Raw genomic sequence first — 60948 nt, forward strand, 5'->3', positions numbered from 1 at the left:
TTGATTGGCATTTGATTGGGGAGGGGGAGGGGGAGGGGGAGGGGGAGGGGAGGGGAGGGGAAATGATGATACGTGGGAGATAATACGATTGAAATTAGACACGGCAGAAATTGATTGTAAAAAATAAAGGGTTTGTGTTTGTTTTTAAAGAAGAGAAAGATATACTGCTCGGAGTATTCTTTGGGCACAGTGGGATGGAAAGGTCTTTGGGTCCAGCCCAGCTGCAGAAACGTCTCTCCTGGGAGATGCCTTCGGGGCCAAGGGAGGCTCTGAGAGGCGCTACTCACCGGAGCTCTTTCCCGGCTCAAGGTAGACTGCTCCTTGGTAGGAGGCTCCTCGGCTGCTGGTCCGCCCCCATTGTTTCTCAAGGAGATCTGAGAAGTTTGAGAAAGCCAAGCCTTTCCCCGATAGGCAGATTTCACGGCCTGACTGAGAGGAGGCCATGAAAGCCTTTCTCTCCACAAGACGATGTCTCATTCAGTCTGTCGTTCATTCCTCAAAGCAACTGACAAGCGCGCCTTTTCTCCCCAGATACGGTTAGGCAGCCTCAACCAGCTTTGCCTTGTTATTGGAGTGGCTTGCAACAGCACAACAATAAAAGCTTCCAGTCAAAACACAGAACACAAAACAAACAAATCACAATACAAAATAGAAAACACAGTACCAAACAAAACATTTTAGAACATTTTTTTTTTAAAAAATAATCAATTTCACAAAGCCTGTTTGTGGGCCGAAGGCAAAGATGGTGGCGGACACACAGTGCAAACAAACGTCTGCCTCGTATGATTGCATCCGTGCCATTTGTATAAACTGCATCACACCAGAGCAAGTCCATTGTTTCCAGTGGGCTTACACTTCTGCCTCCCCTTTGGGATGCATTTTGCCTTTGTGCACCTGTTATCACTCTACACACACACACACACACACGCAGCAGGTGACAACTGTCAAGGAAGAATTGCAGTTCAGTCCCCAAACAGCAGAGCAAAACCAGTAAGAGCACTTCTGCCCGCAGATTCAGAGGTTTGCCTGTATATGGCATAAATGGAACCTGTGTGCACTTTCAGGTTTAGTCAAGAACTTTGCACACAGATGAGTCGGACAGGGGCGTAGCCAGGTTGGAGTGGGCCCAGAGACCAGATTTTAAAATGGGGCCCCCTCTCAAAGTCCAGGGCATCCGCACACCCCAGGCCCCCAAGGATTTAAGTCTGATATTCCAAAATAAGGATGCAGCCTGGAAATACATTTCACTGAATACACACACACACACACACACACACACACACACACTTCACAATATATAGTGATATACATTGAGAACTATATATTTGTGCTACTTTTAATGCCCAGAACACTCTAGAAACACTAATTGTTAAAATGGGACCCTCGCTGCAGATTAGCAAAGGAGACTTTCAACCATGCAGGGTGAGCCTATATATGTTTTCTCAGAATTTTGAACCAATTCAGTCAAGTTGGATTGCAGGAGGTTCTTCACAGGAGGCTTTTAAAGCCCTTTAACACACCTCTCCTCGGGAATGGAGGTGCTGCATTCACATGTTGGCCAGATTGACCCTGAAGTCCCTGCGGGTTCTTGGGGAGCAGTTCACACACAAGAAAAATTAAATAAAATAAAAGCACCACACATGCTTCCCAGTTCTCACTCAGACCTTCTGGGTTGCAAACCAACTTGAACAAAAGTGCATTTACAAAAGAATGAATGAATAAATAAAATTAATATAATATTGTTCCAGAAGTTTTTAATATTTTCTGCCATGCAACAAGCCCCTTATAGGATTTTTTAGATAGTTTTTTTTTTTTAAGCCAGCAAAATTTCCAAGCTGTTTTAAATTAAATGTTCAGAGACTTCCCCCCCCCAAGCCCTATGGCAAGCAGATCCCTATATATCCGGGGGAGAGGGGTGACCCCCAAAAGGAGTTCACGTTCTACCTGGCAGATGCTGGGCTGGGCAGAGGGTCTGCTGCAGAGAGCTGTGGGGGCCACTCTGCCTCCCTGCCTCCTGCCTGCCTTCCTTGCTTGGGGCCTCCCTGCAAGCCGACTCCAGTTCAGGCTCCACTGAGGCCTACACGGAGGCCTCCCTGGAAGCCCCGCCCACCCGCCAATCAGCCGAGAGGCCGGGAGAAAAGGAGCTCTTTGCAGCTTTCCCTGCTGCTTCGATTGCCGGCCAGGAGGACAAGCAGGAGAGAGGAGGGCAAAGAGGGCAAGAGGCTGAGGGGACATGGGGCTGGGCAGGGGGCAATGGGGAGTCATGTGAGGTGTCTCTGGGGGAGCCCCCAAGGCAGTGGGGCCCCCAGGAAACCGCCTCCCCTTGCCTAATGGTAGTTACGCCCCTGGAGTCGGAAGCCAAGAGTTCACCTGCTCAGCTCCGGTGATGGGACAGGCATGGCCTTTCCACCAGCTTCTTCCACCTCACGTTGGGCTGGCCAAACTGACAACGAATCGAAGGTTCAAACTGGCGTTTGGCAAGGTCAACCACAGGGCGCCTTTGCTGCGGATTTCCATCCTCTGCCCCGCTTAATTGCAGTTTCGCGTGATGTGCGAATGCGGCCATTGTCAATTCGGCTGGGTCCAACTCCGTTGGCTTTGCGTGTCAGCTGTAGACGCCAGCGCCTCAGCAGCCATGCAGTGTGAAATGGGCCACTGTAGACGTTCTCCGAAGTGAAACATTTGCTGTGGACAGTGTCCGTGTGCAGTGTCTGAAGAGTCCCAGGAAATCTGAGCAGATCGTACATGCTGAGGAAAGTTCCTGCTGTACGTTCTCTTTGTTGGGAATTCCATTGGTCATACCAATTGGTCCCCCTAGCTCCGTATTGTCTACCCAGACTGGCAGCGGCTTCTCCAAGGTTCTAGGTAGCTCGGTCTGGAGCTGCCAGGGAGGGAAGTGGGAATCTTCTGCATACAAGCATGCAGGTGCAATCGTCCCAGAGTGTCAATCAGCAGCGTGCTCAGCCACTCACGTGGGGGAGAGGGAGGAGACCTAAGTGTGACGGTGGGCGCAACGTCTTGTGCCCAGATCTGGAGCCTACATTTGAAGGAAGACATTGATAAACCGGAATGGGGTCAGAGGAGGGCAGCCAAGGCGGTGGTGAAAGACTAAAACATTGAGGGCTTCTTAGTTTAGAGAGTGATGTGGTTGGGGGGAGTGTCTGGCAGCAAAAGCAAGACACACCACAGGAAGCCCTTCTCCGCTCAGCACATAATGTGTGGACTTTGCTGCCACAGCTGCAGCAGCAGACCATGAGGTCATTCACACAATCAAAAGCTGTGTTCTGCCCGGGTTTGGGAGCTCTGTGGGCTCCCAATTTCCGGTTGCGTGGAAGCAAGGTAGGAAGAAAACCTGGGCAGAAGTGATTGTGTGGAAGCAAGTTAAGAGGAAAATCTGGGTAGCTTTTCCTTCCACCCAATCACTTCCACTCAGGTTTCTCTCCCATCTTGCTTCCACTCAATCACTTCCACTCAGGTTTCCCTCCTTCCTTGATTCCACCCAATCACTTCCACCCAGGTTTCCCTCCTACCTTGATTCCACCCAATCACTTCCACCCAGGTTTCCCTCCCACCTTGCTTCCACACAACTGAAACCTGGGAGCACACACAGCTCCCAGACCTGGGTAGAACACAGTTTTTGATTGTGTGAATGACCTCTATTTATTCAAAGCCCTTTTTCCAACTACAGAAGTAGCCGGTGTAGCTTCCCACCTCCAATTTATGAACACTTCCCAGACATTTTCTAATTGGAAAGAGAGAAAGAAAATGAAAACATAACCGTGACTGATATAATTTGAGAGGAGGTGTGGCACATGGTAGGTACTGTCCTTGGAGACTTCTGGTTGGTTGGTTTTTTTAGTGTTGTGTAAGTGTTGTATACCTACATATACTGTTTATATATAGGATTTTGAGAGTTAATACATGTTTTTTGACTATCCAAGTAGTTGGTCCCAATAATACTATCAATATAAAGTTATGAAACTTGAAAGCAATCGCCTTATTTTTCTATTTCTTTGGTTCCCCTCATCTATTTCTACAACTGTTTCCCATATTCCAAACTGCACAGAAACCTAGTTCCCACTTTTCATTTTGTTCCACACTATACAAAATGTCTCCAGCTGCACTTTAGAACAAACCCTGAGCTGCAGTGGTGGACTAGGGTGAGATGACTTTAAAGAGTGGTTAGATTAATTGGAGGAGGAGGAGGAGGTTTTAAAGAGTGATAAGATTAATTTGAGGAGGAAGATGATGAGGAGGAGAGGAGTAGAAGTAGGAGAATTGAGAGGAGGAAGATGAGGGAGGAGGAGAGGAGAATTAAGCGGAGGGAGAGGAGGAGAAGGAAGATGTGGAAGAGGAGAATTAAGAGGAGGAGGAGGCTTTAAAGAGTGAAGATTAATTTGAGAAGGAAGATGAGGAGGAGGAGAGGAATAGAAGTAGGAGAATTGAGAGGAGGAGAGGAGAGGAAGAGAAAGAGGAGAATTCAGAGGAGGAAGAAGAGGAGGAGGAGGAGGAGGAGGAGGCTTTAAAGAGTGATAAGATTAATTTGAGGAGGAAGATGAGGAGGAGGAGAGGAGTAGAAGTAGGAGAATTGAGAGGAGGAAGATGAGGAGGAGGTGAGGAGAAGAGATGAGAGGAGGAGGAGAATTAAGAGGAGGAGGCAGCTTTAAAGTGTGTAGATTAATTTGAGGAGGAGGAAAAAGAGGAGGAGGAGGAGAGAAGGAAGAAGAGGAGGCAGCGGCAGCTTTAAAGAGATTTGAGGGGGAAGAGGAGAGGAGGAGAAGGGAGAAGAAGCATATTTGCCCAAAACTGTCACTAGGGGGGAGCGCCATGGTGCACACCCTTGATTATCTCTATATTAAGGAAAGAGAAGGGGATTGTGCATTTGCCCAAGATCCCAAGCCAAAATAAATAAAGTAGAGGGAGGATGAGCTTGTCCCGGGTGTCTTTGTAAAAGGGGCAAGAGAGAAGTAGATGCTCAATGGTTTCCAGTGCCTCCCCAGAGTCACAAAGACTTTCTGCAAATGGGAACTTCCTGTTTTTGCCTTCCAGAACCGCAGAAGGAAGGGCTTGACAGTGAGCGAGTGTGAATGCCCTTCTGTGGCCGGGTATTTCCAACTGTGTCAAATAGACAGAGAGGGAGACAGTGAATCTGAGACTCTCCGAGGCCAGGAACCAGTTGCCCTACTTAGATCTGTGGGGTGTTCTGTGTCGAGGAACCTCTGTTTGATGGCCATTGTTGCCTTATCACAGCCCATAGCAAGCTGGAGGAATGAGGAGAAGCCCAATACATAGGAACATAGGAAGCTGCCACATACCGAGTCAGACCATTTGGTCCATCTAGCTCAGTATTGTCTACACTGACTGGCAGCGGCTTCTCCCAGGTTGCAGGCAGGAGTCTCTCTCAGCCCTATCTTGGAGATGTTGCCAGGGAGGGAACTTGGAACCTTCTGCTCTTCCCAGAGTGGCTCCATCTCCTGAGGGGGTGGGGATTATCTCGCAGTGCTCACACTTCTAGTCTCCCATTCATATGCAACCAGGGTGGACCCTGCTTAGCTAAGGGGACAAGTCGTGCTTGTGACCACAAGACCAGCTCTTCTCTCATAAACTGTGGTTATGGCATCGTCCATGTTCAGATGTAACACCACCACTGCCCAACCTCATGTGGGGGTGACGAAATTTACTACCGGAGTTTGCTCAAACTGGAGTTTAGCTACGTAAACCACAGGTTGGTTTTTTTCTGGGCTATGTCAAAGCATTCTGCACCCATTTAAAAATATCTGAATTCCCCTGGTTGAGGCAAAGGGAGAAGGCTGGAAAAAAGGGGACCAAGCGGGGATCTGAGGAAAAGGTTTTACAAGGATTAGTTCTATGGGCTTGGTAAGGAAGCAATAACAAAATCGGGACTCATGACGCCCAGGTCACCATTCTGCAACGCCAATTCTGCACCTAGGCAAGAGAGCTAGACTTGCTCCAGGCAAGCAATGGCAGGGCTGGGCAGGCAGGATAATTTGTTCGCTTGCACGGAAAGAGCCGCCTAAACCTCAAGAGAGAATTCAGATCCTCACTCCCTCTCCGTATCACACCTGAAGGATGTCGCTCCAGCTTCCTTTCCACACCCATGCAAATCCAGAGTCACACCCCCTGCACTCACGCTCGGCACTGAAAGAAGGGTAACACAAAAGGACCACACAAGCAGCTTTCCTGGAAGGGTTAGGGGGTGGGCGGAGGGGAGATCTGGGGAAAGATCTCAAGAGGTGGCTCAGTTTCATGATTTCAGGGGCCTCTAGGTTTCAGGGGCCTGGAGCACCTTTCTTATGAGGCAAGGCTACAACACCTGGGGCTATTGAGTTTAGAAAAAAGACGACTACGGGGAGACATGATAGAGGGCTATAAAATCATGCATGGTGTGCAGAAAGTGGATCGAGAGAAATTCTTCTCCCTCTCCCATAACACTAGAACCAGGGGTCCTCCCTTGGAATTGATGGCCAGGAAATCTAGGACAAGCAAACGGAAGTACTTTTTCACACAACGCATAATCAACTTGTGGAATTCTCTGCCACGAGATGTGGTAACAGCCAACAACCTGGATTGCTTGAAGAGGGGTTTGGATAACTTCATGGAGGAGAGGTCTATCGACGGCTACTAGTTGGAGGGCTGTAGGCCCCCTCCAGCCTTGGGGGCGGGGTGCCTCTGGGTACCAGTTGCGGGGGGAGTAACAGCAGGAGAGAGGGCATGCCCTCAACTCCTGCCTGTGGCTTCCAGCGGCATCAGGTGGGTCACTGTGCAAAACGGGATGCTGGACTAGATGGGCTTCCTTGGGCCTGATCCAGCAGGGCTGTTCTTATGTTCTTATGATTCCATGGGGGAGCGGGAAAGGGAACTGAGCCATTAAGCAGAAGGGTGAGGGGAAGAGACGAGGAGAGATGGTCTTGTGTTCGCAAGCATGAGTCGTCCACTTTGCTAAGCAGGGGCTGCCCTGTTCTGCATTTGAATGGGAGACTACATGTGTGAGCACTGGAAGATCTTCTCCTTGGGGGATTTGGCTGCTCTGGGGAGAGCAGAAGAACGCAAGTTCTCTCCCTGTATCTTCTGCCTTCAACTTTGGAGAAGCCACTCCTACTGTCCCATATTGCAGTTGGGGTGGGTGATGGGAGCTGTAGTCCCACAATGGCTGGCGGCCCTCAGCTTGGCCCCCCTTCTCTTTTGTCTGAAAGGACTCTGGTGCCTCAGCCTTACCTGAATACAGCCTAAGCCCTGCAAATGAGGGGTGGGTGTCCCTCCTCGGGACCCCTTGTTCCAAGGAAGCCCTTGAATTCGGGCCCCTTGCAGTGGCATTCTGGGCTGCTCAGTCTCCTTTCATGACATTTGGGTCTTGTGAAGACAAACCATTAAGAAGAGAAAAACGGAGAACAAAAAAAGCTGTACTTGTAAGTTCAACCTCCCGGGAAAAAGAACTCACTGTTTTGAGGCTAGAGGAATCCTCAAAATTTGACCGTGAAGACCCAACCCAAGCATTGCAAACACAAAACCAACTCGGAAAGGGAAGCATTCCTGCCCTGGCTGCCAGCAGAGGTCACTGCAGACCAAACCTTCTTCTCCAGGCCTCTCCTTTCCCACCAGGAGCCAAAGCAGCAGCTGGAGGCTTGGATTGGGGTGGGGGGAGCCCATTTGGGGGGCTGCTTTGGCCCTGTGAGGGGAGCCTTTTCCAACTAGGTAGTAGGAGGGAGAAGTGATCGTGTGGAATCCAGGTAGGAGGAAACGCTAAGCAGGACTAGGACAGCACCATCCTAACCAGCTTTCATACCCAGCTTTGGACCAGAGTTGGGAGAAGAGCTGATCTCCCCAGCATTTCCTCCTCCCTGGTTTCCATACCATCACTTCTCCCTCCTCCTCCCTGGCTCTTTCCTCCCACACCACCCAAAAGGGGGAGCACACCCAGTTCCCAAACCTGGGCAGGACACTTGTCTGACCCAGATTTGGGTGGTGTGAGTGGCCTCCAGATGCGAAGGAGGGCTTCCTTTCTGCAGAGGCATTCCTAAGCAAGGGGCTGAAGGGTGTGTGATTAGAGGGGGAAGCCATGTGGGGAGCAGGGAGGGCAGAAAGGGCTGACCCTGCCCTGGTGCTTGGGGACTGGGAGCTGCATCCCAAGGTGGGATTTCAAACCTAAACAAGCCAGCGTGGCCATTAGTGGATCTGGTGACCTCACCACAGTTAAGGGAATTCTGCAGGGATTCCGCCGGAGGAGGCTCATTGGCCATCCTTGCCTTGGTCAGAAGAGACATTTAGTCTGTCTTGTCCTCCTGCTTTCTTTTGCCGAAATGGGTGGCTGCTTCGCCTGCTTCAGGTACAGTCTGGCATGGCGGTGGGGCAGGGGTGGGACCCAACCCAAGGGCTGCCTGGGACTGGTTGTGAAAGCTGTCCTTCCTTGGTTTTACCTTCCCTGGGTTGTGATATAACCGCGAAAGCCGGTTCTTGTCTGGGTGGTGTATGACGCCAAATAATACACACACACAGGGAAAAGCTTATGGGATGTTTACTGCTAGCAAGTAAGGCTTTCAGGGCGCACCCAAATCGAGAGCGAAGACCCCCAGTTACAGGGAAGTATTTCTACAGAGTGTGGCTTAGTCATCTTATCATGGTGTAACAACAGTCTTAGAAGGAATGCAAAGCCTATCATCAGCACAGATCCAAAGCCAATCATCAGCACAAATCCACTTTTGCTGACATTGGGATGAAACAATGGACAATCCCTTAACTCATATCAGTTTCCCAACATCCGATATTCATAGCTTATTCTGTTTCCCATCCCTTGCCTCTTATCTAGGTTTCTCTAAAGGAGGAAGAGTAAGATGCCAGCAGCTGCAGCAAATTTACTCCTTAAGAGGCAAAAGTTATTTCTTTATGCAGAAAGATGCTGGGGGAATTACCCCTTAGTTTCCAGTGTTGGGAGAGAATTGAGATGGCTGCACTGTGGTTCCTTAGTTTTGAGGTTAGACTGCCTTCCCAGCACGGATGATTTGTATGGGTATATCACTCCCCCCTTTGGAGCCAGAGTCATGGCTTTCCTTGACTCGTCGCTCCAACCTCATGGCAGCCATATACATTTGGAGGTCAGACCTTCTGGTCTGTGTAGCCTTCCGACAGCTGGATAGGAGGACATTCAGAAGGGAGGAGACAGATTGTATAAAACAACAGAGTAGGAGGAGGGGATCATATTAATACAACAACATCCAAAAAGCATCAGAGCACCAAAAGCGAAAAGTTCCATTACCAGAGAGCGTAGCCATCCCAAATCAGATAGCCAGCTTGTCAGCCACCCCGACAAATCCCAAGCTTCTTGCTTCCCTATATTGTGAAACACCTTTAGGGAGTCCTTCAGTTACTAGGCTTGATGAAACCCAGAGTTCCGCTCCACTCTGGGGTTATCACTCTTCCTCTTTACTCTGTGCACAAAGCTACCAAGATTTAGAAGCATACAGAGTCATGATTAACAGATTTTCCCATGGTTCAATCTCCTTTTACCCTTTAGAACAAAGTTTTTAACCCGTCAAGGGGTTCAACTTCCCAGCGTTCTGGGTTCTCCTTTGTTGCAGCTGTTGCTGATGGTAGACTGCTGGTCCTTCTTCTGGGTCAGGGTCCCCTGGAGACTCCCTTGGGATTCTTCCCTTACACTTTACCACTGTTTGGGTCACCAACAGAACCTGGAGAGGACCCTGCTTACTGAGAGAAAAAGATAGGCATACAAGACATCCGTTCCTCCCCCCACCCCCCAAGGGACAGCATCCAGGGATCAGGCTGGCCAACCAACATTCCCCAAAGAGGAAGATCATAACCTTTCTTAGGTCTAGTTCTCAAAGCAAGCAACACAATAAGGGAAACCTGAGGCCACTTCAAATTGGTCTTTTGGCAATATTATTATTATTATTATTATTTCCCAATAATGTTTTGGTTTCCTTGCTTTCCCTCACTTCCCCGCTTCCCAAAGTCCAGAAGACCTTGGGGATAATGTCCTCCACTGGGTCCTGCAATGGCCACTATGGCTTGTGGGCTGTAGAAAGGGCTTCAACCCAATGGGTCAGCTTGCAAGCAGCAATCCTGGGCAGGAGGCCAAAGTAATAAAAGTCCAAAGAAAAAAAGAATGAGGATGATCATGTTCACGTTCAGCCCACCCTCGTGGGTTTCTGACTTTGAAGAAACATTTCAAACCTGGCAGGTCAAACATAGTCTTGTCACTTGAGAGGCCACAACATCAACTTCAGCACTTGAATCTTGCAAAGGCCTTTTGGGTAGAACTGCTGATAAAGTCCTGTTCTCCTGTAGCCTCCTGCAGCTCTTCTTCCAAGATGTCCAGAGTGATGTACTACATACTTAAGTTTCCTCTCACGACAACCCTTCAAAGCAGGCCAGGCCGTTTAAGTGGCTGGCTCAATGTCACCCAGCAAGTGTCAGGGTTGAATGAGGAACTGGACTCGAGTTTTCCCAGTCCTAGTACAGCACTCTAACCACTACACCACGCTGTGCCAGCATACTTGCAGACTTCTGTTTGGGCAATCGGCCTCCATCCAGTGTACTCCAGTGTACCTGACTTCATTCTCCATAACAGGATGATTCGTCAGTGACACCTGGCTTTCGAGATCTTCACTGTCCCCACCTAAGCCACGTTTAGGTAGTGTTCCAACTCTCGGTCAGCAGTGTCCTTATCACCACCTATATAAAGGAAACAGTCCTTGCCTCCAGGCAAAATTAAGATACCTTGTAGAAATAGGATTGAAATCTCTTTCACAGGGCCTAGTGTCTCATGAAACAAACAGGCTTCTATGGTGAAATGTTCTCAAGAAAATTGTCCATAATCTTGCAGAGGGGTGAAGCCTGTGGCAAACACAAGTTATTATCAAGTCTCTAATCAGGAGCTGTGAAAACAGTATGGGTTTAACAGTAGCACACAGAAAGCTAGATCCTTTTAAGCTGAGAAGACCTGCAGGTGAATGCAAATGGGTACTTGGGAACTCCCTGCCACTTGGCATAACTGGCTACAGGAGTGGCATCTAGATTTCAAAAGTTCTTTGCGGAGGCAAAGCAAGGCTGGCTGTGAGGAAAAATTTAAATTTAAGCCTTAGACCCTTTTATAGTGGCTCTCAGTGTACATGGTCACAAAAATATTGCAAAGACATAAACACTCCTAGTGTTTACAACTCATTGTATCAGCTTGTGTTTACAATGCTTTTTTATCCATTCAGCTTAAAACCTTTCCCTTTCCCCCCAGATAACCATGAATAATAGTCCTTATTCTAAAGGTGTACAGTCAGGAGAGTTTGGCTGGGTTGGGTTCCCAAGAGATTTTATATTCATAGTTTGGAAATGCTAGTGCAGGTGCAGAATCTAATAAAGATTTCAAGTTTTCCCAAGCATCTCAGGCCTCTTCTGTCCAAGACAGATTGTGGGGTTGCGTAGTTAGATCATACAAGGTACTTGAGCTATTTGGCTAAAACCAGGAATCCATTGTCTACAAAAACCAACCATGCCAAGGAAAGAGCAAACTCCTTAACAGTAGTGGGTTGCCTCATTCCCACAATCGTATGCACTCTCTCTGGCAATAAAGTCTTAGCATGTTTGGACAACAGGAGTCCCATATATTTACTTCAGATTTGACCCACTGAGCCTTTGCATGGGTATATCACTTGGATGCCTCTCAATCCCAGTTGCGGGGGAGCAACCGCAGGAGAGAGGACAAGCTCTCACCCCCTGCCTGTGGGCTTCCCAGAGGCATCAGGTGGGCCACTGTGTGAAATAGGATGCTGGGCTAGATGGGCCTCCATGGGCCTGATCCAGCAGGGCTGCTCTTCTGTTCTTCATTTCACCTCCAGCATGGACCCCAAGCAGCTTGTCCTTGAAATGCAGGAACCCTCAAGGGTCGCCTCGTGGGGTGGTTTCCTCAGTACTTCCTGGGCTTGCAGGCCCTAGACTCATGAACCACGAGGAGTGCCCAGGAACTATGGGAGACCACTAAGGGGGTGGTTGTGGGGAAACCCTTGGCCCTCCCTTTGAAGCTGACATCTCCAGCTGCCCATGAAGCACACCCTTCCTCTTGCCAAGAATCGTGCCTAAGCCTGCTTCTTCCTTCTTCTTCTTCCAGGTCCCAGCAGGAAGAAGTTGTCAAGTAAGTGGTTCTTCTTTCCCTTCTGGATGTTTCTGGCTCAGGAGGGGGTCCCCCTCAAGCGTGGATGAGGTTCAGGCAGGACCCCAACCCAGGAGGTGTGGCACCCATGTCCCCAACTGGGTGAGCCCGGCTGCCTTCAGGAAGCCAAACAGAGGCCGATGGATATGATTCTAGCAAATCTGAATTTGATCCCAGCAAAACTGGCTTCTTGTCTCATTTTGCAAAAACAAACAGACACGCCCCAAATGAAACCTGTTTTGGAAAACTCTTCTGGAGAGGGATGGGTCAGTCCTCAGGGCCAAAAAGTACCCCTGATGCTGTCCGTTCCTAACCCCAGCAAATTCCCAACTCTGGAGGCATCCAAAACGGGCAGGGCCACCTAGAAGGACTGCTGGTCGGATGCATCCGAGCCAGGAGGAGAGGGGGAGATGTGCACCCCCTGGCATGATAGGGCAACCCCCCAGGTCCTGGGTTTGGTGACCGAGAATACGTCTCTGCTCTCCTCTGCAGGCTCCCTGAAGATCCGAAGGAACAGACTGGTGAGTGGGGGACCAGCGTGGGGAGGGCTCCTTCTCAGGGCTTCGCCAGATCTCCAGAGCAGCTCTCCTTGAGGATCTCTTGCTCTGGGCAAAGAAGCGCGATGGGAAGAAGAAGGTCGTCTGATGGATGAGTGGCCAGAGGAGGACAGACCACCGGCCTCCTAGGCACCTGACGGAGCCCACATCCTTATCAGGGGAGCCTCTGCCAGCTACCTAGGGAGGGAGGAGGGCCATGGCCTTCAGGTCCTAGCCACACTTCCTTGTCCTAGGAAGAGACCCTTGCTTTGGAGTGGATGCCAGTCAGAGCTTGGCCTAGGGAGGCAAAGCCTCAGACTCCGTATGGCAGCTGCGTTATGTGGGCATCGTGGCAGAGAGAGCCTCGATCCAGCCTCCCCCGTTTGTTTCAGTCACTGGCCCACCCAAAGAACATCCCCGCTTGGCAAGCAGAAAGCGGAGGCCGTGGCCATCAGGGCTTCAAGGTTTCCTCCGTCTCCTGATCCCTGCTTCCTTCCCTCTCTTGCAGGTGTTCCTGAGAACCCCAGCCCTGTCCCCCCCCTCCTTCCCCCACCCACCGACCCCAATCCTTTCCTCCCCACCCAGGCTCCCCCCTATGCTCCCACCACCCCATCCCAGTCTCCCCCTCCCTCCCTCCCTCTTCTTCTAACGGAGGACACATCACCCCCAGCCCGCTCCCATCCCATCCCTGGCCTCTCCACCGACCTCTCCACCGTAGTAGTCCAGCCCCAGGAGACCCCCTCCACCACATCCGAGGAGGAGGAGGTGATAATTTCGAGTATCTTTTCCAATGACTTCCCGGGCCAGTACATGGAGCCCCAGGAGACCCCCTCCACCACATCCGAGGAGGAGGAGGTCATAATTTCAAGTGTCTTCTACAATGACTTCCCGGGCCAGTACATGGAGCCCCAGGAGACCCCCTCCACCACATCCGAGGAGGAGGAGGTCATAATTTCGAGTATCTTTTTCAATGACTTCCCGGGCCAGTACATGGAGCCCCAGGAGACCCCCTCCACCACATCCGAGGAGGAGGAGGTGATAATTTCGAGTATCTTTTCCAATGACTTCCCGGGCCAGTACATGGAGCCCCAGGAGACCCCCTCTACCACATCCGAGGAGGAGGAGGTCATAATTTCAAGTGTCTTCTACAATGACTTCCCGGGCCAGTACATGGAGCCCCAGGAGACCCCCTCCACCACATCCGAGGAGGAGGAGGTCATAATTGCGAGTGTTTATTTCAATGACTTCCCGGGCCAGTTCATGGAGCCCCAGGAGACCCCCTCCACCGCATCATCTGTCAGCGCAGAGGCGATGGCGGCAATGGACCTCTTGAGCGACCTCCAGGTCCAGTACACGGAAAAGCGTAAGTACAGCCCCCCTCAGCCCCTCCCCACAAACCCGGACCCCTGCAAGGGGCATCCCGGGGAGATTTCGAGGCCAGCCCTCGGAACGGACCCAACCCTCGTCTTGCCCTCTCCGCGGCCCCCAGTCCTAGGGAGAGACCTTTGCTTTGGAGTGGATGCCGGTCAGAGCTTGGCCTAGAGAGGCATAGCCTCAGGCTCTGTATGGCAGCTGCGTTATGTTGGCATCGTGGCAGATAGAGCCTCGATACAGCCTCCCCCATTTATTTCTGACACTGGCCCACCCAAAGAACATCCCCGCTTGGCAAGCAGAGAGCGGAGACCGTGGCCATCAGGGCCCCGAGGCTTCCTCCGTCTCCTGATCCCTGCTTCCTTCCCTCTCTTGCAGGTGTTCCTGAGAACCCCAGCCCTGTCCCCCCCCTCCTTCCCCCACCCACCGACCCCAATCCTTACCTCCCCACCCAGGCTCCCCCCTATGCTCCCACCACCCCATCCCAGTCTCCCCCTCCCTCTTCTTCTAACGGAGGAAACATCACCCCCAGCCCGCTCCCATCCCATCCCTGGCCTCTCCACCGACCTCTCCACCGTAGTAGTCCAGCCCCAGGAGACCCCCTCCACCACATCCGAGGAGGAGGAGGTGATAATTTCGAGTATCTTTTCCAATGACTTCCCGGGCCAGTACATGGAGCCCCAGGAGACCCCCTCCACCACATCCGAGGAGGAGGAGGTCATAATTTCAAGTGTCTTCTACAATGACTTCCCGGGCCAGTACATGGAGCCCCAGGAGACCCCCTCCACCACATCCGAGGAGGAGGAGGTCATAATTTCGAGTATCTTTTTCAATGACTTCCCGGGCCAGTACATGGAGCCCCAGGAGACCCCCTCCACCACATCCGAGGAGGAGGAGGTCATAATTTCAAGTGTCTTCTACAATGACTTCCTGGGCCAGTACATGGAGCACCAGGAGACCCCCTCCACCACATCCGAGGAGGAGGAGGTCATAATTTCGAGTATCTTTTTCAATGACTTCCCGGGACAGTACATGGAGCCCCAGGAGACCCCCTCCACCACATCCGAGGAGGAGGAGGTCATAATTTCAAGTGTCTTCTACAATGACTTCCCGGGCCAGTACATGGAGCCCCAGGAGACCCCCTCCACCACATCCGAGGAGGAGGAGGTCATAATTTCAAGTGTCTTCTACAATGACTTCCCGGGCCAGTACATGTAGCCCCAGGAGACCCCCTCCACCACATCCGAGGAGGAGGAGGTCATAATTTCGAGTATCTTTTTCAATGACTTCCCGGACCAGTACATGGAGCCCCAGGAGACCCCCTCCACCACATCCGAGGAGGAGGAGGTCATAATTTCAAGTGTCTTCTACAATGACTTCCCGGGCCAGTACATGGAGCACCAGGAGACCCCCTCCACCACATCGCATCATCTGTCAGCGCTGAGGCGATGGCTGCGATGGACCTCCTGAGTGACCTCCAGGTCCAGTACATGGAGAAGCGTAAGTACAGCCCCCCTCAGCCCCTCCCCACACACCCGGACCCCCGCAAGGGGCATCCGGGGGAGATTTCGAGGCCAGCCCTCGGAACAGACCCAACCCTCGTCTTGCCCTCTCCGCGGCCCCCAGTCTGGCGAGGCCACGCCAGAGGGGGTCCCGTTTGCTCTCTCCCTCCCAGAAAAGAGGATCAAGCGTCTCTCGGAGATCTTCATGGGCTCCTTGGGGACCCTGCACTGGCAGATCATCTATGCCAGGAAGAGGATTGAAGCGGCTGAAGAGCGTCTGTGGAGGGAAAGAGCAGCAGGTAGCTCCACCATGGCTGCCGGGCAGCGGATGGCTCTCTTGCTCCCTCTTCCCTCTCTCCGAGGAGTCCAATGTTGGCTCTCCGTTAGGATTGCCCACTGTCCCTCGTTACACAGGATGGCCTTCATTTCAGCATTTGTCCCTCATATATTCAACAGCATATAATTCAGTTACATAGACATCAGTGATCCTCAGGCTCTTGATTACCACTGCATACGGTCACACACACACACACACACACACACACACACACACACACCCCACACACAGCCATCCCCCACAAAATTGTGCCCCTCATTCTGGCAATGAAATCTTGGCAACCCCACTTCCCATCCAGTCTTGGGGAGGGGAGGCCTGTGGGGACATTGCTGCTGCTTCCTGAGGCTGTGCCTGCATCTTCTTCCTTCCGGGTGGCCACACTCCGCTGGGGGCAGCTAAGCACCTTCAAATGAGGGGCAGAGAGGGCAGGGGCTGGGGCTGCCCTGAGATGTCCTCCAACCTCCTCTTTGCTGTCTTCTCTTGCAGGTCATCTCCACCAAAGCTCTGATGGTGATGGTGGTTCTCCTCCTGCTGCTGGTTCTCCTCCTGCTGCTGGTTCTCCTCCTGCCGCTGGTTCTCCTCCTGCCTCTGTTTCTCCTCCTGCCGCTGGTTCTCCTCCTGCCGCTGGTTCTCCTCCTGTCACTGGTTCTCCGCCTGCTGCTGGTTCTTTTCCTGCCGCTGGTTCTCCTCCTGCCGCTGGTTCTCCTCCTGCTGCTGATACCTGCTCCTCTTCATCGTCCCAGCCCCTGCCTGGGCCCGTCTCCCTGCCCTCCCTCTCCCCCACCAGCTCCCCCACTCCCCTCCACCTGCATCCCCTCCTCACCCCTCCTCCTTCCCCTCCTCTTCTGGATCCAGATCTCCACAACCTTCATGAAGTCCTGGAGGCAATGACGGAGATCCAGATTCACGAGCTGCAGGAGAGTAAGTCTCCGAAGTGCCCCACCCGACGCCCCCTTCCCATTCCATCCTTGGGGTGGAACTTAGAGTCCAAAAATGGCGACAGGAAGCAGGGAGAAATGTGTGCAGCAGATAAGTGGGGGAGAGCAGGCATCAGGTCCGTTCCCCAGCCTTAGGACCAGAGGGACTTGGGTTCGAATCCCCGTGCAGCCACCAAACTTGCTGGCTGCTGGCTCTTCATTGCACAGCCTAAGCTGCCTCTCAGGGTTCTGGGGAGGATAAAAAGCTGAACTCCTTGGAGGGAGAGCAGGCTCTGATCACCAGGAAGCAGACCAGGCGGCTGTGCTGAGAACAGCCCTCCTGATGGTTGGAGGTGGAGTTCCAGTGCATCGGCCTTTTGCACCAACCACCCTCCTGGCCACTAGGAGGGACCTTGGAAGGAGAGACAGCAAGTGAGGGTCCCGGCAGAGTCTGGGAGGGGCCCGGAGGTCAGCGCAGGGCCTGGCCTGGGGGCAGAGAGGCCCCTCCCTTCTCAGGGTCTCTTTCCTCTCCTTTCAGGCGAGAAAGACCTTGCCAGCATCAAGGAGGCACAGAGTACAGTCAAGGGGCTGAGGCGGCAGCTGACGAAGCTAAGGAGCCGGCTCTGCAGCGTGGAGGAGAAAGTGGACATTCGGGTCAGGAAAAGCCAGCTGGACCGTGGTGGAGGAGGAGGAGAAGGCGGAGGGGGGGGAGATGGGCTTGATCGGGACAGTTAGGAGGCACAATGTACTTATTTCTTTGTTTAGCCTGTATTTTTAGCATAGATCTTTTTGATGGGCATTTGATTGAGAAAGGGGAGGGGGAGGGGGAGGGGAGGGAAAATGATGAAACGTGGGAGATAATACGAAATTGATTGTAAAAAATAAAGGGTTTGTGTTCGTTTTTAAAGAAGAGAAAGATATACTGCTCGGAGTATTCTTTGGGCACAGTGGGGTGGAAAGGTCTTTGGGTCCAGCCCAGCTGCAGAAACGTCTCTCCTGGGAGATGCCTTCGGGGCCAAGGGAGGCTCTGAGAGGAGCTACTCACCTGAACTCTTTCCCGGCTCAAGGTAGACTGCTCCTTGGTAGGAGGCTCGTCGGCTGCTGGTCCGCCCCCATTGTTTCTCAAGGAGATCTGAGAAGTTTGAGAAAGCCAAGCCTTTCCCCGATAGGCAGATTTCACGGCCTGACTGAGAGGAGGCCATGAAAGCCTTTCTCTCCACAAGACCCCCACAAGACGATGTCTCATTCAGTCTGTCGTTCATTCCTCAAAGCAACTGACAAGCGCGCCTTTTCTTCCAAGATACGGTTAGGCAGCCTCAACCAATTTTGACTTGTTATTGAGGTGGCTCACAACAGCACAACAATAAAAGCTTCCTGTCAAAACGCAGAACACAAAACAAACAAATCACAATACAAAATAGAAAACACAGTACCAAACAAAACATTTTAGAACATTTTTTTTTAAAAAAATAATCAATTTCACAAAGCCTGTTTGTGGGCCGAAGGCAAAGATGGTGGCGGACACACAGTGCAAACAAACGTCCGCCTCGTATGATTGCGTCCGTGCCATTTGTATAAACTGCATCACACCAGAGCAAGTCCATTTATTTCCAGTGGGCTTACACTTCTGCCTCCCCTTTGGGATGCATTTCGCCTTTGTGCGCTTGTACGACTTAAATGACGCTACTGGGCTGGCATTCTGTTGTGCTGCATGGCAGCCTTATGATTTTTTAAAAAAATTCAAAGTAAATTTATTAAAACAGAATTACAACACTAAGCAGTATAGATCCAGACACCAACAGCAAAACATTATAGGACAAATCTCAACTCATCGGTCCATCCACACTCTGAGATTGCCTGTGGTAGGAAAACAACCATCATTTCTCCTATTAGTGTGAAGAATAAAATCTAGGTTAGATTTCAGAATAGACTTCTACTGAGCCACACCACTGGTCCAGCTCGCTCAGCATCTGGCCCTTTCAGAGCTTGGTGCGCCCCAAGTTGTTCTGTTCACTTTGCACTTCGAGGAAAATAAAGGAGAGCAGGAGAAGCCACTCTGGGTCCTGGTCATCTGGTTCTCCACCCTCTTCTCTAGAAAGGCAAGGAGATGAGCTTTCCATCAAGTCCTCTTCCGCAGGGAAATTTAGTCATTTGAAAACGAGAGTGTACCCTCCTCCCATGAAGGCTTTATTACACCCCATGAACAGGAAGCGGTGGGTGGGGAATTCTAGAGATCCATCCTCTATATCCGGCTAGTATTTTTTTTTTTTTTTAAATTATGTCAGTCACAAGAAGCACAGTTAACAGATCTAATCAAACAAGCAGCCACTAGAGATGTATGAATTGCTTCGGGTCAGGTTCAACATTGAGCCGGCCCGGTCCGGGCAATCTGAGTTCAAACCAGCCTGTCCCGCCAAAGGGGTGTGTCGGTCAAAACAGACTTACCCCTGGTTCAAAGAAATGGCTCACAAGTCAGATCGGGGGTATAGTTGTGTCACCAATTTCCCACACTGTGTTATCACTCTACACAAACACACACACACACACACACACACACACAGAAGCAGCAGGTGACAACTGTCAAGGAAGAATTGCAGTTCAGTCCCCAAACAGCAGAGCAAAACCAGTTTGGTGAGAAAGCAGCAAAGCAAGAGGTCTTGAGACAGTTCAGTGCAGAAGAATTTCAAGGATTTATTGGAATATTTTCCTGGCAGGGTCTGGAACATAGGAGCATAGGAAGCTGCCATATACTGAGTCAGACCATTGGTCTTATCTAGCTCAGTATTGTCTCCACAGACTGGCAGCGGCTTCTCCAAGCTTGCAGGCAGGAATCTCTCCCAGCCCTATCTTGGAGATGCTGCCAGAGAGGGAACTTGGAACCCTCTGCTCTTCCCAGAGCATCTCCATCCCCTGAGGGGAATCTCTTCCCATGCTCACACTTATAGTCTCCCATTCAAATGCAAGCCAGGGTGGACCCTGCTTAACTAAGGGGACGACTCATGCTTGCTACCACAAGACCAGCTCTCCTCTCCGAGCAGTTGGTCTTCCTAATAATGTGTGACAAGAACCCCCCCCCAGTTGTTGACTACAACTCCCATCATCCCCAAGCAAAAGCCATTGCAGCTGGGGATTCTGGGAGTTGTAGTCAACAACTTCTGGGAATCCCTGTTCGAGGGAACTCTGCCGCCCAGCCAGGTTGTTCTATGCAAACAAGCCGCGGGGACAGCACAGAATCGGAGAGTTCCACAGATCAGTTTCCATTCTGGTCCTTTTTGGGCACTGAAGGGGTCAATAAAAATGTAATATGAGAAATATGCCCATGCAACAATCCTGTTCTCCCGCGTCTGCAGCAAAACAGGCCACTGTTTGGGGGCTGCAGTTTGACAGTTCGGGGCCCATTCCAGGCTGTCTCAAGGCTTTGCACAGTTCTCGTTGTGGGGGAGTTAATAAAAATATAAGACTAGGAGATGTAGTCCAAAACCACTGGAAGACTCCAGTTGTGCAGCAGGCCTGGTGTAGACCAGAGATTCTCGACGTTTTGTCCCCAGATGTTATTGGACTTCAACTCCCATATTCCCCAACCCAAAGCCGCTGGGGCTGGGGGTTATGGGAGTTGAAGTCCAATAACATCTGGGGACCCAACGTTGAGAAGCCCTGGTCTAAGCAATCTGCGTGGGATGCTTAAAATCTGGGTGAATCTCGGAATTCTGGGGGGCCTGGCCACTCTAGGGCCTAAAGAGGATCTGGGGCCCCCCGGACTTCAGCCAGGAAGTCCAGAGGTAAGAGCACCTCTGCCCGCAGATTCAGAGGTTTGCCTGTATATGGCATAAATGGAACCTGTGTGCACTTTCAGGTTTAGTCAAGAACTTTGCAAACAGATGAGTCGGACAGGGGTGTAGCCAGGTTGGAGTGGGCCCAGAGACCAGATTTTAAAATGGGGCCCCCTCTCAAAGTCCAGGGCCTCCGCACACCCCAGGCCCCCAAGGATTTAAGTCTATTTCAAAATAAATATGCTATCTAGAAATACATTTCACTGAATACACACACACACACACACACACACACACACTTCACAATATATAGTGATATACATTGAGAACTATATATTTGTGCTACTTTTAATGCCCAGAACAAACTAGAAACACTAATTGTTGAAATGGCCCCCTTGCTGCAGATTAGCAGAGCAGACTTTCAACCATGCAGGGTGAGCCTATATATGTTTTCTCAGAATTTTGAACCAATTCAGTCAAGTTTCATTGCTGGAGGTTCTTCACAGGAGGCTTTTAAAGCCCTTTAACACACCTCTCCTCGGGAATGGAGGTGCTGCATTCACATGTTGGCCAGATTGACCCTGAAGTCCCTGCGGGTTCTTGGGGAGCAGTTCACACACAAGAAAAATAAAATAAAACGCACCACACATGCTTCCCAGTTCTCACTCAGACCTTCTGGGTTGCAAACCAACTTGAACAAAAGTGCATTTTCAAAAGAATGAATAAATAAATAAAATTAATATAATATTGTTCCAGAAGTTTTTATAGTTTTCTGCCATGAAACAAGCCCCTTATAGGACTTTTTGGATAGTTTTTTAAGCCAGCAAATTTTCCAAGCTGTTTTAAATTAAATATTCAGAGACTTCCCCCCCCCCAAGCCCTATGGCAAGCAGATCCCTATATATCCGGGGGAGAGGGGTGACCCCCAAAAGGAGTTCACGTTCTACCTGGCAGATGCTGGGCTGGGCAGAGGGTCTGCTGCAGAGAGCTGTGGGGGCCACTCTGCCTCCCTGCCTCCTGCCTGCCTTCCTTGCTTGGGGCCTCCCTGCAAGCCGACTCCAGTTCAGGCTCCACTGAGGCCTACACGGAGGCCTCCCTGGAAGCCCCGCCCACCCGCCAATCAGCCGAGAGGCCGGGAGAAAAGGAGCTCTTTGCAGCTTTCCCTGCTGCTTCGATTGCCGGCCAGGAGGACAAGCAGGAGAGAGGAGGGCAAAGAGGGCAAGAGGCTGAGGGGACATGGGGCTGGGCAGGGGGCAATGGGGAGTCATGTGAGGTGTCTCTGGGGGGGCCCCCAAGGCAGTGGGGACCCCAGGAAACCGCCTCCCCTTGCCTAATGGTAGTTATGCCCCTGGAGTCGGAAGCCAAGAGTTCACCTGCTCAGCTCCGGTGATGGGACAGGCATGGCCTTTCCACCAGCTTCTTCCACCTCACGTTGGGCTGGCCAAACTGACAACGAATCGAAGGTTCAAACTGGCGTTTGGCAATGTCAACCACAGGGCGCCATTGCTGCGGATTTCCATCCTCTGCCCCGCTTAATTGCAGTTTCGCGTGATGTGCGAATGCGGCCATTGTCAATTCGGCTGGGTCCAACTCCGTTGGCTTTGCGTGTCAGCTGTAGACGCCAGCGCCTCAGCAGCCATGCAGTGTGAAATGGGCCACTGTAGACGTTCTCCGAAGTGAAACATTTGCTGTGGACAGTGTCCGTGTGCAGTGTCTGAAGAGTCCCAGGAAATCTGAGCAGATCGTACATGCTGAGGAAAGTTCCTGCTGTACGTTCTCTTTGTTGGGAATTCCATTGGTCATACCAATTGGTCCCCCTAGCTCCGTATTGTCTACCCAGACTGGCAGCGGCTTCTCCAAGGTTCTAGGTAGCTCGGTCTGGAGCTGCCAGGGAGGGAAGTGGGAATCTTCTGCATACAAGCATGCAGGTGCAATCGTCCCAGAGTGTCAATCAGCAGCGTGCTCAGCCACTCACATGGGGGAGAGGGAGGAGACCTAAGTGTGACGGTGGGCGCAACGTCTTGTGCCCAGATCTGGAGCCTACATTTGAAGGAAGACATTGATAAACCGGAATGGGGTCAGAGGAGGGCAGCCAAGGCGGTGGTGAAAGACTAAAACATTGAGGGCTTCTTAGTTTAGAGAGTGAGGTGGTTGGGGGGAATGTCTGGCAGCAAAAGCACGACACACCACAGGAAGCCCTTCTCCGCTCAGCACATAATGTAGGGACTTTGCTGCCACAGCTGCAGCAGCAGACCATGAGGTCATTCACACAATCAAAAGCTGTGTTCTGCCTGGGTTTGGGAGCTTTGTGGGCTCCCAATTTCCGGTTGCGTGGAAGCAAGGTAGGAAGAAAACCTGGGCAGAAGTGATTGTGTGGAAGCAAGTTAAGAGGAAAATCTGGGTAGCTTTTCCTTCCACCCAATCACTTCAACTCAGGTTTCTCTCCCATCTTGCTTCCACCCAATCACTTCCACTCAGGTTTCCCTCCTACCTTGCTTCTACCCAATCACTTCTATTCAAGTTTCCCTCCTACCTTGATTCCACCCAATCACTTCCACCCAGGTTTCCCTCCTACCTTGATTCCACCCAATCACTTCCACCCAGGTTTCCCTCCCACCTTGCTTCCACACAACTGAAACCTGGGAGCACACACAGCTCCCAGACCTGGGTAGAACACAGTTTTTGATTGTGTGAATGACCTCTATTTATTCAAAGCCCTTTTTCCAACTACAGAAGTAGCCGGTGTAGCTTCCCACCTCCAATTTATGAACACTTCCCAGACATTTTCTAATTGGAAAGAGAGAAAGAAAATGAAAACATAACCGTGACTGATATAATTTGAGAGGAGGTGTGGCACATGGTAGGCACTGTCCTTGGAGACTTCTGGTTGGTTGGTTTTTTTAGTGTTGTGTAAGTGTTGTATACCTACATATACTGTTTATATATAGGATTTTGAGAGTTAATACATGTTTTTTGACTATCCAAGTAGTTGGTCCCAATAATACTATCAATATAAAGTTATGAAACTTGAAAGCAATCGCCTTATTTTTCTATTTCTTTGGTTCCCCTCATCTATTTCTACAACTGTTTCCCATATTCCGAACTGCACAGAAACCTAGTTCCCACTTTTCATTTTGTTCCCCACTATACAAAATGTCTCCAGCTGCACTTTAGAACAAACCCTGAGCTGCAGTGGTGGACTAGGGTGAGATGACTTTAAAGAGTGGTTAGATAAATTGGAGGAGGAGGAGGAGGAGGTTTTAAAGAGTGATAAGATTAATTTGAGGAGGAAGATGATGAGGAGGAGAGGAGTAGAAGTAGGAGAATTGAGAGGAGGAAGATGAGGGAGGAGGAGAGGAGAATTAAGCGGAGGGAGAGGAGGAGAAGGAAGATGTGGAAGAGGAGAATTAAGAGGAGGAGGAGGCTTTAAAGAGTGAAGATTAATTTGAGAAGGAAGATGATGAGGAGGAGAGGAATAGAAGTAGGAGAATTGAGAGGAGGAGAGGAGAGGAAGAGGAAGAGGAGAATTGAGAGGAGGAAGAAGAGGAGGAGGAGGAGGAGGCTTTAAAGAGTGATAAGATTAATTTGAGGAGGAAGATGAGGAGGAGGAGAGGAGTAGAAGTAGGAGAATTGAGAGGAGGAAGATGAGGAGGAGGTGAGTAGAAGAGATGAGAGGAGGAGGAGAATTAAGAGGAGGAGGCAGCTTTAAAGTGTGTAGATTAATTTGAGGAGGAGGAAAAAGAGGAGGAGGAGGAGAGAAGGAAGAAGAGGAGGCAGCGGCAGCTTTAAAGAGATTTGAGGGGGAAGAGGAGAGGAGGAGAAGGGAGAAGAAGCATATTTGCCCAAAACTGTCACTAGGGGGGAGCGCCATGGTGCACACCCTTGATTATCTCTATATTAAGGAAAGAGAAGGGGATTGTGCATTTGCCCAAGATCCCAAGCCAAAATAAATAAAGTAGAGGGAGGATGAGCTTGTCCCGGGTGTCTTTGTAAAAGGGGCAAGAGAGAAGTAGATGCTCAATGGTTTCCAGTGCCTCCCCAGAGTCACAAAGACTTTCTGCAAATGGGAACTTCCTGTATTTGCCTTCCAGAACCGCAGAAGGAAGGGCTTGACAGTGAGCGAGTGTGAATGCCCTTCTGTGGCCGGGTATTTCCAACTGTGTCAAATAGACAGAGAGGGAGACAGTGAATCTGAGACTCTCCGAGGCCAGGAAGCCAGTTGCCCTACTTAGATCTGTGGGGCGTTCTGTGTCGAGGAACCTCTGTTTGATGGCCATTGTTGCCTTATCACAGCCCATAGCAAGCCGGAGGAATGAGGAGAAGCCCAATACATAGGAACATAGGAAGCTGCCACATACCGAGTCAGACCATTTGCTCCATCTAGCTCAGTATTGTCTACACTGACTGGCAGCGGCTTCTCCCAGGTTGCAGGCAGGAGTCTCTCTCAGCCCTATCTTGGAGATGTTGCCAGGGAGGGAACTTGGAACCTTCTGCTCTTCCCAGAGTGGCTCCATCTCCTGAGGGGGTCGGGATTATCTCGCAGTGCTCACACTTCTAGTCTCCCATTCATATGCAACCAGGGCGGACCCTGCTTAGCTAAGGGGACAAGTCGTGCTTGCGACCACAAGACCAGCTCTTCTCTCATAAACTGTGGTTATGGCATCGTCCATGTTCAGATGTAACACCACCACTGCCCAACCTCATGTTGGGGTGACAAAATTTACTACCGGAGTTTGCTCAAACTGGAGTTAAGCTACGTAAACCACAGGTCGGTTTTTTTCTGGGCTATGTCAAAGCATTCTGCACCCATTTAAAAATATCTGAATTCCCCTGGTTGAGGCAAAGGGAGAAGGCTGGAAAAAAGGGGACCAAGCGGGGATCTGAGGAAAAGGTTTTACAAGGATTAGTTCTATGGGCTTGGTAAGGAAGCAATGATAAAATCGGGACTCATGACGCCCAGGTCACCATTCTGCAACGCCAATTCTGCACCTAGGCAAGAGAGCTAGACTTGCTCCAGGCAAGCAATGGCAGGGCTGGGCAGGCAGAGTAATTTGTTCGCTTGCACGGAAAGAGCCGCCTAAACCTCAAGAGAGAATCCAGATCCTCGCTCCCTCTCCGCATCACACCTGAAGGATGTCGCTCCAGCTTCCTTTCCACACCCATGCAAATCCAGAGTCACACCCCCTGCACTCACGCTCGGCACTGAAAGAAGGGTAACACAAAAGGACCACACAAGCAGCTTTCCTGGAAGGGTTAGGGGGTGGGCGGAGGGGAGATCTGGGGAAAGACCTCAAGATGTGGCTTAGTTTCATGATTTCAGGGGCCTCTAGGTTTCAGGGGCCTGGAGCACCTTTCTTATGAGGCAAGGCTACAACACCTGGGGCTATTGAGTTTAGAAAAAAGACGACTGTGGGGAGACATGATAGAGGGCTATAAAATCATGCATGGTGTGCAGAAAGTGGATCGAGAGAAATTCTTCTCCATCTCCCATAACACTAGAACCAGGGGTCCTCCCTTGGAATTGATGGCCAGGAAATCTAGGACAAGCAAACGGAAGTACTTTTTCACACAACACATAATCAACTTGTGGAATTCTCTGCCACGAGATGTGGTAACAGCCAACAACCTGGAGGGCTTGAAGAGGGGTTTGGATAACTTCATGGAGGAGAAGTCTATCAACGGCTACTAGTCGGAGGGCTGTAGGCCACCTCCAGCCTCGGGGGCGGGGTGCCTCTGGGTACCAGTTGCAGGGGGAGTAACAGCAGGAGAGAGGGCATGCCCTCAACTCCTGCCTGTGGCTTCCAGTGGCATCTGGTGGGTGACTGTGCAAAACGGGATGCTGGACTAGATGGGCTTCCTTGGGCCTGATCCAGCAGGGCTGTTCTTATGTTCTTATGATTCCATGGGGGAGCGGGAAAGGGAACTGAGGCATTAAGCAGAAGGGTGAGGGGAAGAGATGAGGAGAGCTGGTCTTGTGGTCGCAAGCATGAGTCATCCGCTTTGCTAAGCAGGGGCTGCCCTGTTCTGCATTTGAATGGGAGACTACATGTGTGAGCACTGGAAGATCTTCCCCTTGGGGGATTTGGCTGCTCTGGGGAGAGCAGAAGAACGCAAGTTCTCTCCCTGTATCTTCTGCCTTCAACTTTGGAGAAGCCACTCCTATTGTCCCATATTGCAGTTGGGGTGGATGATGGGAGCTGTAGTCCCACAATGGCTGGTGGCTCTCAGCTTGGCCCCCCTTCTCTTTTGTCTGAAAGGACTCTGGTGCCTCAGCCTTACCTGAATACAGCCTAAGCCCTGCAAATGAGGGGTGGGTGTCCCTCCTCGGGACCCCTTGTTCCAAGGAAGCCCTTGAATTCTGGCCCCTTGCAGTGGCATTCTGGGCTGCTCAGTCTCCTTTCATGACATTTGGGTCTTGTGAAGACAAACCATTAAGAAGAGAAAAACGGAGAACAAAAAAGCTGTACTTGTAAGTTCAACCTCCCGGGAAAAAGTACTCACTGTTTTGAGGCTAGAGGAATCCTCAAAATTTGACCGTGAAGACCCAACCCAACCATTGCAAAGACAAAACCAACTCGGAAAGGGAAGCATTTCTGCCCTGGTTGCCAGCAGAGGTCACTGCAGACCAAACCTTCTTCTCCAGGCCTCTCCTTTCCCACCAGGAGCCAAAGCAGCAGCTGGAGGCTTGGATTGGGGTGGGGGGAGCCCATTTGGGGGGCCGCTTGGTACTGCGAGGGGAGCCTTTAGCAACTAGGTAGCAGGAGGGAGAAGTGATGGTGTGGAATCCAGGTAGGAGGAAACGCTAAGCAGGACTAGGACAGTACCATCCTTCTTGGCTTTCATACCCAGCTTTGGACCAGAGTAGGAAGAAGAGCTGATCTCCCCAGCGTTTCCTCCTCCCTGGATTCCACACCATCACTTCTCCCTCCTCCTCCCTGGCTGTTTCTTTCCACACCACCCAAAAGGGGGAGCACACCCAGCTCCCAAACCAGGGCAGGACACTTGTCTGACGGAGATTTGGGTGGTGTGAATGGCCTCCAGATGCGAAGGAGGGCTTCCTTTCTGCAGAGGCATTCCTAAGCAAGGGGCTGAAGGGTGTGTGATTAGAGGGGGAAGCCATGTGGGGAGCAGGGAGGGCAGAAAGGGCTGACCCTGCCCTGGTGCTTGGGGACTGGGAGCTGCATCCCAAGACAGACAGGATTTCAAACCTAAACAAGCCAGCGTGGCCATTAGTGGATCTGGTGACCTCACCGCAGTTAACGGAATTCTGCAGGGATTCTGCCAGAGGAGGTTCATTGGCCATCCTGGGCGTCCAGCGGCAGTTGGTTGGTCTTGCTGGTTTTCTTTGCCAAAATGGGTGGCTGCTTCGCCTGCTTCAGGTACAGTCTGGCATGGCGGTGGGGCAGGGGTGGGACCCAACCCAAGGGCTGCCTGGGACTGCTTTTGAAAGCTGTCCTTCCTTGGTTTTACCTTCTCTGGGTTGGATGCCTCTCAATCCCAGTTGCAGGGGAGCAACCGCAGGAGAGAGGACAAGCTCTCAACCCCTGCCTGTGGGCTTCCCAGAGGCATCAGGTGGGCCACTGTGTGAAATAGGATGCTGGGCTCGATGGGCCTCCATGGGCCTGATCCAGCAGGGCTGCTCTTCTGTTCTTCATTTCACCTCCAGCATGGAACCCAAGCAGCTTGTCCTTGAAATGCAGGAACCCTCAAGGGTCGCCTCGTGGGGTGGTTTCCACAGTAGTTCCTGGGCTTGCAGGCCCTAGACTCATGAACCACGAGGAGTGCCCAGGAACTATGGGAGACCACTAAGGGGGTGGTTGTGGGGAAACCCTTGGCCCTCCCTTTGAAGCTGACATCTCCAGCTGCCCATGAAGCCCACCCTTCCTCTTGCCAAGAATCGTGCCTAAGCCTGCTTCTTCCTTCTTCTTCTTCCAGGTCCCAGCAGGAAGAAGCTGTCAAGTAAGTGGTTCTTCTTTCCCTTCTGGATGTTTCTGGCCCAGGAGGGGGTCCCCCTCAAGCGTGGATGGGGTTCAGGCAGGACCCCAACCCAGGAGGTGTGGCACCCATGTCCCCAACTGGGTGAGCCCGGCTACCTTCAGGAGGCCAAACACAGGCCGATGGATATGATGCTAGCAAATCTGAATTTGATCCCAGCAAAACTGGCTTCTTGTCTCATTTTGCAAAAACAAACAGACACGCCCCAAATGAAACCTGTTTTGGAAAGCTCTTCTGGAGAGGGATGGGTCAGTCCTCAGGGCCCAACAGTACCCATGATGCTGTCCGTTCCTAACCCCAGCAAATTCCCAACTCTGGAGGCATCCAAAACGGGCAGGGCCACCTAGAAGGACTGCTGGTCGGATGCATCCGAGCCAGGAGGAGAGGGGGAGATGTGCACCCCCTGGCCTGACTGGGAAACCCCCCAGGTCTTGGGATTGGTGACCGAGAATACGCCTTTGCTCTCCCCTGCAGGCTCCCTGAGGATCAAGAGGAGGAACAGACTGGTGAGTGGGGGACCAGCATGGGGAGGGCTCCTTCTCAGGGCTTCGCCAGATCTCCAGAGCAGCTCTCCTTGAGGATCTCTTGCTCTGGGCAAAGGAGCCCGATGGGAAGAAGAAGGTCGTCTGATGGATGAGTGGCAGGAGGTGGACAGGCCACCGGCCTCCTAGGCACCTGATGGAGCCCACAGCCGTATCTGGGGGGCCTCTGCCAGCCACCTAGGGAGGGAGGAGGGCCATGGCCTTCAGGTCCTAGCCACACTTCCTTGTCCTAGGAAGAGACCTTTGCTTTGGAGTGGATGCCAGTCAGAGCTTGGCCTAGGGAGGCAAAGCCTAAGGCTCCGTATGGCAGCTGCGTTATGTGGGCATCGTGGCAGAGAGAGCCTCGATCCAGCCTCCCCCATTTATTTCTGACACTGGCCCACCCAAAGAACATCCTCGCTTGGCAAGTGGAAAGCGGAGGCTGTGGCCATCAGGGCTTCAAGGTTTCCTCCGTCTCCTGATCCCTGCTTCCTTCCCTCTCTTGCAGGTGTTCCTGAGAACCCCAGCCCTGTCCCCCCTCCTGCTTCCCCCACCCACCGACCCCAATCCCTACCTCCCCACCCCACCTCCCCCCTATGCTCCCACCACCCCATCCCAGTCTCCCCCTCCCTCCCTCTTCTTCTAACGGAGGAAACATCACCCCTATTCCGATCCCATCCCATCCCTGACCTCTCCACCGACCTCTCCACTGTACTAGTCCTGCCCCAGAAGACTCCCTCCACGGCATCCTCTTTTAGCACACAGGCTACCGTGGCAATAGACCTCTTGAGTGACCTCCAGGTCCAGTACACGGAGAAGCGTAAGTACAGCCCCCCTCAGCCCCTCCCCACACACCCGGACCCCCGCAAGAGGCATCCGGGGGAGATTTCGAGGCCAGCCCTCGGAACGGACCCAACCCTCGTCTTGCCCTCTCCGCGGCCCCCAGTCTGGCGAGGCCACGCCAGAGGGGGTCCCGTTTGCTCTCTCCCTCCCAGAAAAGAGGATCAAGCGTCTCTCCGAGATTTTCATGGCCTCTTTGGGAACCCTGCACTGGCAGGTTGTCTACACCAAGAGGAGGATCGAAGCGGCTGAAGAGCGTCTGTGGAGGGAAAGAGCAGCAGGTAGCTCCACCATGGCTGCCGGGCCCCCGGATGGCTCTCTTGCTCCCTCTTCCCTCCCTCCGAGGAGTCCAATCTTTGTTCCCTGCCCAGTCTTGGGGAAGGGAGGCCTGCGGGGACATTGCTGCTGCTTCCTGAGGCTGTGCCTGCATCTTCTTCCTTCCGGGTGGCCACACTCCGCTGGGGGCAGCTAAGCACCTTCTAATGCGGGGCAGAGAGGGCAGGGGCTGGGGGTGCCCTGAGATGTCCTCCAACCTCCTCTTTGCTCTCTTCTCTTGCAGGTCACCTCTGCCAAGGCTATGATGGTGATGCAAATTCTCCTCCACCTGCTGGTTCTCCTCCTGCCTCTGGTTCTCCTCCTGCCTCTGGTTCTCCTCCTGCGGCTGGTTCTCCTCCACCTGCTGGTTCTCCTCCTGCCTCTGGTTCTCCTCCTGCCTCTGGTTCTCCTCCTGCGGCTGGTTCTCCTCCACCTGATGGTTCTCCTCCTGCCTCTGGTTCTCCTCCTGCGGCTGGTTCTCCTCCACCTGATGGTTCTCCTCCTGCTGCTGATGCCTGCTCCTCTTCATCGTCCCAGCCCCTGCCTGGGCCCATCTCCCTGCCCTCCCTCTCCCCCACCAGCTCCCCCACTCCCCTCCACCTGCATCCCCTCCTCACCCCTCCTCCTTCCCCTCCTCTTCTGGATCCAGATCTCCACAACCTTCATGAAGTCCTGCAGGCAATGACGGAGATCCAGATTCACGAGCTGCAGGAGAGTAAGTCTCCGAAGTGCCCCACCCGACGCCCCCTTCCTCTTCCATCCTTGGGGTGGAACTTAAGAGTCCAAAAATGGCGACAGCAAGCGGGGAGAAATGTGTGCAGCAGATAAGTGGGGGAGAGCAGGCATCAGGTCCGTTCCCCAGCCTTAGAACCAGAGAGACTTGGGTTCGAAACCCCATTCAGCCACCAACCTTGCTGTCTGCTGGCTCTTCATCGCACAGCCTAAGGTGCCTCTCAGGGTTCTGGGGACGATAAAAAGCTGAACTCCTTGGAGGGAGAGCAGGCTCTGATCACCAGGAAGCAGACCAGGCGGCTGTGCTGAGAACAGCCCTCCTGATGGTTGGAGGTGGAGTTCCAGTGCATCGGCCTTTTGCACCAACCACCCTCCTGGCCACTAGGAGGGACCTTGGAAGGAGAGACAGCAAGTGAGGGTCCCGGCAGAGTCTGGGAGGGGCCAGGAGGTCAGCGCAGGGCCTGGCCTGGGGGCAGAGAGGCCCCTCCCTTCTCAGGGTCTCTTTCCTCTCCTTTCAGGCGAGAAAGACCTTGCCAGCATCAAGGAGGCACAGAGTACAGTCAAGGGGCTGAGGCGGCAGCTGACGAAGCTAAGGAGCCGGCTCTGCAGCGTGGAGGAGAAAGTGGACATTCGGGTCAGGAAAAGCCAGCTGGACCGTGGTGGAGGAGGAGGAGAAGGCGGAGGGGGGGGAGATGGGCTTGATCGGGACAGTTAGGAGGCACAATGTACTTATTTCTTTGTTTAGCCTGTATTTTTAGCATAGATCTTTTTGATTGGCATTTGATTGGGGAAGGGGAGGGGGAGGGGGAGGGGAAATGATGATACGTGGGAGATAATACGATTGAAATTAGACACGGCAGAAATTGATTGTAAAAAATAAAGGGTTTGTGTTCGTTTTTAAAGAAGAGAAAGATATACTGCTCGGAGTATTCTTTGGGCACAGTGGGATGGAAAGGTCTTTGGGTCCAGCCGAGCTGCAGAAACGTCTCTCCTGGGAGATGCCTTCGGGGCCAAGGGAGGCTCTGAGAGGTGCTACTCACCGGAGCGCTTTCCTGGCTCAAGGTAGACTGCTCCTTGGTAGGAGGCTCCCCGGCCCCTGATCCACCTCCATTGTTTCTCAAGGAGATCTGAGAAGTTTGAGAAAGCCAAGCCTTTCCCCGATAGGCAGATTTCACAGACTGACTGAGAGGAGGCCATGAAAGCCTTTCTCTCTACAAGATGATGTCTCATTCAGTCTGTCATTCATTCCTCAAAGCAACTGACAAGCACGCCTTTTCTTCCAAGATACGGTTAGGCAGCCTCAACCAATTTTGACTTGTTATTGGAGTGGCTCACAACAGCACAACAATAAAAGCTTCCAGTCAAAACGCAGAACACAAAACAAACAAATAACAATACAAAATAGAAAACACAGTATCAAACAAAAATTTTTAGAACATTTTTTTTAAAAAATAATCAATTTCATAAAGCCTGTTTGTGGGCCGAAGGCAAAGATGGTGGCGGACACACAGTGCAAACAAACGTCTGCCTCGTATGATTGCGTCCGTGCCATTTGTATAAACTGCATCACACCAGAGGAAGTCCATTGTTTCCAGTGGGCTTACACTTCTGCCTCCCCATTGGATGCATTTTGCCTTTGTGCGCTTGTACGACTTACATGATACTACTGGGCTGGCGTTCTGTTGTGCTGCATGGCAGCCTCACGATTTTTTTAAAAATTCAAAGTAAATTTATTAAAACAGAATTACAACACTAAGAGGTATAGAACCAGACACCAACAGCAAAACATTATAGGACAAATCTCAACTCATCGGTCCATCCATACTCTGAGATTGCCTGTGGTAGGAAAACAACCATCACCTCCCCTATTAGTGTGAAGAATAAAATCTAGGTTAGATTTTAGAATGGACTTCTACTGAGCCACACCACTGGTCCAGCTCACTCAGCATCTGGCCCTTTCAGAGCTTGGGGCGCCCCAAGTTGTTCTGTTCACTTTGCACCTCGAGGAAAATAAAGGAGAGCAGGAGAAGCCACTCTGGGTCCTGTTCATCTGGTTATTCTCCCTCCTCTCTAGAAAGGCAAGGAGATGAGCTTTCCATCAAGTCCTCTTCCGCAGGGAAATTTAGTCATTTGAAAACGATAGTGTACCCTCCTCCCATGAAGGCTTTATTACACCCCATGAACAGGAAGCGGTGGGTGGGGAATTCTAGAGATCCATCCTCTATATCCGGCTAGTATTTTTTTTTAAAAAAATTATGTCAGTCACAAGAAGCACAGTTAACAGATCTAATCAAACAAGCAGCCGCTAGAGATGTGTGGATCGACTCGCTTCGGGTCAGGCTCAACATCGAGCCGGCCCGGTTTGTGCAATCGGAGTTCGAACCAGCCTGTCCCGCCAAAGGGGTGTGTCGGTCAAAACAGACTTACCCCTGGTCCAAAGAAATGGCTCACAGGCCAGATCGGGGGTATAGTTGTGTCACCAATTTCCCACACTGTGTTATCACTCTACACACACACACACACACACACACACACACACACACACACACAGAAGCAGCAGGTGACAACTGTCAAGGAAGAATTGCAGTTCAGTCCCCAAACAGCAGAGCAAAACCAGTTTGGTGAGAAAGCAGGAAAGCAAGAGGTCTTGAGACAGTTCAGTACAGAAGAATTCCAAGGATTTATTGGAATATTTTCCTGGCAGGGTCTGGAACATAGGAGCATAGGAAGCTGCCATATACTGAGTCAGACCATTGGTCTTATCTAGCTCAGTATTGTCTCCACAGACTGGCAGCGGCTTCTCCAAGGCTGCAGGCAGAAATCTCTCTCCCAGCCCTATCTTGGAGATGCTGCCAGAGAGGGAACTTGGAACCCTCTGCTCTTCCCAGAGCATCTCCATCCCCTGAGGGGAATCTCTTCCCATGCTCACACTTATAGTCTCCCATTCAAATGCAACCAGGGCGGACCCTGCTTAGCTAAGGGGACGACTCATGCTTGCTACCACAAGACCAGCTCTCCTCTCCGAGCAGTTGGTCTTCCTAATAATGTGTGACAAGAAACACCCCCCCCATTTATAAGTTATAAATAACTTATAAAAGTTATTTATAAATGAATGAATGAATGAATAAATATACTATTGTTTGTTCCAGAAGTTTTTAATATTTTCTGCCATGCAACAAGCCCCTTATAGGATTTTTTAGATAGTTTTTTTTTTTTAAGCCAGCAAAATTTCCAAGCTGTTTTAAATTAAATGTTCAGAGACTTCCCCCCCCCCAAGCCCTATGGCAAGCAGATCCCTATATATCCGGGGGAGAGGGGTGACCCCTAAAAGGAGTTCACGTTCTACCTGGCAGATGCTGGGCTGGGCAGAGGGTCTGCTGCAGAGAGCTGTGGGGGCCACTCTGCCTCCCTGCCTCCTGCCTGCCTTCCTTGCTTGGGGCCTCCCTGCAAGCCGACTCCAGTTCAGGCTCCACTGAGGCCTACACGGAGGCCTCCCTGGAAGCCCCGCCCACCCGCCAATCAGCCGAGAGGCCGGGAGAAAAGGAGCTCTTTGCAGCTTTCCCTGCTGCTTCGATTGCCGGCCAGGAGGACAAGCAGGAGAGAGGAGGGCAAAGAGGGCAAGAGGCTGAGGGGACATGGGGCTGGGCAGGGGGCAATGGGGAGTCATGTGAGGTGTCTCTGGGGGGGCCCCCAAGGCAGTGGGGCCCCCAGGAAACCGCCTGCCCTTGCCTAATGGTAGTTACGCCCCTGGAGTAGGAAGCCAAGAGTTCACCTGCTCAGCTCCGGTGATGGGACAGGCATGGCCTTTCCACCAGCTTCTTCCACCTCACGTTGGGCTGGCCAAACTGACTACGAATCGAAGGTTCAAACTGGCGTTTGGCAAGGTCAACCACAGGGCGCCTTTGCTGCGGATTTCCATCCTCTGCCCCGCTTAATTGCAGTTTCGCGTGATGTGCGAATGCGGCCATTGTCAATTCGGCTGGGTCCAACTCCGTTGGCTTTGCGTGTCAGCTGTAGACGCCAGCGCCTCAGCAGCCATGCAGTGTGAAATGGGCCACTGTAGACGTTCTCCGAAGTGAAACATTTGCTGTGGACAGTGTCCGTGTGCAGTGTCTGAAGAGTCCCAGGAAATCTGAGCAGATCGTACATGCTGAGGAAAGTTCCTGCTGTACGTTCTCTTTGTTGGGAATTCCATTGGTCATACCAATTGGTCCCCCTAGCTCCGTATTGTCTACCCAGACTGGCAGCGGCTTCTCCAAGGTTCTAGGTAGCTCGGTCTGGAGCTGCCAGGGAGGGAAGTGGGAATCTTCTGCATACAAGCATGCAGGTGCAATCGTCCCAGAGTGTCAATCAGCAGCGTGCTCAGCCACTCACGTGGGGGAGAGGGAGGAGACCTAAGTGTGACGGTGGGCGCAACGTCTTGTGCCCAGATCTGGAGCCTACATTTGAAGGAAGACATTGATAAACCGGAATGGGGTCAGAGGAGGGCAGCCAAGGCGGTGGTGAAAGACTAAAACATTGAGGGCTTCTTAGTTTAGAGAGTGAGGTGGTTGGGGGGAGTGTCTGGCAGCAAAAGCAAGACACACCACAGGAAGCCCTTCTCCGCTCAGCACATAATGTGTGGACTTTGCTGCCACAGCTGCAGCAGCAGACCATGAGGTCATTCACACAATCAAAAGCTGTGTTCTGCCCGGGTTTGGGAGCTCTGTGGGCTCCCAATTTCCGGTTGCGTGGAAGCAAGGTAGGAAGAAAACCTGGGCAGAAGTGATTGTGTGGAAGCAAGTTAAGAGGAAAATCTGGGTAGCTTTTCCTTCCACCCAATCACTTCCACTCAGGTTTCTCTCCCATCTTGCTTCCACCCAATCACTTCTACTCAAGTTTCCCTCCTACCTTGCTTCCACCCAATCACTTCCACCCAGGTTTCCCTCCTACCTTGATTCCACCCAATCACTTCCACCCAGATTTCCCTCCCACCTTGCTTCCACACAACTGAAACCTGGGAGCACACACAGCTCCCAGACCTGGGTAGAACACAGTTTTTGATTGTGTGAATGACCTCTATTTATTCAAAGCCCTTTTTCGAACTACAGAAGTAGCCGGTGTAGCTTCCCACCTCCAATTTATGAACACTTCCCAGACATTTTCTAATTGGAAAGAGAGAAAGAAAATGAAAACATAACCGTGACTGATATAATTTGAGAGGAGGTGTGGCACATGGTAGGTACTGTCATTGGAGACTTCTGTTTGGTTGGTTTTTTTAGTGTTGTGTAAGTGTTGTATACCTACATATACTGTTTATATATAGGATTTTGAGAGTTAATACATGTTTTTTGACTATCCAAGTAGTTGGTCCCAATAATACTATCAATATAAAGTTATGAAACTTGAAAGCAATCGCCTTATTTTTCTATTTCTTTGGTTCCCCTCATCTATTTCTACAACTGTTTCCCATATTCCGAACTGCACAGAAACCTAGTTCCCACTTTTCATTTTGTTCCCCACTATACAAAATGTCTCCAGCTGCACTTTAGAACAAACCCTGAGCTGCAGTGGTGGACTAGGGTGAGTTGACTTTAAAGAGTGGTTAGATTAATTGGAGGAGGAGGAGGAGGAGGAGGAGGAGGAGGAGGCTTTAAAGAGTGATAAGATTAATTTGAGGAAGAAAAGGAGGAGGAGAGGAGCAGAAGTAGGAGAATTGAGAGGAGGAAGATGAGGGAGGAGGAGAGGAGAATTAAGAGGAGGGAGAGGAGGAGAATGAAGATGAGGAAGAGGAGAATTAAGAGGAGGAGGCGGCTTTAAAGAGTGAAGATTAATTTGAGAAGGAAGATGAGGAGGAGGAGAGGAATAGAAGTAGGAGAATTGAGAGGAGGAGGGGAGAGGAAGAGGAAGAGGAAGAGGAGAATTCAGGGGAGGAAGAAGAGGAGGAGGAGGAGGAGGAGGCTTTAAAGAGTGATAAGATTAATTTGAGGAGGAAGATGATGAGGAGGAGAGGAGTAGAAGTAGGAGAATTGAGAGGAGGAAGATGAGGAGGAGGTGAGGAGGAGAGATGAGAGGAGGAGGAGAATTAAGAGGAGGAGGCAGCTTTAAAGAGTGTAGATTAATTTGAGGAGGAGGAAAAAGAGGAGGAGGAGGAGGAGAGAAGGAAGAAGAGGAGGCAGCGGCAACTTTAAAGAGATTTGAGGGGGAAGAGGAGAGGAGGAGAAGGGAGAAGAAGCATATTTGCCCAAAACTGTCACTAGCGGGGAGCTCCATGGTGCACACCCTTGATTATCTCTATATTAAGGAAAGAGAAGGGGATTGTGCACTTGCCCAAGATCCCAAGCCAAAATAAATAAAGTAGAGGGAGGATGAGCTCGTCCCGGGTGTCTTTGTAAAAGGGGCAAGAGAGAAGTAGATGTTCAATGGTTTCCAGTGCCTCCCCAGAGTCACAAGGGCAAAGCCTTTCTGCAAATGGGAACTTCCTGCATTTGCCTTCCAGAACCGCAGAAGGAAGGGCTTGACAGTGAGCGAGGGTGAACGCCCTTCTGTGGCCGGGTATTTCCAACTGTGTCAAATAGACAGAGAGGGAGACAGTGAATCTGAGACTCTCCGAGGCCAGGAAGCCAGTGGCCCTACTTAGATCTGTGGGGCGTTCCGTGTCGAGGATCCTCTGTTTGATGGCCATTGTTGCCTTATCACAGCCCATAGCAAGCCGGAGGAATGAGGAGAAGCCCAGTACATAGGAACATAGGAAGCTGCCATATAGCAAGTCAGACCATTTGGTCGATCTAGCTCAGTATTGTCTACACTGACTGGCAGCGGCTTCTCCAAGGTTGCAGGCAGGAATAGCTCTCAGCCCCATCTTGGAGATGCTGCCAGGGAGGGAACTTGGAACCTTCTGCTCTTCCCAGAGTGGCTCCATCTCCTGAGGGGAAGATCTTCCAGTGCTCACATTTCTAGTCTCTCATTCATATGCAACCAGGGCGGACCCTGCTTAGCTAAGGGGACAAGTCATGCTTGCGACCACAAGACCAGCTCTTCTCTCATAAACTGTGGTTATGGCATCGTCCATGTTCAGATGTAACACCATCACTGCCCAACCTCATGTTGGGGTGACAAAATTTACTACTGAAGTTTGCTCAAACTGGAGTTTAGCTACGTAAACCACAGGTCGGTTTTTTTCTGGGCTACGTCAAAGCATTCTGCACCCATTAAAAAATATCTGAATTCCCCTGGTTGAGGCAAAGGGAGAAGGCTGGAAAGAAGGGGACCAAGCGGGGATCTGAGGAAAAGGTTTTACAAGGATTAGTTCTATGGGCTTGGTAAGGAAGCAATGATAAAATCGGGACTCATGACGCCCAGGTCACCATTCTGCAACGCCAATTCTGCACCTAGGCAAGGGAGCTAGACTTGCTCCAGGCAAGCAATGGCAGGGCTGGGCAGGCAGAATAATTTGTTCGCTTGCACGGAAAGAGCCGCCTAAACCTCAAGAGAGAATCCAGATCCTCACTCCCTCTCTGCATCACACCTGAAGGATGTCGCTCCAGCTTCCTTTCCACACCCATGCAAATCCAGAGTCACACCCCCTGCACTCACGCTCTGCACTGAAAGAAGGGTAACACAAAAGGACCACACAAGCAGATTGCCTCGAAGGGTTAGGGGGTGGGCGGAGGGGAGATCTGGGGAAAGACCTCAAGAGGTGGCTTAGTTTCATGATTTCAGGGGCCTCTAGGTTTCAGGGGCCTGGAGCACCTTTCTTATGAGGCAAGGCTACAACACCTGGGGCTATTGAGTTTAGAAAAAAGACGACTGTGGGGAGACATGATAGAGGGCTATAAAATCATGCATGGTGTGGAGAAAGTGGATCGAGAGAAATTCTTCTCCCTCTCCCATCACACTAGAACCAGGGGTCCTCCCTTGGAATTGATGGCCAGGAAATCTAGGACAAGCAAACGGAAGTACTTTTTCACACAACGCATAATCAACTTGTGGAATTCTCTGCCACGAGATGTGGTAACAGCCAACAACCTGGATGGCTTGAAGAGGGGTTTGGATGGCTTCATGGAGGAGAGGTCTATTGACGGCTACTAGTCGGAGGGCTGTAGGCCACCTCCAGCCTCGGGGGCGTGGTGCCTCTGGGTACCAGTTGCGGGGGAGTAACAGCAGGAGAGAGGGCATGCCCTCAACTCCTGCCTGTGGCTTCCAGCGGCATCTGGTGGGTCACTGTGCAAAACGGAATGCTGGACTAGATGGGATTCCTTGGGCCTGATCCAGCAGGGCTGTTCTTATGATTCCGTGGGGGAGCGGGAAAGGGAACTGAGGCATTAAGCAGAAGGGTGAGGGGAAGAGACGAGGAGAGCTGGTCTTGTGGTCGCAAGCATGAGTCGTCCACTTTGCTAAGCAGGGGCTGCCCTGGTCTGCATTTGAATGGGAGACTACATGTGTGAGCACTGGAAGATCTTCTCCTTGGGGGATTTGGCCACTCTGGGGAGAGCAGAAGAACGCAAGTTCTCTCCCTGTATCTTCTGCCTTCAACTTTGGAGAAGCCACTCCTATTGTCCCATATTGCAGTTGGGGTGGATGATGGGAGCTGTAGTCCCACAATGGCTGGCGGCTCTCAGCTTGGCCCCCCTTCTCTTTTGTCTGAAAGGACTCTGGTGCCTCAGCCTTACCTGAATACATCCTAAGCCCTGCAAATGAGGGGTGGGTGTCCCTCCTCGGGACCCCTTGTTCCAAGGAAGCCCTTGAATTCTGGCCCCTTGCAGTGGCATTCTGGGCTGCTCAGTCTCCTTTCATGACATTTGGGTCTTGTGAAGACAAACCATTAAGAAGAGAAAAACAGAGAACAAAAAAAAGCTGAACTTGTAAGTTCAACCTCCCGGGAAAAAGAACTCACTGTTTTGAGGCTAGAGGAATCCTCAAAATTTGACCGTGAAGACCCAACCCAAGCATTGCAAACACAAAACCAACTCGGAAAGGGAAGCATGTCTGCCCTGGTTGCCAGCAGAGGTCACTGCAGACCAAACCTTCTTCTCCAGGCCTCTCCTTTCTCACCAGGAGCCCAAGCAGCAGCTGGAGGCTTGGATTGGGGTGGGGGGAGCCCATTTGGGGGGCTGCTTTGGCCCTGTGAGGGGAGCCTTTTCCAACTAGGTAGCAGGAGGGAGAAGTGATGGTGTGGTATCCAGGTAGGAGGAAACGCTAAGCAGGACTAAGACAGCACCATCCTAACCAGCTTTCATACCCAGCTTTGGACCAGAGTTGGGAGAAGAGCTGATCTCCCCAGCGTTTCCTCCTCCCTGGATTCCACACCATCACTTCTCCCTCCTCCTCCCTGGCTCTTTCCTCCCACACCACCCAAAAGGGGGAGCACACCCAGCTCCCAAACCTGGGCAGGACACTTGTCTGATCGAGATTTGGGTGGTGTGAATGGCCTCCAGATGCGAAGGAGGGCTTCCTTTCTGCAGAGGCATTCCTAAGCAAGAGGATGAAGGGTGTGTGATTAGAGGGGGAAACCATGTGGGGAGCAGGGAGGGCAGAAAGGGCTGACCCTGCCCTGGTGCTTGGGGACTGGGAGCTGCATCCCAAGGTGGGATTTCAAACCTCAACATGCCAGCGTGGCCATTAGTGGATCTGGTGACCTCACCGCAGTTAAGGGAATTCTGCAGGGATTACGCCAGAGGAGGCTCATTGGCCATCCTTGCCTTTGTCAGAAGAGACATTTAGTTGGTCTTGTCCTCCTGCTTTCTTTTGCCGAAATAGGTGGCTGCTTCGCCTGCTTCAGGTACAGTCTGGCATGGCGGTGGGGCAGGGGTGGGACCCAACCCAAGGGCTGCCTGGGACTGGTTGTGAAAGCTGTCCTTCCTTGGTTTTACCTTCCCTGGGTTGTGATATAACCGCGAAAGCCGGTTCTTGTCTGGGTGGTGTATGACGCCAAATAATACACACACACAGGGAAAAGCTTATGGGATGTTTACTGCTAGCAAGTAAGGCTTTCGGGGCGCACCCAAATCGAGAGCGAAGTCCCCCAGTTACAGGTAAGTATTTCTACAGAGTGTGGCTTAGTCATCTTATCATGGTGTAACAACAGTCTTAGAAGGAATGCAAAGCCTATCATCAGCACAGATCCAAAGCCAATCATCAGCACAAATCCACTTTTGCTGACATTGGGATGAAACAATGGACAATCCCTTAACTCATATCAGTTTCCCAACATCCGATATTCATAGCTTATTCTGTTTCCCATCCCTTGCCTCTTATCTAGGTTTCTCTAAAGGAGGAAGAGTAAGATGCCAGCAGCTGCAGCAAATTTACTCCTTAAGAGGCAAAAGTTATTTCTTTATGCAGAAAGATGCTGGGGGAATTACCCCTTAGTTTCCAGTGTTGGGAGAGAATTAAGATGGCTGCACTGTGGCTCCTTAGTTTTGAGGTTAGACTGCCTTCCCAGCGCGGATGATTTGCATGGGTATATCATTTCGATGCCTCTCAATCCCAGTTGCGGGGGAGCAACAGCAGGAGAGGGTCCCCAAGGAGCCCATGAAGATCTCTGAGAGACGCTTGATCCTCTTTTCTGGGAGGGAGAGAGCAAACGGGACCCCCTCTGGCGTGGCCTCACCAGACTGGGGGCCGCGGACCGGGCAAGACGGGGGTTGGGCCCGTTTCGTGGGCATGCCTCGAAATCTCCCCGCTGGATGAACCCCTTGTGGGGGTCCGGGTTTGTGGGGAGGGGCTGAGGGGGGCTGTACTTACGCTTTTCCGTGTACTGGACCTGGAGGTCACTCAGGAGGTCCATCGCAGCCATCGCCTCTGCGCTGACAGATGATGCTGACGTGGTGGAGGGTGTCTCCTGGTGCTCCGTGTACTGGCCCGGGAAGTCATTGAAGAAGACACTTGAGATTATGACCTCCTCCTCCTCGGATGTGGTGGAGGGGGTCTCCTGGGGCTGGACGACTATGGTAGAGAGGTCGGTGGAGACGTCAGGGATGGGATGGGAGCGGGCTGAGCGTGATGTGTCCTCCGTTAGAAGAAGAGGGAGGGAGGGGGAGACTGGGATGGGGAGGTGGGAGCATAGAGGGGAGGTGGTGTGGGTAGGTAGGGATTGGGGTTGGTGGGTGGGGGGAGGAGGAGGGGGGACAGGGCTGGGGTTCTCAGGAACACCTGCAAGAGAGGGAAGGAAGCAGAGATCAGATGACGGAGGAAGCCTCGGGGCCCTGATGGCCACGGCCTCCGCTTTCCGCTTGCCAAGCGGGGATGTTCTTTGGGTGGGCCAGTGTCAGAAATAAATGGGGGAGGCTGGATCGAGGCTCTCTCTGCCACGATGCCCACATAACGCAGCTGCCAAACGGAGCCTGAGGCTTTGCCTTCCTAGGCCAAGCTCTGACTGGCATCCACTCCAAAGCAAAGGTCTCTTCCTAGGACAAGGAAGTGTGGCTAGGACCTGAAGGCCATGGCCCTCTTCCCTCCCTAGGTGGCTGGCAGAGGCCCCCCAGATAAGGCTGTGGGCTCCATCAGGTGCCTAGGAGGCCGGTGGCCTGTCCTCCTCCTGCCACTCATCCATCAGACGACCTTCTTCTTTCAATCGGGCTCCTTTGCCCAGAGCAAGAGATCCTCAAGGAGAGCCATCCGGGGCCCCGGCAGCCATGGTGGAGCTACCTGCTGCTCTTTCCCTCCACAGACGCTCTTCAGCTACTTCGATTCTCTTCCTGGCGTAGACGATCTGCCACTGCAGGGTCCCCAAGGAGCCCATGAAGATCTCCGAGAGACGCTTGATCCTCTTTTCTGGGAGGGAGAGAGCAAACGGGACCCCCTCTGGCGTGGCCTCGCCAGACTGGGGGCCGCGGAGAGGGCAAGACGAGGGTTGGGTCCGTTCCGAGGGCTGGCCTCGAAATCTCCCCCGGATGCCCCTTGCGGGGGTCTGGGTGTGTGGGGAGGGGCTGAGGGGGGCTGTACTTACGCTTCTCTGTGTACTGGACCTGGAGGTCGCTCAAGAGGTCCATTGCCGCCATCACCTAGGCGCTGACAGTTGATGCTGATGTGGTGGAGGGGGTCTCCTGGGGTTCCATGTACTGGCCCAGGAAGTCATTGAAAAAGATACTCGAAATTATCACCTCCTCCTCCTCGGATGTGGTGGAGGGGGTCTCCTGGGGCTGGAATACTAAGGTGGAGAGGTCGGTGGAGAGGTCAGGGATGGGATGGGATCGGACTGGGGGTGATGTGTCCTCCGTTAGAAGAAGAGGGATGGAGGGGGAGACTGGGATGGTGAGGTGGGTGCATAAGGGGGAGGTGGGGTGGGGAGGTAGGGATTGGGGTCTGTGGGTGGGGGAAGCAGGAGTGGGGACAGGGCTGGGGTTCTCAGGACCACCTGCAAGAGAGGGAAGGAAGGAGAGATCAGGAGATGGAGGAAGACCCGGGGCCCTGATCGCCACGGCCTCCGCTTTCCACTTGCCAAGCGGGGATGTTCTTTGGGTGGGCCAGTGACCGAAACAAACAGGGGAGGCTGGATCGAGGCTCTCTCTGCCACGATGCCCACATAACGCAGCTGCCATACGGAGCCTGAGGCTTTGCCTCCCTAGGCCAAGCTCTGACCGGCATCCACTCCAGAGCAAAGGTCTCTTCCTAGGACTGGGGGCCGCGGAGAGGGCAAGACGAGGGTTGGGTCCATTCCGTGGGCTGGCCTCGAAATCTCCCCCCGGATGCCCCTTGCAGGGGTCTGGGTGTGTGGGGAGGGGCTGAGGGGAGCAGGACTTACCCTTCTCCGTGGCCTGGTCCTGGAGGTCACTGAAGAATTCCACCACTATCACCTCTTCCTTGGAGGTGGAGGAGGATGTGGAGGAGGATGTGGTGGAGGGGGTCTCCTGAGGCTCGACTACTACGGTGGAGAGGTCAGGGAGGGGAGGGGAGGGGGCTGCGGGTGATGTCTTTTCAGTTAGGGGGAGGGAGGGGGAGACTGGGAGGGGGAGTGTGGAGCATAGGGGGGAGGTGGGGTGGGGAGGTAGGGAGTGGGGTGGGGAGGTGGGGGAAGCAGGAGGGGGGACAGGGCTGGGGTTCTCAGGAACACCTGCAAGAGAGGGAAGGAAGCAGGGATCAGGAGACAGAGGAAGCCTCGGGGCCCTGATGGCCACGGCCTCCGCTCAGGAGCCTTTTCTTCCAAGATACGGTTAGGCAGCCTCAACCAATTTTGACTTGTTATTGAGGTGGCTCACAACAGCACAACAATAAAAGCTTCCAGTCAAAACACAGAACACAAAACAAACAAATCACAATACAAAATAGAAAACACAGTACCAAACAAAACATTTTAGAACATTTTTTTAAAAAAAACAATCAATTTCACAAAGCCTGTTTGTGGGCCGAAGGCAAAGATGGTGGCGGACACACAGTGCAAACAAACGTCTGCCTCGTATGATTGCGTCCGTGCCATTTGTATAAACTGCATCACACCAGAGCAAGTCCATTTATTTCCAGTGGGCTTACACTTCTGCCTCCCCTTTGGGATGCATTTCGCCTTTGTGCGCTTGTACGACTTAAATGACGCTACTGGGCTGGCATTCTGTTGTGCTGCATGGCAGCCTTATGATTTTTTAAAAAATTCAAAGTAAATTTATTAAAACAGAATTACAACACTAAGCAGTATAGATCCAGACACCAACAGCAAAACATTATAGGACAAATCTCAACTCATCGGTCCATCCACACTCTGAGATTGCCAGTGGTAGGAAAACAACCATCATCTCCCCTATTAGTGTGAAGAATAAAATCTAGGTTAGATTTTAGAATGGACTTCTACTGAGCCACACCACTGGTCCAGCTCGCTCAGCATCTGGCCCTTTCAGAGCTTGGTATACCCCAAGTTGTTCTATTCACTTTGCACCTCGAAGAATATAAAGGAGAGCAGGAGAAGCCTCTCTGGGCCCTGTTCATCTGGTTCTCCACCCTCCTCTCTAGAAAGGCAAGGAGATGAGCTTTCCATCAAGTCCTCTTCCGCAGGGAAATTTAGTCATTTGAAAACGAGAGTGTACCATCCTCCCATGAAGGCTTTATTACACCCCATGAACAGGAAGTGGTGGGTGGGGAATTCTATATATTCACCCTCTATATCCGGCTAGTATTTTTTTTTAAAAAAAATTATCTCAGTCACAAGAAGCACAGTTAACAGATCTAATCAAACAAGCAGCCATTAGAGATGTGTGAACCGACTCGCTTCGGGTCAGGCTCAACACCGAGCCGGCCTGGTCTGGGCAATCGGAGTTCGAACTGTCCCCCCAAAGGGGTGTGTCGGTCAAAACAGACTTACCCCTGGTTCAAAGAAATGGCTCACAAGTCAGATCGGGGGTATAGTTGTGTCACCAATTTCCCACACTGTGTTATCACTCTACACACACACACACACACACACACACACACACACACACACACACACAAGCAGCAGGTGACAACTGTCAAGGAAGAATTGCAGTTCAGTCCCCAAACAGCAGAGCAAAACCAGTAAGAGCACTTCTGCCTGCAGATTCAGAGGTTTGCCTGTATATGGCATAAATGGAACCTGTGTGCACTTTCAGGTTTAGTCAAGAACTTTGCACACAGATGAGTCGCACAGGGGCGTAGCCAGGTTGGAGTGGGCCCAGAGACCAGATTTTAAAATGGGGCTCCCTCTCAAAGTCCAGGGCATCCGCACACCCCAGGCCCCCAAGGATTTAAGTCTGATATTCCAAAATAAGGATGCAGCCTGGAAATACATTTCACTGAATACACACAGACACACACACACACACACACACACACACACACACACACACACACTTCACAATATATAGTGATATACATTGAGAACTATATATTTTTGCTACTTTTAATGTCCAGAACACACTAGAAACACTAATTGTTAAAATGGCCCCCTCGCTGCAGATTAGCAAAGGAGACTTTCAACCATGCAGGGTGAGCCTATATATGTTTTCTCAGAATTTTGAACCAATTCAGTCAAGTTGGATTGCAGGAGGTTCTTCACAGGAGGCTTTTAAAGCCCTTTAACACACCTCTCCTCGGGAATGGAGGTGCTGCATTCACATGTTGGCCAGATTGACCCTGAAGTCCCTGCGGGTTCTTGGGGAGCAGTTCACACACAAGAAAAAAATAAATAAAATAAAACGCACAACACATGCTTCCCAGTTCTCACTCAGACCTTCTGGGTTGCAAACCAACTTGAACAAAAGTGCATTTACAAAAGAATGAATAAATAAATAAAATTAATATAATATTGTTCCAGAAGTTTTTATAGTTTTCTGCCATGGAACAAGCCCCTTATAGGACTTTTTGGATAGTTTTTTAAGCCAGCAAATTTTCCAAGCTGTTTTAAATTAAATATTCAGAGACTCCCCCCCCCCCCAAAGCCCTATGGCAAGCAGATCCCTATATATCCGGGGGAGAGGGGTGACCCCCAAAAGGAGTTCACGTTCTACCTGGCAGATGCTGGGCTGGGCAGAGGGTCTGCTGCAGAGAGCTGTGGGGGCCACTCTGCCTCCCTGCCTCCTGCCTGCCTTCCTTGCTTGGGGCCTCCCTGCAAGCCGACTCCAGTTCAGGCTCCACTGAGGCCTACACGGAGGCCTCCCTGGAAGCCCCGCCCACCCGCCAATCAGCCGAGAGGCCGGGAGAAAAGGAGCTCTTTGCAGCTTTCCCTGCTGCTTCGATTGCCGGCCAGGAGGACAAGCAGGAGAGAGGAGGGCAAAGAGGGCAAGAGGCTGAGGGGACATGGGGCTGGGCAGGGGGCAATGGGGAGTCATGTGAGGTGTCTCTGGGAAGCCCCCCAAGGCAGTGGGGCCCCCAGGAATCCACCTCCCCTTGCCTAATGGTAGTTACGCCCCTGGAGTCGGAAGCCAAGAGTTCACCTGCTCAGCTCCGGTGATGGGACAGGCATGGTCTTTCCACCAGCTTCTTCCACCTCACGTTGGGCTGGCCAAACTGACTACGAATCGAAGGTTCAAACTGGCGTTTGGCAATGTCAACCACAGGGCGCCATTGCTGCGGATTTCCATCCTCTGCCCCGCTTAATTGCAGTTTCGCGTGATGTGCGAATGCGGCCATTGTCAATTCGGCTGGGTCCAACTCCGTTGGCTTTGCGTGTCAGCTGTAGACGCCAGCGCCTCAGCAGCCATGCAGTGTGAAATGGGCCACTGTAGACGTTCTCCGAAGTGAAACATTTGCTATGGACAGTGTCCGTGTGCAGTGTCTGAAGAGTCCCAGGAAATCTGAGCAGATCGTACATGCTGAGGAAAGTTCCTGCTGTACGTTCTCTTTGTTGGGAATTCCATTGGTCATACCAATTGGTCCCCCTAGCTCCGTATTGTCTACCCAGACTGGCAGCGGCTTCTCCAAGGTTCTAGGTAGCTCGGTCTGGAGCTGCCAGGGAGGGAAGTGGGAATCTTCTGCATACAAGCATGCAGGTGCAATCGTCCCAGAGTGTCAATCAGCAGCGTGCTCAGCCACTCACGTGGGGGAGAGGGAGGAGACCTAAGTGTGACGGTGGGCGCAACGTCTTGTGCCCAGATCTGGAGCCTACATTTGAAGGAAGACATTGATAAACCGGAATGGGGTCAGAGGAGGGCAGCCAAGGCGGTGGTGAAAGACTAAAACATTGAGGGCTTCTTAGTTTAGAGAGTGAGGTGGTTGGGGGGAATGTCTGGCAGCAAAAGCACGACACACCACAGGAAGCCCTTCTCCGCTCAGCACATAATGTAGGGACTTTGCTGCCACAGCTGCAGCAGCAGACCATGAGGTCATTCACACAATCAAAAGCTGTGTTCTGCCTGGGTTTGGGAGCTTTGTGGGCTCCCAATTTCCGGTTGCGTGGAAGCAAGGTAGGAAGAAAACCTGGGCAGAAGTGATTGTGTGGAAGCAAGTTAAGAGGAAAATCTGGGTAGCTTTTCCTTCCACCCAATCACTTCCACTCAGGTTTCTCTCCCATCTTGCTTCCACCCAATCACTTCTACTCAAGTTTCCCTCCTACCTTGCTTCCACCCAATCACTTCCACCCAGGTTTCCCTCCTACCTTGATTCCACCCAATCACTTCCACCCAGGTTTCCCTCCCACCTTGCTTCCACACAACTGAAACCTGGGAGCACACACAGCTCCCAGACCTGGGTAGAACACAGTTTTTGATTGTGTGAATGACCTCTATTTATTCAAAGCCCTTTTTCCAACTACAGAAGTAGCCGGTGTAGCTTCCCACCTCCAATTTATGAACACTTCCCAGACATTTTCTAATTGGAAAGAGAGAAAGAAAATGAAAACATAACCGTGACTGATATAATTTGAGAGGAGGTGTGGCACATGGTAGGTACTGTCCTTGGAGACTTCTGGTTGGTTGGTTTTTTTAGTGTTGTGTCAGTGTTGTATACCTACATATACTGTTTATATATAGGATTTTGAGAGTTAATACATGTTTTTTGACTATCCAAGTAGTTGGTCCCAATAATACTATCAATATAAAGTTATGAAACTTGAAAGCAATCGCCTTATTTTTCTATTTCTTTGGTTCCCCTCATCTATTTCTACAACTGTTTCCCATATTCCGAACTGCACAGAAACCTAGTTCCCACTTTTCATTTTGTTCCCCACTATACAAAATGTCTCCAGCTGCACTTTAGAACAAACCCTGAGCTGCAGTGGTGGACTAGGGTGAGATGACTTTAAAGAGTGGTTAGATTAATTGGAGGAGGTGGAGGAGGTTTTAAAGAGTGATAAGATTAATTTGAGGAGGAAGATGATGAGGAGGAGAGGAGTAGAAGTAGGAGAATTGAGAGGAGGAAGATGAGGGAGGAGGAGAGGAGAATTAAGCGGAGGGAGAGGAGGAGAAGGAAGATGTGGAAGAGGAGAATTAAGAGGAGGAGGAGGCTTTAAAGAGTGAAGATTAATTTGAGAAGGAAGATGAGGAGGAGGAGAGGAATAGAAGTAGGAGAATTGAGAGGAGGAGAGGAGAGGAAGAGGAAGAGGAGAATTCAGAGGAGGAAGAAGAGGAGGAGGAGGAGGAGGCTTTAAAGCGTGATAAGATTAATTTGAGGAGGAAGATGAGGAGGAGGAGAGGAGTAGAAGTAGGAGAATTGAGAGGAGGAAGATGAGGAGGAGGTGAGGAGAAGAGATGAGAGGAGGAGGAGAATTAAGAGGAGGAGGCAGCTTTAAAGTGTGTAGATTAATTTGAGGAGGAGGAAAAAGAGGAGGAGGAGGAGAGAAGGAAGAAGAGGAGGCAGCGGCAGCTTTAAAGAGATTTGAGGGGGAAGAGGAGAGGAGGAGAAGGGAGAAGAAGCATATTTGCCCAAAACTGTCACTAGGGGGGAGCGCCATGGTGCACACCCTTGATTATCTCTATATTAAGGAAAGAGAAGGGGATTGTGCATTTGCCCAAGATCCCAAGCCAAAATAAATAAAGTAGAGGGAGGATGAGCTTGTCCCGGGTGTCTTTGTAAAAGGGGCAAGAGAGAAGTAGATGCTCAATGGTTTCCAGTGCCTCCCCAGAGTCACAAAGACTTTCTGCAAATGGGAACTTCCTGTATTTGCCTTCCAGAACCGCAGAAGGAAGGGCTTGACAGTGAGCGAGTGTGAATGCCCTTCTGTGGCCGGGTATTTCCAACTGTGTCAAATAGACAGAGAGGGAGACAGTGAATCTGAGACTCTCCGAGGCCAGGAAGCCAGTTGCCCTACTTAGATCTGTGGGGCGTTCTGTGTCGAGGAACCTCTGTTTGATGGCCATTGTTGCCTTATCACAGCCCATAGCAAGCCGGAGGAATGAGGAGAAGCCCAATACATAGGAACATAGGAAGCTGCCACATACCGAGTCAGACCATTTGCTCCATCTAGCTCAGTATTGTCTACACTGACTGGCAGCGGCTTCTCCCAGGTTGCAGGCAGGAGTCTCTCTCAGCCCTATCTTGGAGATGTTGCCAGGGAGGGAACTTGGAACCTTCTGCTCTTCCCAGAGTGGCTCCATCTCCTGAGGGGGTGGGGATTATCTCGCAGTGCTCACACTTCTAGTCTCCCATTCATATGCAACCAGGGTGGACCCTGCTTAGCTAAGGGGACAAGTCGTGCTTGTGACCACAAGACCAGCTCTTCTCTCATAAACTGTGGTTATGGCATCGTCCATGTTCAGATGTAACACCACCACTGCCCAACCTCATGTTGGGGTGACAAAATTTACTACCGGAGTTTGCTCAAACTGGAGTTAAGCTACGTAAACCACAGGTTGGTTTTTTTTCTGGGCTATGTCAAAGCATTCTGCACCCATTTAAAAATATCTGAATTCCCCTGGTTGAGGCAAAGGGAGAAGGCTGGAAAAAAGGGGACCAAGCGGGGATCTGAGGAAAAGGTTTTACAAGGATTAGTTCTATGGGCTTGGTAAGGAAGCAATGATAAAATCGGGACTCATGACGCCCAGGTCACCATTCTGCAACGCCAATTCTGCACCTAGGCAAGAGAGCTAGACTTGCTCCAGGCAAGCAATGGCAGGGCTGGGCAGGCAGAATAATTTGTTCACTTGCACAGAAAGAGCTGCCTAAACCTCAAGAGAGAATCCAGATCCTCACTCCCTCTCCGCATCACACCTGAAGGATGTCGCTCCAGCTTCCTTTCCACACCCATGCAACTCCAGAGTCACACCCCCTGCACTCACGCTCTGCACTGAAAGAAGGGTAACACAAAAGGACCACACAAGCAGCTTTCCTGGAAGGGTTAGGGGGTGGGCGGAGGGGAGATCTGGGGAAAGACCTCAAGAGGTGGCTTAGTTTCATGATTTCAGGGGCCTCTAGGTTTCAGGGGCCTGGAGCACCTTTCTTGTGAGGCAAGGCTACAACACCTGGGGCTATTGAGTTTAGGAAAAAGACGACTGCGGGGAGACATGATAGAGGGCTATAAAATCATGCATGGTGTGGAGAAAGTGGATCGAGAGAAATTCTTCTCCCTCTCCCATAACACTAGAACCAGGGGTCCTCCCTTGGAATTGATGGCCAGGAAATCTAGGACAAGCAAACGGAAGTACTTTTTCACACAACACATAATCAACTTGTGGAATTCTCTGCCACGAGATGTGGTAACAGCCAACAACCTGGATGGCTTGAAGAGGGGTTTGGATAACTTCATGGAGGAGAGGTCTATCAACGGCTACTAGTCGGAGGGCTGTAGGCCACCTCCAGCCTCGGGGGCGGGGTGCCTCTGGGTACCAGTTGCGGGGGGAGTAACAGCAGGAGAGAGGGCATGCCCTCAACTCCTGCCTGTGGCTTCCAGCGGCATCTGGTGGGTCACTGTGCAAAACGGGATGCTGGACTAGATGGGCTTCCTTGGGCCTGATCCAGCAGGGCTGTTCTTATGTTCTTATGATTCCATGGGGGAGCGGGAAAGGGAACTGAGGCATTAAGCAGAAGGGTGAGGGGAAGAGACGAGGAGAGCTGGTCTTGTGGTCGCAAGCATGAGTCATCCGCTTTGCTAAGCAGGGGCTGCCCTGTTCTGCATTTGAATGGGAGACTACATGTGTGAGCACTGGAAGATCTTCCCCTTGGGGGATTTGGCTGCTCTGCGGAGAGCAGAAGAACGCAAGTTCTCTCCCTGTATCTTCTGCCTTCAACTTTGGAGAAGCCACTCCTATTGTCCCATATTGCAGTTGGGGTGGATGATGGGAGCTGTAGTCCCACAATGGCTGGTGGCTCTCAGCTTGGCTCCCATTCTCTTTTGTCTGAAAGGACTCTGGTGCCTCAGCCTTACCTGAATACATCCTAAGCCCTGCAAATGAGGGGTGGGTGTCCCTCCTCGGGACCCCTTGTTCCAAGGAAGCCCTTGAATTCTGGCCCCTTGCAGTGGCATTCTGGGCTGCTCAGTCTCCTTTCATGACATTTGGGTCTTGTGAAGACAAACCATTAAGAAGAGAAAAACGGAGAACAAAAAAGCTGAACTTGTAAGTTCAACCTCCCGGGAAAAAGAACTCACTGTTTTGAGGCTAGAGGAATCCTCAAAATTTGACCGTGAAGACCCAACCCAACCATTGCAAAGACAAAACCAACTCGGAAAGGGAAGCATTTCTGCCCTGTTTGCCAGCAGAGGTCACTGCAGACCAAACCTTCTTCTCCAGGCCTCTCCTTTCCCACCAGGAGCCAAAGCAGCAGCTGGAGGCTTGGATTGGGGTGGGGGGAGCCCATTTGGGGGGCCGCTTGGTACTGTGAGGGGAGCCTTTAGCAACTAGGTAGCAGGAGGGAGAAGTGATGGTGTGGAATCCAGGTAGGAGGAAACGCTAAGCAGGACTAGGACAGTACCATCCTTCTTGGCTTTCATACCCAGCTTTGGACCAGAGTAGGGAGAAGAGCTGATCTCCCCAGCGTTTCCTCCTCCCTGGATTCCACACCATCACTTCTCCCTCCTCCTCCCTGGCTGTTTCTTTCCACACCACCCAAAAGGGGGAGCACACCCAGCTCCCAAACCTGGGCAGGACACTTGTCTGACGGAGATTTGGGTGGTGTGAATGGCCTCCAGATGTGAAGGAGGGCTTCCTTTCTGCAGAGGCATTCCTAAGCAAGGGGCTGAAGGGTGTGTGATTAGAGGGGGAAGCCATGTGGGGAGCAGGGAGGGCAGAAAGGGCTGACTCTGCCCTGGTGCTTGGGGACTGGGAGCTGCATCCCAAGACAGACAGGATTTCAAACCTAAACAAGCCAGCGTGGCCATTAGTGGATCTGGTGACCTCACCGCAGTTAACGGAATTCTGCAGGGATTCTGCCAGAGGAGGTTCATTGGCCATCCTGGGCGTCCAGCGGCAGTTGGTTGGTCTTGCTGGTTTTCTTTGCCGAAATGGGTGGCTGCTTCGCCTGCTTCAGGTACAGTCTGGCATGGCGGTGGGGCAGGGGTGGGACCCAAGGGACCCAACCCAAGGGCTGCCTGGGACTGGTTTTGAAAGCTGTCCTTACTTGTTTTTCCCTTCTCTGGGTTGGATGCCTCTCAATCCCAGTTGCAGGGGAGCAACCGCAGGAGAGAGGACAAGCTCTCACCCCCTGCCTGTGGGCTTCCCAGAGGCATCAGGTGGGCCACTGTGTGAAATAGGATGCTGGGCTCGATGGGCCTCCATGGGCCTGATCCAGCAGGGCTGCTCTTCTGTTCTTCATTTCACCTCCAGCATGGAACCCAAGCAGCTTGTCCTTGAAATGCAGGAACCCTCAAGCGTCGCCTCGTGGGGTGGTTTCCACAGTAGTTCCTGGGCTTGCAGGCCCTAGACTCATGAACCACGAGGAGTGCCCAGGAACTATGGGAGACCACTAAGGGGGTGGTTGTGGGGAAACCCTTGGCCCTCCCTTTGAAGCTGACATCTCCAGCTGCCCATGAAGCCCACCCTTCCTCTTGCCAAGAATCGTGCCTAAGCCTGCTTCTTCCTTCTTCTTCTTCCAGGTCCCAGCAGGAAGAAGCTGTCAAGTAAGTGGTTCTTCTTTCCCTTCTGGATGTTTCTGGCTCAGGAGGGGGTCCCCCTCAAGCGTGGATGGGGTTCAGGCAGGACCCCAACCCAGGAGGTGTGGCACCCATGTCCCCAACTGGGTGAGCCCGGCTACCTTCAGGAGGCCAAACACAGGCCGATGGATATGATGCTAGCAAATCTGAATTTGATCCCAGCAAAACTGGCTTCTTGTCTCATTTTGCAAAAACAAACAGACACGCCCCAAATGAAACCTGTTTTGGAAAGCTCTTCTGGAGAGGGATGGGTCAGTCCTCAGGGCCAAACAGTACCCCTGATGCTGTCCGTTCCTAACCCCAGCAAATTCCCAACTCTGGAGGCATCCAAAACGGGCAGGGCCACCTAGAAGGACTGCTGGTCGGATGCATCCGAGCCAGGAGGAGAGGGGGAGATGTGCACCCCCTGGCCTGACTGGGAAACCCCCCAGGTCTTGGGATTGGTGACCGAGAATACGCCTCTGCTCCCCCCTGCAGGCTCCCTGAGGATCAAGAGGAGGAACAGACTGGTGAGTGGGGGACCAGCGTGGGTAGGGCTCCTTCTCAGGGTTTCGCCAGATCTCCAGAGCAGCTCTCCTTGAGGATCTCTTGCTCTGGGCAAAGGAGCCCGATGGGAAGAAGAAGGTCGTCTGATGGATGAGTGGCAGGAGGTGGACAGGCCACCGGCCTCCTAGGCACCTGATGGAGCCCACAGCCGTATCTGGGGGGCCTCTGCCAGCCACCTAGGGAGGGAGGAGGGCCATGGCCTTCAGGTCCTAGCCACACTTCCTTGTCCTAGGAAGAGACCTTTGCTTTGGAGTGGATGCCAGTCAGAGCTTGGCCTAGGGAGGCAAAGCCTAAGGCTCCGTATGGCAGCTGCGTTATGTGGGCATCGTGGCAGAGAGAGCCTCGATCCAGCCTCCCCCATTTATTTCTGACACTGGCCCACCCAAAGAACATCCTCGCTTGGCAAGTGGAAAGCGGAGGCTGTGGCCATCAGGGCCCCGAGGCTTCCTCCGTCTCCTGATCTCTGCTTCCTTCCCTCTCTTGCAGGAGTTCCTGAGAACCCCAGCCCTGTCCCCCCTCCTCCTCCCCCCACCCACCGACCCCAATCCCTACCTCCCCACCCCACCTCCCCCCTATGCTCCCACCACCCCATCCCAGTCTCCCCCTCCCTCCCTCTTCTTCTAACGGAGGAAAGATCACCCCTATTCCGATCCCATCCCATCCCTGACCTCTCCACCGACCTCTCCACTGTACTAGTCCTGCCCCAGAAGACCCCCTCCACGGCATCCTCTTTTAGCACACAGGCTACCGTGGCAATAGACCTCTTGAGTGACCTCCTGGTCCAGTACACGGAGAAGCGTAAGTACAGCCCCCCTCAGCCCCTCCCCACACACCCGGACCCCCGCAAGAGGCATCCGGGGGAGATTTCGAGGCCAGCCCTCGGAACGGACCCAACCCTCGTCTTGCCCTCTCCGCGGCCCCCAGTCTGGCGAGGCCACGCCAGAGGGGGTCCCGTTTGCTCTCTCCCTCCCAGAAAAGAGGATCAAGCGTCTCTCCGAGATTTTCATGGCCTCTTTGGGAACCCTGCACTGGCAGGTTGTCTACACCAAGAGGAGGATCGAAGCGGCTGAAGAGCGTCTGTGGAGGGAAAGAGCTGCAGGTAGCTCCACCATGGCTGCCGGGCCCCCGGATGGCTCTCTTGCTCCCTCTTCCCTCCCTCCGAGGAGTCCAATCTTTGTTCCCTGCCCAGTCTTGGGGAAGGGAGGCCTGCGGGGACATTGCTGCTGCTTCCTGAGGCTGTGCCTGCATCTTCTTCCTTCCGGGTGGCCACACTCCGCTGGGGGCAGCTAAGCACCTTCTAATGCGGGGCAGAGAGGGCAGGGGCTGGGGGTGCCCTGAGATGTCCTCCAACCTCCTCTTTGCTCTCTTCTCTTGCAGGTCATCTCCGCCAAGGCTATGATGGTGATGCAAATTCTCCTCCACCTGCTGGTTCTCCTCCTGCCTCTGGTTCTCCTCCTGCCTCTGGTTCTCCTCCTGCCTCTGGTTCTCCTCCGGCGGCTGGTTCTCCTCCACCTGATGGTTCTCCTCCTGCCTCTGGTTCTCCTCCGGCGGCTGGTTCTCCTCCACTTGATGGTTCTCCTCCTGCTGCTGATGCCTGCTCCTCTTCATCGTCCCAGCCCCTGCCTGGGCCCATCTCCCTGCCCTCCCTCTCCCCCACCAGCTCCCCCACTCCCCTCCACCTGCATCCCCTCCTCACCCCTCCTCCTTCCCCTCCTCTTCTGGATCCAGATCTCCACAACCTTCATGAAGTCCTGGAGGCAATGACGGAGATCCAGATTCATGAGCTGCAGGAGAGTAAGTCTCCGAAGTGCCCCACCCGACGCCCCCTTCCTCTTCCATCCTTGGGGTGGAACTTAAGAGTCCAAAAATGGCGACAGGAAGCGGGGAGAAATGTGTGCAGCAGATAAGTGGGGGAGAGCAGGCATCAGGTCCGTTCCCCAGCCTTAGGACCAGAGGGACTTGGGTTCGAATCCCCGTGCAGCCACCAAACTTGCTGGCTGCTGGCTCTTCATCGCACAGCCTAAGCTGCCTCTCAGGGTTCTGGTGAGGATAAAAAGCTGAACTCCTTGGTGGGAGAGCAGGCTCTGATCACCAGGAAGTAGACAAACCTTTCGCTCTTTGAGCTGAGCCCTGAGGAAAAGAGGAAACCCAGGAGGGTGCCAGGCGGCTGTGCTGAGAACAGCCCTCCTGATGGTTGGAGGTGGAGTTCCAGTGCATCGGCCTTTTGCACCAACCACCCTCCTGGCCACTAGGAGGGACCTTGGAAGCAGAGACAGCAAGTGAGGGTCCCGGCAGAGTCTGGGAGGGGCCCGGAGGTCAGCGCAGGGCCTGGCCTGGGGGCAGAGAGGCCCCTCCCTTCTCAGGGTCTCTTTCCTCTCCTTTCAGGCGAGAAAGACCTTGCCAGCATCAAGGAGGCACAGAGTACAGTCAAGGGGCTGAGGCGGCAGCTGACGAAGCTAAGGAGCCGGCTCTGCAGCGTGGAGGAGAAAGTGGACATTCGGGTCAGGAAAAGCCAGCTGGACCGTGGTGGAGGAGGAGGAGAAGGCGGAGCGGGGGGAGATGGGCTTGATCGGGACAGTTAGGAGCCACAATGTACTTATTTCTTTGTTTAGCCTGTATTTTTAGCATAGATCTTTTTGATTGGCATTTGATTGGGGAGGGGGAGGGGGAGGGGAGGGGAGGGGAAATGATGATACGTGGGAGATAATACGATTGAAATTAGACACGGCAGAAATTGATTGTAAAAAATAAAGGGTTTGTGTTCGTTTTTAAAGAAGAGAAAGATATACTGCTCGGAGTATTCTTTGGGCACAGTGGGATGGAAAGGTCTTTGGGTCCAGCCCAGCTGCAGAAACGTCTCTCCTGGGAGATGCCTTTGGGGCCAAGGGAGGCTCTGAGAGGCGCTACTCACCGGAGCTCTTTCCCGGCTCAAGGTAGACTGCTCCTTGGTAGGAGGCTCCTCGGCTGCTGGTCCGCCCCCATTGTTTCTCAAGGAGATCTGAGAAGTTTGAGAAAGCCAAGCCTTTCCCCGATAGGCAGATTTCACGGCCTGACTGAGAGGAGGCCATGAAAGCCTTTCTCTCCACAAGACGATGTCTCATTCAGTCTGTCGTTCATTCCTCAAAGCAACTGACAAGCGCGCCTTTTCTCCCCAGATACGGTTAGGCAGCCTCAACCAGCTTTGCCTTGTTATTGGAGTGGCTTGCAACAGCACAACAATAAAAGCTTCCAGTCAAAACACAGAACACAAAACAAACAAATCACAATACAAAATAGAAAACACAGTACCAAACAAAACATTTTAGAACTTTTTTTTTTTAAAAATAATCAATTTCACAAAGCCTGTTTGTGGGCCGAAGGCAAAGATGGTGGCGGACACACAGTGCAAACAAACGTCTGCCTCGTATGATTGCATCCGTGCCATTTGTATAAGCTGCATCACACCAGAGCAAGTCCATTGTTTCCAGTGGGCTTACACTTCTGCCTCCCCTTTGGGATGCATTTTGCCTTTGTGCACCTGTACGACTTAAATGATACTACTGGGCTGGCGTTCTGTTTTGCTGCACCTCGAAGAATATAAAGGAGAGCTGGAGAAGCCACTCTGGGCCCTGTTCATCTGGTTATTCTCCCTCCTCTCTAGAAAGGCAAGGAGATGAGCTTTCCATCAAGTCCTCTTCCGCAGGGAAATTTAGTCATTTGAAAACGAGAGTGTACCCTCCTCCCATGAAGGCTTTATTACACCCCATGAACAGGAAGTGGTGGGTGGGGAATTCTATATATTCACCCTCTATATCCGGCTAGTATTTTTTTTAAAAAAAATTATGTCAGTCACAAGAAGCACAGTTAACAGATCTAATCAAACAAGCAGCCACTAGAGATGTGTGAATCGACTCGCTTCGGGTCAGGATCAACATCGAGCCGGCCCGGTCCGGGCAATCTGAGTTCAAACCAACCTGTCCCGCCAAAGGGGTGTGTCGGTCAAAACAGACTTACCCCTGGTTCAAAGAAATGGCTCACAGGCCAGATCGGGGGTATAGTTGTGTCACCAATTTCCCACACTGTGTTATCACTCTACACACACACACACACACACGCAGCAGGTGACAACTGTCAAGGAAGAATTGCAGTTCAGTCCCCAAACAGCAGAGCAAAACCAGTAAGAGCACTTCTGCCTGCAGATTCAGAGGTTTGCCTGTATATGGCATAAATGGAACCTGTGTGCACTTTCAGGTTTAGTCAAGAACTTTGCACACAGATGAGTCGGACAGGGGCGTAGCCAGGTTGGAGTGGGCCCAGAGACCAGATTTTAAAATGGGGCCCCCTCTCAAAGTCCAGGGCATCCGCACACCCCAGGCCCCCAAGGATTTAAGTCTGATATTCCAAAATAAGGATGCAGCCTGGAAATACATTTCACTGAATACACACACACACACACACACACACACACACACACACACACACTTCACAATATATAGTGATATACATTGAGAACTATATATTTGTGCTACTTTTAATGCCCAGAACACTCTAGAAACACTAATTGTTAAAATGGGACCCTCGCTGCAGATTAGCAAAGGAGACTGTCAACCATGCAGGGTGAGCCTATATATGTTTTCTCAGAATTTTGAACCAATTCAGTCAAGTTGGATTGCAGGAGGTTCTTCACAGGAGGCTTTTAAAGCCCTTTAACACACCTCTCCTCGGGAATGGAGGTGCTGCATTCACATGTTGGCCAGATTGACCCTGAAGTCCCTGCGGGTTCTTGGGGAGCAGTTCACACACAAGAAAAATAAAATAAAATAAAAGCACCACACATGCTTCCCAGTTCTCACTCAGACCTTCTGGGTTGCAAACCAACTTGAACAAAAGTGCATTTACAAAAGAATGAATAAATAAATAAAATTAATATAATATTGTTCCAGAAGTTTTTATAGTTTTCTGCCATGAAACAAGCCCCTTATAGGACTTTTTGGATAGTTTTTTAAGCCAGCAAATTTTCCAAGCTGTTTTAAATTAAATATTCAGAGACTCCCCCCCCCCACAAAGCCCTATGGCAAGCAGATCCCTATATATCCGGGGAGAGGGGTGACCCCCAAAAGGAGTTCACGTTCTACCTGGCAGATGCTGGGCTGGGCAGAGGGTCTGCTGCAGAGAGCTGTGGGGGCCACTCTGCCTCCCTGCCTCCTGCCTGCCTTCCTTGCTTGGGGCCTCCCTGCAAGCCGACTCCAGTTCAGGCTCCACTGAGGCCTACACGGAGGCCTCCCTGGAAGCCCCGCCCACCCGCCAATCAGCCGAGAGGCCGGGAGAAAAGGAGCTCTTTGCAGCTTTCCCTGCTGCTTCGATTGCCGGCCAGGAGGACAAGCAGGAGAGAGGAGGGCAAAGAGGGCAAGAGGCTGAGGGGACATGGGGCTGGGCAGGGGGCAATGGGGAGTCATGTGAGGTGTCTCTGGGGGGGCCCCCAAGGCAGTGGGGCCCCCAGGAAACCGCCTCCCCTTGCCTAATGGTAGTTACGCCCCTGGAGTCGGAAGCCAAGAGTTCACCTGCTCAGCTCCGGTGATGGGACAGGCATGGCCTTTCCACCAGCTTCTTCCACCTCACGTTGGGCTGGCCAAACTGACAACGAATCGAAGGTTCAAACTGGCGTTTGGCAAGGTCAACCACAGGGCGCCTTTGCTGCGGATTTCCATCCTCTGCCCCGCTTAATTGCAGTTTCGCGTGATGTGCGAATGCGGCCATTGTCAATTCGGCTGGGTCCAACTCCGTTGGCTTTGCGTGTCAGCTGTAGACGCCAGCGCCTCAGCAGCCATGCAGTGTGAAATGGGCCACTGTAGACGTTCTCCGAAGTGAAACATTTGCTGTGGACAGTGTCCGTGTGCAGTGTCTGAAGAGTCCCAGGAAATCTGAGCAGATCGTACATGCTGAGGAAAGTTCCTGCTGTACGTTCTCTTTGTTGGGAATTCCATTGGTCATACCAATTGGTCCCCCTAGCTCCGTATTGTCTACCCAGACTGGCAGCGGCTTCTCCAAGGTTCTAGGTAGCTCGGTCTGGAGCTGCCAGGGAGGGAAGTGGGAATCTTCTGCATACAAGCATGCAGGTGCAATCGTCCCAGAGTGTCAATCAGCAGCGTGCTCAGCCACTCACGTGGGGGAGAGGGAGGAGACCTAAGTGTGACGGTGGGCGCAACGTCTTGTGCCCAGATCTGGAGCCTACATTTGAAGGAAGACATTGATAAACCGGAATGGGGTCAGAGGAGGGCAGCCAAGGCGGTGGTGAAAGACTAAAACATTGAGGGCTTCTTAGTTTAGAGAGTGAGGTGGTTGGGGGGAGTGTCTGGCAGCAAAAGCAAGACACACCACAGGAAGCCCTTCTCCGCTCAGCACATAATGTGTGGACTTTGCTGCCACAGCTGCAGCAGCAGACCATGAGGTCATTCACAAAATCAAAAGCTGTGATCTGCCCGGGTTTGGGAGCTTTGTGGGCTCCCAATTTCCGGTTGCGTGGAAGCAAGGTAGGAAGAAAACCTGGGCAGAAGTGATTGTGTGGAAGCAAGTTAAGAGGAAAATCTGGGTAGCTTTTCCTTCCACCCAATCACTTCCACTCAGGTTTCTCTCCCATCTTGCTTCCACTCAATCACTTCCACTCAGGTTTCCCTCCTTCCTTGATTCCACCCAATCACTTCCACCCAGGTTTCCCTCCTACCTTGATTCCACCCAATCACTTCCACCCAGGTTTCCCTCCCACCTTGCTTCCACACAACTGAAACCTGGGAGCACACACAGCTCCCAGACCTGGGTAGAACACAGTTTTTGATTGTGTGAATGACCTCTATTTATTCAAAGCCCTTTTTCCAACTACAGAAGTAGCCGGTGTAGCTTCCCACCTCCAATTTATGAACACTTCCCAGACATTTTCTAATTGGAAAGAGAGAAAGAAAATGAAAACATAACCG

The 60948-nt window shown here is 52.0% G+C and overlaps 4 protein-coding genes and 1 long non-coding RNA gene across 8 annotated transcripts in view; 3 read left to right on the plus strand and 2 right to left on the minus strand.

The window, feature by feature from the left end:
* LOC128337513 (cleavage and polyadenylation specificity factor subunit 6-like) overlaps nt 1-9 on the plus strand; it is a 2032-nt gene extending 2023 nt beyond the window's left edge. The window contains exon 4 of the mRNA XM_053278587.1: nt 1-9. This exon is cut by the window's left edge and continues 251 nt beyond it. The gene's annotated coding sequence lies outside the window, so the exon portion shown is untranslated.
* A 16891-nt stretch (nt 10-16900) lies between these two features.
* Nucleotides 16901-21864, minus strand: LOC128337412 (uncharacterized). The gene is made up of 3 exons (XR_008312258.1): nt 21556-21864; nt 17884-18212; nt 16901-17461 (listed from the first exon to the last, which is right to left on the minus strand). It is a non-coding gene; the product is annotated as an uncharacterized LOC128337412 (long non-coding RNA).
* A 7893-nt stretch (nt 21865-29757) lies between these two features.
* LOC128337502 (uncharacterized) lies at nt 29758-31794 on the plus strand. The gene is made up of 4 exons (XM_053278565.1): nt 29758-29944; nt 30120-30245; nt 30524-30994; nt 31530-31794. The coding sequence occupies exons 2-4, from the start codon at nt 30152-30154 to the stop codon at nt 31724-31726; spliced, it is 762 nt and encodes a 253-aa protein (XP_053134540.1). The 5' UTR covers nt 29758-29944; nt 30120-30151; the 3' UTR covers nt 31727-31794.
* Nucleotides 31795-40944: 9150 nt separating this feature from the next.
* On the minus strand, nt 40945-59579 carry LOC128337551 (uncharacterized). 4 transcript variants are annotated; one of them, XM_053278674.1, is made up of 6 exons: nt 59539-59579; nt 43736-44044; nt 42941-43348; nt 42640-42765; nt 41737-42144; nt 40945-41557 (listed from the first exon to the last, which is right to left on the minus strand). In XM_053278674.1, exons 3-6 carry the CDS (start codon nt 42990-42992, stop codon nt 41418-41420), a joined length of 726 nt encoding a protein of 241 aa, XP_053134649.1. In that variant the 5' UTR covers nt 42993-43348; nt 43736-44044; nt 59539-59579; the 3' UTR covers nt 40945-41417. The 4 variants fall into 4 exon arrangements, with proteins under 4 accessions (XP_053134649.1, XP_053134648.1, XP_053134647.1 ...); XM_053278673.1 differs by lacking the exon at nt 59539-59579 and adding an exon at nt 46869-46990; XM_053278672.1 differs by lacking the exon at nt 59539-59579 and adding an exon at nt 46443-46647.
* LOC128337552 (cleavage and polyadenylation specificity factor subunit 6-like) lies at nt 54612-56686 on the plus strand. Its single transcript, XM_053278676.1, has 4 exons — nt 54612-54796; nt 54972-55097; nt 55376-55792; nt 56384-56686. Exons 2-4 carry the CDS (start codon nt 55004-55006, stop codon nt 56578-56580), a joined length of 708 nt encoding a protein of 235 aa, XP_053134651.1. The 5' UTR covers nt 54612-54796; nt 54972-55003; the 3' UTR covers nt 56581-56686.
* Nucleotides 59580-60948: the final 1369 nt, after the last annotated feature.

Source organism: Hemicordylus capensis, chromosome 14, assembly GCF_027244095.1.
Source record: "Hemicordylus capensis ecotype Gifberg chromosome 14, rHemCap1.1.pri, whole genome shotgun sequence".
Classification (NCBI taxonomy): domain Eukaryota; kingdom Metazoa; phylum Chordata; class Lepidosauria; order Squamata; family Cordylidae; genus Hemicordylus; species Hemicordylus capensis.

Coding starts and splice junctions, on each gene's coding strand:
- LOC128337551 (XM_053278674.1), bottom strand. CDS start 42,992: ATGGCGGCAATGGACCTCTTGAGCGACCTCCAGGTCCAGTACACAGAG. Junction 42,145..42,639: donor GTGGAGGGAAAGAGCAGCAG/GTAGCTCCACCA, acceptor CCTCTCTTGCAG/GTGTTCCTGAGAACCCCAGC. Junction 41,558..41,736: donor GGTCCAGTACACGGAAAAGC/GTAAGTACAGCC, acceptor TCTCCCTCCCAG/AAAAGAGGATCAAGCGTCTC.
- LOC128337552 (XM_053278676.1), top strand. CDS start 55,004: ATGGCCTCTTTGGGAACCCTGCACTGGCAGGTTGTCTACACCAAGAGG. Junction 55,098..55,375: donor GTGGAGGGAAAGAGCTGCAG/GTAGCTCCACCA, acceptor CTTCTCTTGCAG/GTCATCTCCGCCAAGGCTAT. Junction 55,793..56,383: donor GATTCATGAGCTGCAGGAGA/GTAAGTCTCCGA, acceptor CTCTCCTTTCAG/GCGAGAAAGACCTTGCCAGC.
- LOC128337502 (XM_053278565.1), top strand. CDS start 30,152: ATGGCCTCTTTGGGAACCCTGCACTGGCAGGTTGTCTACACCAAGAGG. Junction 30,246..30,523: donor GTGGAGGGAAAGAGCAGCAG/GTAGCTCCACCA, acceptor CTTCTCTTGCAG/GTCACCTCTGCCAAGGCTAT. Junction 30,995..31,529: donor GATTCACGAGCTGCAGGAGA/GTAAGTCTCCGA, acceptor CTCTCCTTTCAG/GCGAGAAAGACCTTGCCAGC.